The 72,089-nt window shown below is 42.0% G+C and overlaps 1 protein-coding gene across 1 annotated transcript; it reads left to right on the forward strand.

Annotated features, from left to right (window-relative positions):
• The first annotated feature begins 41,426 nt into the window (after positions 1–41,426).
• On the forward strand, positions 41,427–43,991 carry LOC118567081. Its single transcript, XM_036151165.1, has 2 exons — positions 41,427–41,464; positions 42,603–43,991. Exon 2 carries the CDS (start codon positions 42,707–42,709, stop codon positions 43,883–43,885), a length of 1,179 nt encoding a protein of 392 aa, XP_036007058.1. The 5' UTR covers positions 41,427–41,464; positions 42,603–42,706; the 3' UTR covers positions 43,886–43,991.
• Positions 43,992–72,089: the final 28,098 nt, after the last annotated feature.

A 72,089-nucleotide genomic window follows, 5' to 3' on the forward strand; every position in this document is an offset into this window, starting at 1 on the left:
ACACACGCACACACACACATGGTTACACTAAAACACACACACTACCTCTGCTGTGCTTTTCCCCTTACTCTGCTGCTTTCCTATAATTTTGCCTATTATTTTTAGTGATGAAACTTATTCCAGTGAAACTTTATTATGAATAGAAACAATTTTCCCATTTAAGCTGAAGTTTAGAAAGGTGAGAACAGAGACCTTCAGTTGTAGCTTTGTATTGTGTTATTGTAAATTTGGGTTTCTAGTCATTTTGAAATTTCTTAAACATATCTGAGACCAGGTATTTTGTTCAAAGCTGACTGATAAATCTGCTCCGATTTCATATTAGGAAGAGGTATTGAATCTGTCATGAAGCTCAGAGACATGAGGACCCAGAATTCAACCAGACAACCGAGGTTTGTGAAAATGCAGGATTTAATAGGTAGATCTTGGCCAAACAGTGGTCAAAATGATAATCCAAAAATGATACACAAAAAGGCAGTCCAAAAACTTACACAGGGATATGGCAGAAAATGTGGAACTTAAACCCACCGGAAGCTTGACATGAAAAGACACCATGGAACATGACAAGCCAAGAGAAGACGATGAACTGGCAGGGAAGTGGCAGAGGAGACAGACTTAAAAAGGCAGGACAAAGAACAAAGGAGAGAGAGTGAGCCAATTAACCAGAAACAGGTGGAGAAAATAAGAGGGAGGGAAGTGGCTGCAGGAGAAAACAAGCTGACAGAAAACACATAGAAAAGGAACCAACACTAAACCATAACATAAATAACCATAAAGAACAAACCTAAGGCAGAAGATAAAACTAGGACTAAACAGAGCACAGAAGGGAGATCAGAACTAATACAAAGACTGGATAAACTGAAACAAAACACAAGCTACACAACAAACCAAAACAGAACCCAGAACAGAAACAAAGCCTGAGGCAGGACAGAGGAACAACTGATCAAATAATGAACATAAACAAAAAAAAAAACAGATTATGACAGAATCATCCAGTTCAGACAGTGTCCTGTATAATGTAGACAATAGCTTTGGGGCTAGATCAAGGAACTCTATTGGAATTTGTAAACCTGGCAGTAGTGGTTGGGTCCAGGTGATTTATATATATATATATATATATATATATATATATATATATATATATATATATATATATATATATAAATAAATTGTTTTCATGATTGAAATAATCTATTAGATTGAGTAATCTGCATACATCTGTGGATGAATGTCTTCCTTTTATGGAGCCAGTTTGATCAGGGTGTATTACGAGAGGAGACTTTTTCTAATCGTTTTGCAAGAGCTTTACAGATTATATTAATATTAACGTTAATAAGGAATATGGGACGACAGCTGGTAGGAAACACAGGGTCTTTGCCTGGTTTAAGCAAAAGAGTAAAGGTGACAGAATTCAGAAATCTGCATTTTTCCTGCAACATTCTGTGGAATGTTGGTGTCACAATATTATATATATATATATATATATATATATATATATATATATATATATATATATATATATATATTGCTATCTGACAATTTATGAAATAATATTTTATTCAGGAATTCTTCACCTGTGATGTATCTTGGAATCTTAGAAGGTGTTGTTTATACTTTCAGCATCATATACTGTATTGCCAATTGTATTTGTAACTGCAAATACACTTATTTTTTCTTTTTGTTTTAAGCTGATTAGCTAAGAATCTTGCTGACATATTGCCATGTTCAAAGTTTTCTATTCACAGTCTTTGTATTAAACGTTTATTTTGCTTTTCAATATATTTGTTTAATTTTAATTTAGTTCTACAGATTTTACCCAACATTCCTTCTTCCTCGTAGTCTTCTGGTAACTTAATTTTTCTTCTAATTCTTGAATCTTTTTGTTCTGTATCGTCTTTTATTGGGATGAGAATGGAATTATTTTACATCTCATCACGGCTTTCCCTGCCTCCCAGAGAATTGATCATGATGATCCTGGTAGATCATTGTGCTCCAAGTATGAAGCCCATTCTTCTTTAAAATATTTGATTAATTCTTCCTCTTTAAGCAATGATGTATTAAATCTCCAGCTTTTGTTTAGTGCTTTTTTTTTAATTAGGGTTAAAGAAACAGGAGCATGATCACTGACAGCGATATGATGTATTCCAGCATCTGAAATGCCAGAGAGCAGCAAGCTGCTGGTTAAGAAATAGTCCAGATGAGAGTAGGAGTGATGGACATTTGAAAATAATGTATATTTCTTACTGTTAGGATGAAGATATCACCATGCATCACAAAGACCATAATCACTCATGACTACATTTAATGATTTCCAACTGCGCTGAGTCCCTGTTGTATTCATCCTGTCTAATTCTTTATTTAGACCAAAGTTGATGTTGCCTTCAATAAATACAGAGCAATCCAAATGTTTTGAAAGTGCATGGAATAAAAGAATGAGGGGTCATCAACATTTGGTTAGAAATAGATATTTTTATTATTACAAATCTACCCTCAAGATGTATAATTTAGTCTAATATTGTAAAACTAATGTTTGTGGATTAAAATTGCTACACATTAGGGAACTCAGGTGACTTAAGATAATTTACAGTTGTAGCTGATTTATGAACTTCTTGCAATGAGACATCTGCTTTTAATCTTTTAAGCTCGTTAAAAATGTTCCTTTGGAAATTGGTCATTGTGTCAGGCTCAGAACAGAAGGACCCAGTATTCAAGGCAGACAGTTAGATTTCTCAGAACGTTTATTGCTAACAGAATCAGAGTAAGCGGCATTGGTGTCTACAGCAGGAACCTCTGCAGGTGGAGTCAGCAGGTTGGTGACCACATCTTTCTGGGAGTGATCATGAATGTGCGAGTCACTAACCTGGTCTTAAAGTTCAGTCCGAGTCCAGAGATAGAGGACGGTTCCAGCTGGCTGGCTGCCAACGTGAAGCGGCGGTTGCCGCACAGAGAGTCCCAGACGCTGATGTATCAGTGGTCGGAGGACAGGTAGAAGGTCAGAATCGTGCAGACGAAGGTAGGCAGGATGATCCGGAGGGCGAAGCCAGGCTGGATGAGGGCAGGCACGCTCAGTAGTCGGGAAATGGTTCCGGTCAGTACACAAGCAGGCAGAGACCAGGCAGGTAGTCAGGTCAGGCAGAAGTCAGAAGACAGGTCAGGCCAACGTAATCAGCCGGGAACAGGCAGGCTCAGAAGTCAAGTCAAGTCAAGAGGCAAACAGGTCAGGATCAGGAAGTCAGAACAAACAGAATGCTGGAATAAGTCTTAACAGATGGCTCAAAATAATCTGGCACTGATGACTGGTCTGAAGGCTGGTCATATAGTGACTGATGCAGGTGGATCAAATGAGCAGGTAATGAGAACTGGGCGGAGCTAAGCAGGTGTGTGAAATGAGTGATCAGACCAGGCATCAGTGCCTAGATCGTGATAAAACCCCCTCCCTAAGGGTGGATTCCAGATGCCCTTCTGGGCTGGTCCACCACGTACTGGATCCCCCTGCCTCTCTTCCTTGACCTCAGGATGCGGTTGAATGTGTACGCAGGTTCCCTGTCGATGAGTCGGGTGGGTGAAGGGGTCGGGAGGTTGGCACGAACAGGTTTTACCCGGGACACATGAAAAGTAGGGTGAATCCTCATAGAGTGCGGGAGCTGGAGGCGGACAGCCACTGGGTTCACCACCTTGGCAATAGGGAACGGCCCGATGTACCGAGGTGCCAGCTTCCTGCTTTCCACCCTCAGGGGCAGATCCTTGGTGGAGAGCCAAACTGACCCTCCGGTATTTAGGTGCCGGGACCCTCCGGCGGTTAGCAGCCTTGGTTTGGTTTTCCGATGCCCAGCAGATAGCTTTCCTAGCCCTCCTCCAGGCTCTCCGGCACCTCAGGTCAGATAACCGGGCCAACGGCGTGTGCATCCCAGCTGCATCGGTTCGGGATCTGGTGTTTGGGCAGGAGAAGGAACCACCACAGGTGCAGAGGGAGTGGGTCGAGGACTCGTTGACGTCCGAGCTCTCGGTTCTCTGCGATGTTTCGTAAGACATAGATCTATGTGGGTGGCCAGGTCCTCCAGCTGCTTCAGGGTCTGGGGGTAGTCGCGGGTCGAAAGTTCATCTTTTGTCTTTTCATTCAGTCCCGTAATAAAAAAGTCCATGAGGGCATCCTTATTCCAGGTACTCTCTGATGATAACAGGTGGAAGTCAATAATATACTCCACCACAGATCTTTCGCCCTGTTTAAGTGCCAAAAGCCCCCTCGAAGCCTCTCTACTGGGAAGAACTGGGCTTAAAACTTGGACTAGTTCCCAAGAAAATGCTCTGTAGGAATAAGAGAGACTAGAATTGTTTTGCCATTCTGAGGTTCCCCAGAGTTTAGCCTTGCCTGCTAATAATCAGATGACGTAGGCTACCTTCGAACAATTTGTGGGATAAGCAGATGGTTGGAGTTTGAAGTGGATCTCACACTGGGTGTGAAAAGCCTGACACTGGTCGGAGGACAGATAGAAGGTCAGAACCGTGCAGACGAATGTAGGCAGGATGATCCAGAAGGCGAAGCCAAAGAGGTCGGTGATGTGATCGGTTGTCAGAGCCAGGAGGTCAGAGATCCGTTGAGGTGCCATCTCTGATAGATCTGGTGACGTCACGAGTGACATTAAGAGTGTGCTGCAGACAAAGTTGTTTGATTTGTACTTTTCCATGGTCCCACCACTTAACCTGACAAAAGCCAGCTGTATGTTGCTCCGCCTAGCTACACTCACATACATCTGGGACACCGCCATAGGAACTGCCTTTACTGAAGGCTGGGCCTTATCAAAAATTCTTGCATATGATTGGATAAGCCACTTGTCTGTCATCTTCATTGACGTGCTATTTCAACCACTCACACCGAAGCTTACCCGTGACGCTGATGATAGCGACGCAGGAAAAAAAAAAAAAACAATAATAATAATGTGTTTGCGGCTCTAGTGGCATACGTTTTATTGACAGTGAGCTGACAGGAAGAGGGGGGAAGACAGGCGGCAAAGCGCCGCGGGTCGGAGTCGATTCCGGCATTGCTATCAAAACAGTCTCACGTCATGGTCGTGTCTCCACTACGTCACATTTATGAAATGCCAGCCCTGCGTCCGGATTGGCCAGACCATAAAATTGGTTGGAGAAATCACTTTCTACCGGCGGTGTCCCAGATGTATGTGAGTGGAGCTAGGCGGAGCAACATACAGCTGGTTTTTGTCAGGTTACCCACCACTGCCTTAGACAAGTAAAATCACCTTTTGTCTAACAACAGTCCAAAAATAACTTAGAGGTTCTCTAAAACGACAATCATATGTTAAAGCCATATATTAAAATGCCAGTAAGCACTTCTAGGTAAAATGTTTCTAATAAAAACACTACCTAAAAACAACAAGTGATCTGTAAAAGCCACCAGTAAAATCCAAACAGATTCAGTTTTCCTTAATGCGGGACCATGTGTACTGCCTGGAACCTGTGTGCATCCTCCTCCATACATCCAACAGGCCATGAGACGAGACCAGCTGCCGCAGAGCATGTTGGGCCGCTGGATACGGCTCTGAATGATTACGGTCTAAAAACTCATTTTCTGTACAATTAAAATCCCCACTTATGAAAACATAGTCATCAGACCCACAATCACCCAACCTTTCCCCAATTTAAAAAAAAAAAAGCTTTTCTGTGCACTGGCGAAAGGAGCATAAATATTAATAAAAACCATGCTAAAATGATCAAACTTTGCTTTGACTAAAAGACACCTCCCCTGAATGACGTGTTCAACTTCTGCAGAGTTAAGGGTCAAAGCTTAAGAAAAGAGGAAGCCCACTCCCGACTCCCGCCCCCCACTCTCTACCCCAGTCTGCTTCAGTTAAAAGATCACTATGAGTTTCTTGAAGGTAATTTACATTAATTCCCTTTTGGTTCAGCGTTTCATAAACGTTTTTCAGCCTCCCTTGCCCTGTTAAGATTCAAAGATGCTATTTTAAAAGAAACCATAATGGGTACATAATGGGTAAGAAGCTAAAACCAACACACCAAAAAAATATAAAAAAATAATAAAGTTCTACTGTGCATCATTCTAATCAAAATTGTTTTGTTACTTTGGAAATTATTTCCTTTAACCTAAAATCTTCCTGATCTGATAAGCCTCCTTGTTCCTGATGGGATACCTTGCTGAGAAATAAAATTATTTTAAATTAGGAAAATATCTTTCGATTTGTATTCCTCTAAATCCTTTAGTTTGCTGCAGAAATGTTCTAAAAGATTCTTCATGGTATCTAGGTTCTTTACTGCTCGATTGTGACACAGATACTTCACTGGTGTCAGAGAACCAGCTTTCAGTGTCGCTGCTGTCCGACACCTCCTTCCTCTCTTCAACCAGCTTGCTGGACTGCTTGCTGGCCTGCACAGCAGCCACCGCATTGCTCCTTTTGCTTTGCCTCTTTTCCGGGGCAGAAGCCTCCAGCTCCATCACCTCCTCTGCCTCACCTGTCTCTCCCTCCACTCCATCTCCAAAAACTGACTCTACACTGTTCTTTCCTGAACCTTCGTCCTGTCTGTTTACCTCCACCTCTCCTTTCCCTCTCTGATCTTCGCACATTGAATACTCCTCATTGCCCCTCACCCCCTCCTGCTCCCCCTGCAAACCGGCTCTCTCCCCCACTTCACTTTCACCCTCACCACCATTCCCCCCATCACCACGCAACACAGTGCTCCCATCCTTTTCCACACATACACTAATTTTCAAAGTTTTCTCACTCTCCACTATTGACGTCTCAACAATACTTTCCGCCTGCTCCTCTGCAGCGAGCTCTTCAGTCGCCAGCGCAGGCGCCTCCTCCGCAGCAGCGGGCTCCTCCACAGCTGCAGCGGGCCCCTCCGCAGCCGCAGCGCCGGACCACCTCCTGACCACAACCAAAACACTTCATGTTGGAAGAACTTGGTAAAAATTCATCCATCTTCACATGAAACCGCAAATTTAGTTCTTCGCCACGTCTGTTTAACAACATAAACAGTTGTCTCCTATGCGAGGCAACATGTTTCAATAAAGGTGATTTACACCCTGACAGAAGTTTCTTAATCGGTGACACCACCTTACCGTACCGAGACAGTTCTTTAACCAAAAATTCATCACTGATGAATGGAGGCACATTTCACAGTGTTACCTTAGTTGCAGGCAGTGTTAGTGGCGAAACCTGTAAAAACAAATGCCCGCTTCCACCAATTGTTGAGCATGCTCAACTTTCTCAACAAATAATAACACAGCTCCACTCATTCGAGCTACCTTCCCTACAGCCAAACACAATTCCTCCATACTGCATGGAGAACCAGCACCCACCTTGATGCCGTTCTTCCGTGTCAGCGTGGAGAAAGCCCCACCACCGACTACCATGGCGTCCTCAGACGCCGGCCAGCCAGGCACGCCTGACGGCCACACCCTACACAAAGCAAACTCCTTAAGTTGTGACAAACTAACACAAAATCACAACTAAACAAGTAACATAAACACCCACTGTAAAACAGTAAGAAAAAAGCCAAAGATAAACAATATACAAACACTCTCTCACTCGCTCTTCTTCTGCTCTTCCACTCACACCCTCCTCTCCCACGAAGAGCTGCTAGCTGACTGGCTACAGAGTGACATAAACAGAGCGAGGGAGATTTGAGGCGGCATTGTTAAATGCTGTTTTTTTGTAGTAAATTCTACAAACGACAAGGGCACTACAGTGACACATGACCTAAAAAAATATGGAGTTAGTGATGAGGGTGAAGAGAGCTAAACAGCAGGGTAAGTCGTTACCATATCTGACGTTTGTTAATTTTCAATGTAGTATACAGGGGGTAACGAGGGGTGATTTGCCTCTCACAACCACCTCCCGATCAGGAATCGGACGGTTGGTTGAAAATCAAACATGTTTGAAATTCAGTCGGCCCTCGTGAGTGATCGTGAGCGATCGTGAGCACGTCCTGCTGTTGAAGCAGGGTTACGACCGTCTACGAGCCGATTTTCCCCAACCTCGCGCACATGTAAACAAGTAGATCCTTCTTCGTTCTCTCAAATGAAAACATAGGAGCAGAGAGAAGCATGAAAGCCGTATGTGTGACATGGAGTCAAACTACGGAGGAGCAACTCTTAGAATTTCCAAAGCATCGCGTTTTGTTCTACTAAGCCTCGTATTTAACAGTGAGCATCGACACTTCCGCCTTTTTCATCTTCTACTGTTGACAATTGGTTTCCGGGTAGATAAGTCCGAGTAGCTGCATCTCTCTACGGGGCTGAGTCCGAAGTGTGGTTTTTGAACGCACTGTGTGAGCAGTCAGGTCGCATCAGAGCGTCGGGCTGCATAGTGTAAGAACATATATCGTGAACGGTGAACTATTAAATCCTGCAGTTTCATCATACAGTTTGAGCTGTATATAAGTACCACGATTGAAAATATCGTAGTGTATGCCCAGCATTAGGTGCCGCCTGAATGTCAGTCTGCCTGGTAGCTCGTCTAATGTAGCTCTTAGCTTGTTGGCTGGTTGATGACAGGAGTAACTTTCCTGGATGTGATTAAAATGTGTTTGGATTAAAAGAAAAGAAAGTATTCCAGATGTGCCGTTTATATGGGCTGAAAATGAAATAATCCGACCATGACGTGCATTTACTCGCACCAAGCATAAAACAACCAGTTGTTCCATTTCCATAAAACAACAGCAGATGTTTTGTTCTTCGTGCGGAAAAAACAACAAGTGCAGAGGTGCATTTGTTGTGGTGCGGGTCATTATGTTGCAAAAAAAATCCTGTCATATGCAGTGTTATTTCATTTGAAAATTCAAAAGGGTTTTGTGGCTCCTAGTGCTTCTTTACTGTGTGAAATGGTTCCAAGTGGCTCTTTGAGTAGTAAAGGTTGCCGACCCCTGCCCTTGGAGTACTACTTCCAACTGGATGCCCAAAGTGAATCAAACTGACACAGAAGCACCGACAGGTTTGGCAGAGAAATAAACAGGGAAAGTTAAATGGTTTATTTAGAAGGTTTACTTTTCACTGTGTTTATAAGACACGTGGAGCCAACAGGATAGCTCCCGCCAGCTTCTTCAAACCATGCCATTGCTGATGAAAATCAAGCGTGTTTTTATGGTTATAACAAACGTTATCTCCACAAGGGTTTTATACATTGATGTTATATTGATGTTTGTGTTTTCGGGTCCACTAGCCTAATGCTATTAGGTTCTGGATATCTTCCACTCTTCCCAGATACGCAACAACGGTTGGTTTCATAAGGTTTGTTTCGTTTCGCTCCACCATCATTCGATAGTGCTATGAGCGTTATTACCACATTAATATGGAATATTAATGTCGATTTAATGGTGTTTTTGAATAACTTTAGGATTAACCGATTTTAGCAACCGATCGCTTCAGCGACCCCTAGCGTCCGGAGGTAAAATCGCATTAATAAAACCGAGCGTTCTAACATTTACTAAAAAAATCATTCTTTAAAATGTTATTTCATCAAATAATATTTTGTTTAATTCAGGATTTGCATTGTGAATGGGTTGAAACACATACAAAATGTTCTGAATTAGTTGAGCTAATTTAACCATACCATGTTTTTTAAGATGAACTTTGGTTCTTTAACTCAGGTCTGCATTGAACCAGGATTCACTGAATTATTCTGATGATGATCAACCATTTTATTTGTCTTTAGCTTCTTTTTTATCTTCATTTTGCTTAGTAGTTCTAGTTAAGTTTCACTAGCCTCGTAGAGAGGATTTGTTGATTTAAATATAGTGTTAATCCAGATAAACAGCATTCTATAGTGATGTTCTCTGGATGTTCATTTTATTTCTGTTAATAAATTCTTGAACTTGAAGAGAAGTTGTCACTCATTTATTCTACATGTTTGCCGTTAAAAGAACGCCAGTGCTCAAATCCTCCCTTTCAACTATTGTCCTGTCCTGATATCAACTCTTGGGCTGATATTCACCAGACAATACCCAACAGACATAGAGTTATTTAATAAACATTAAATAACTTTAAACAGTGTATAATAGCACAATACAGATTTTCAAGATACTTGGAAGGAGAAAGAAAATACCCCCAAAAATTAGAGGCAGTAATAGTTAAGATTGTTGTCCAATAATTAACTAGATTATTTTGTGAAACGTAGGTTATTTTGAATGCCTTGTAACACATCTTGACTGACTGTTATTTTTTGTTACTAAGGCAGATTCAATTTTATATCTCAGCAACCTGTGTTTAAAAAATATATTTCACTGTGATGTTTCAAATGGCTCCAGGAATGGACACCTGGAAGTGTCGTATGGAAGTGATTATTGCCCCATTCAGAACAGTGTATAGAGTAATACATTCAGAACAAAAAGGATCACAATCTATGTGTGTTTGCATGTCACAAAACCTGAGCAAACTGGTTGTCCTTAATTTAGGCCTGTTTTAATTCAATTCAATTCAATTTTAATTATATAGCGCCAATTCATGAAACATGTCATGTCGAGGCACTTTACAAAGTCAAAATCAATCATATTATACAGATTGGTCAAACATTTCCTATATAAGGGAACCAGTTGATTGCTTCAAAGTCCCGACAAGCATCATTCACTCCTGGAGTGAATGAAGTGTAGAGCTACAGGGAGAGTCGTCTGCATTGTCCATGGCTTTGCAGCAATCCCTCGTACTGAGCAAGCATGAAGCGACAGTGGAAAGAAAAACCACCCATTAGCGGGAAGGAAAAACCTCCAGCAAAACCGGGCTCAGTATGAACGGTCATTTGCCTCGACCGACTGGGGGTTACAGAAGACAGAGCAGAGACAAAACAAGACAGACAAAAAAGTACTGAAGCACACATTGATCCAGTAATCTGTTCTACATTAGATGGTAATAGCGGGTCATCTGTCTTCCCTGGATGATGTCACAGTTAACAGACCGCCAGACCAGGTGTACCTACTATGAAGAAAAAAGAGAGCGAGCAAAAAGTTAAAAGATGAAATGACAACAGTCATTTCAATGTAATGCAATGCAAAACTGGAGAACAGTAGTCTGGAGAACAGTATAAATCAGTAGAGTGAGAAAAATAGGCCCTGATGTCCCCCAGTAGCCTAAGCCTATAGCAGCATAACTGTAGAGGTAGCTCAGGGTAACACTGTTGCCGGGTTAGAACCGCAAGTCTTTCGGCTTGGTGGAATCTTGGCGGACTTCCTGTTTGCGGTAAGGCGTATTGTGTCACTTCTTGTTGTCGCTGTGTGAACTGCAGTGTGTTGCTGCAGTGTGTTGCTCCAGGCTCTCTCGCTTTCATCTTTAAACCTCTTTGCTGTAACATCTGTTTCCAAAACATAAGCATGTTTAAAACATTTTCTGTGGCTGCACATCAAGTTTGGGAACTCTTCGTGTTTCACACGGTTTGTTCTTTGGCGTGGTAAGAGGTCGCTAGCCTAGCTTTAGCCAAGCCTTAGCCTCATAATGGCTTCTCTGTCTCTAAGTCTCCTATCTGCTGCTCTCTGTGTCAGATGTTTAGTTATTCCTCTGCCTCCTTTAGTGATAATGGTACATGTAATAAATGTAGTGTTTTTGTAGCTTTGGAGGCGAGGGTATCAGAATTGGAGACCCGACTCCGTGCTGTTGAAAAACCGGCTGATAGTCGCTCCTTTGCTAGCGCGGGGCCTTCACGTAGTGGTCCTCCAGCAGCAGCAGCACCCGAACAGCCTGGTAACCAGGCCGGTTGGGTGACGGTTCGTAGGAAACATAGCTCTAGATCCCAGCCCCCAGATCACCACCAACACGTCTGGGTTTCTAATAAATTTTCCCCTCTCAGCGACACACCCGCTTAGGAACTGACCTTAATTGTTGGCAGCTCCATATTAAGAAACGTGGCACTACAGACACCAGGGGCCAGAACGGGCGACATAGAATCCTACCTAAAACTACTGGCTAATGATAATCGTAAATACTCATCCCGGACTTGCTGTCATAGCAACATGTGCGCAAAGTTGAGCCTGCTCCCGAGCAGGTTTATTTCATGTAAACAGGATTAGATCGTAGCGGAGGACATAGTGAAGTCTTTGTCTAGCCAGCGCACTTGGACCACCTAGTGGCAGAGGAAGGGACAGAATTGTGGAACATCATTTTTTTTATGTTCAGTAAAAGACGAAACAAATAATGCTTTGTTCCTGTCGTTTTATTTAAACAATTATTTATAAAGAAAAGTCAGCAAGTCATCTTTTGCCTGCAGTAAGAGATAGTTATGTAAAGTCAGCAATACTACTATGTGTAAAATGGTGTATTAGAATTTACGCTGAAGGTCCTTTTGAAGCAACTCGATCTCTAGTGCAGTTTTTCTCTTTTTCCCATTGTGGAGTTCAATTTCTCCTCTTAATTTGTATTTTTTTTTCCAGGTCAAAATACTTTTTCTGTTGTTGAAGATGCCGTTAATATAGGGAACTGATTGGCACCTTGAGTCATTTTGTAAAAAGAAAAAGAAAAAGGGTTAAACATAAAACAAAACAAAAGAACTTTTGCATGTTTTTTTCAGCCTTCTTATTGGTGGCTGTTAAAAACAGACAAACACATAATTTAACAGTGGCTTTTTAAAAAAGAGGAAGAAGTTGCTTTTTAAAATACAGTATAATAATTAAAGGCTATCATTTAGTAGAATATTCTTGTACTTCACTTGTTCTAGTGGCTCCCATAGAGGCTCTGACATAAAAGAACAAAGTACATATGAAAATATTAAAATGCAAAAATATATACTGTATAAAGTGATAGAAACATCTATCATGGACAGTATTTACAATTTAATTTGTCTGCTGCTGTTTGCCAGCCCTCTCTCCTGGCTTTAGCAGACTTTGAGGTGTTACCTGTCGTTTTAATTGACTCAAATTCGGCATAACCTTCTTTTAAAAGCTCTTGTTCTGCTGGGAATAAACTGTGGGCGTTCTTTGGCCATGCTGAACAGCTAATAGCAGCACTGCTGATCATTGTTTCTACTATCGATACATTTCCCCTTTTAAACAAACGCATGAACGCGCAGTTGTCTCAGATAACTCAATCCAGTCATACTAATCGTAAACAACAGGTGTGTTCGAAGAACCCAGTTAGCCGGATCATGATTAGCCGGATGAAATCATCTTGGATGTCTCATTTGATCTTGGATGTTTTAAGCAACGTACGAAGAACGGACCCCTGGTCCCCTGCCTGATCTGACCAGTGATGACATGTTTAGCTGCATGTCGTCATTCAGCCGCTGGTTGTCTAGGTGGTGTCCTGAAAACGACGTGGGCTACATTGATAACTGGCGAACCTTCTGGGGAAAACCTGGTCTGATCCGAAGAGACGGCATCCATCCCACTTTGGATGGTGCAGCTCTTCTTTCTAGGAATCTGGCCGGATTTATTAGTTCTCGTAGTTTAACACACCTCTCTGCAGCTTCTGTACTGTTACCCACCTATTATCCTATTGAGACGGTGTCTTTCCCACAGCCAAAACTAAACAGATTAAAAACAGATCTAAAAGGAGCAAATCATAAAAATCTAATAAAAGTCAATACGGCTCACTTTAAACCAAAAAATAAAACGATTAATTGTGGTTTATTAAATATAAGGTCTCTCCCTCCAAAAGCTTTGTAAGTTAATGAATTGATTTCCGATAATCAGATTGATTTATTTTGTCTCACAGAAACCTGGCTACAAGAGGACTACGTTAGTATAAATGAGTCAACTCCTTCCAATTATTCAAATTTCCACATTCCCAGATCTGTGGGAAGAGGAGGAGGAGTGGTAACCATTTTTCAGTCCGATTTATTAATTAGTCCCAGGCCAATTAATAACTACAGTTCTTTTGAACATTTAGCCCTCAGTTTCCCTCATCCAAACTGCAAAGCAATAAAACCTCTTCTGTTTGTTGTTTTGTATCGTCCACCAGAACCTTACACTCAGTTTCTGGATTAGTTGTTAGACTTCTTATCTGATTTGGTGTTCAACACTGACAAGGTTATTATAGTGGGTGATTTTAACATTCATGTTGACACAGAATGTGATAACCTTAGCGTAGCATTTAAAACTATCCTAGATTGAATTGGTTTTGCTCAAATTGTGCATAAACCGACAGACTCTCGGCTCCATATTTTAGACCTTGTTCTGACATATGGCATTGATTGTGAAGAATTAACAGTATTCTCTCACAACCCTGTTCTGTCTGATCATTTTTTAATAACATTTGAGTTTAATCTAACTGAGTTCTCCACCCCCAAAAGAGGGTTTCATTATAGTAGATCTTTATCGGATAATGCTGTATCAAAACTTAGAGTCTGTCCCCTTTTTAATAACCTCAGTATTGCAGAAATGCCCTGTAGATGGCAGCAATGCTGTTTCTTCCCATTCACAAATCAATACCTTTGCTAACAGTGTGACTTCCTCATTGGGTTCTGCATTAGACAATGTAGCTCCCTTGAAAAAGAAGGTGATTATTCACAGGAAGCTGGCTCCCTGGTTTAATTTAATTTATACTTTTCTTGAGTATACAATTTTTTGATTACTTTTACTTTTACTTCACTATATTTCCGAACTTAATTGCATACTTTTACTCCGATACATTTTCAATGTTTGGTTTAGTTACTCGTTACATAAAAAAGCGAGGCATCAGCGTGCCCAATGGAACTGGAAGTGGATTTGTTTGTTTTTTAACCTCGGAGTGGCCATCTTTCAATTAGTACTATCTTTGATGTGTCAATCATATAATTCAACCAATCAAATCAACGACTGAAGGCAACATGCTAGCCAATCACAGCTGGAGAGGGGCGGGTCGCTGGGTCAGACGTTCAGCCTTCAGAGAGACACCGTGGCTTGGCTGTGGTCACCGTCGGTGTCGGTGGAGCGGGATGGATATTCGGTCTGATTACCAAATAATTACAAGAGACTAGTGATGGTGAGATGAAGCCTCATGAGGCATTGAACCACTTGAGCCAACTGGTTCGAGAAAGGGTTCATTTCTTGGAGCTTCATGTGCACACGGAACCACCTACTGGCCAGGTGTATAATCACAGCCAGCTGTATCTTAACACGTGTGATGCATTGATTTTTTGTCTATTATGGCTCTTGGGAATGACTTCACAAAAGGTGTAGGACTAAATCATTTGTCTACATAAATTGTGTATACACATATGTGTATAATAAAATATGTAATTATTCCCAAAACAGTAGTGTCATGTGATATGACATGGTGTGTAATAATCAGACCTCTCAACTTTGATCAAAAGTTAAGAGTGAGTTTATGCTAATTTTGGGGACGGGGGGGACGGGGGATTATGGTCAACAATTTCCCCTCAGCAGCAACAATGAAGCACACAGAGGTTCACGCTGCGTCTTTACGCACAATCCACCTGCTGATGTCTCAGTCGAAGTAACTGATTGGATTCATCAGGATTTATGGATAAAAATAGCTGAGTCTCATCAGCATAACAGTGGAAATTAATCCCATGCTGTCTGATAATTTTGCCAATCGGAAGCATATATATAGTAAAGAGAATTGGTCCAAGGACCGAACCCTGTGGTACTCCACAGGTGACCCTAGAGTTTGAGTTTTAGTTGCGACTTGTGCAGCTTCCTGTCACAGAAATACTGCTATGTTTTATTACTTGCACATCTGCCACTATAAGCATATTTCCCAACTCTTCCAGGTAAAAAATATGACATGAAAGTTGGCATTATACTGAAAGCACAAACTCTGCTGATAAACAGGTAAAACAAGCTCTTTCAACATTTCTTTCAAACTTCACAAATAATGTTCAGTTTGTAAAGTCAACAGAAGTGGCCGTCTAATAGTATTTAACTAAATCATAAATGAAAGACAAATTTTTTAAAGGTTTGAAATAAGATCAGACACACGGCAGAAAAAATTTAAAGAATTCTGGAGAAAAAAACCTGAAAGTGAATTCATTAAAACTTACATTTTTCTACTGTGTTGTATTTACAGGATGGCAAATTTTTCAGCACATTTGATTGACAATAGGGGGGGTTTGAAGTAATAGTAAGTTTAGATTTTGAGCAGTTCACTATAGGGGGCACTAAATCATATTACAAGATCATTCCACAATAATTTTAATATACTTAATATACATAAATTCAAATTATGTATACATGTTTTATATACTTGTTTTGGTAGGTCTTTTATGGGGGGTAAACCTCATGTTGATCAATTGTAATTCACATGATGATTAGGTGTATTTTTGAGACTTTTTTGTGATCAGACTTCTTACTAAATATATGAATTATAGGCTAAAAAGCATTTCTATTCATGATCCTAATGTAACTTATGTGAACCACTGTGGAGAAGATTTTAGTCTCTTGGCAAAACTCAGCTCTTCCTTGTGTCCATACCGCTTTGTTGTATAAATGTTTTTCGTGTTTGCAAATTGTGTAGCTGCTCTTCCAAAAGGCAATGGCACTGCTTGAAAGCCGAAATTCCTATAAAACCAACAGAAACCAGAGAAAAGGAGGACAGTACACTGTGCAAAAAAGACTATTTGGCTCAAAGGCAGTTTGGGGATATTGCCTGTATCTCTGAGAAGCTTCCTAGATAATTGTGTTTATTGAACCAACTCAAGCACAGATAAAAATTATTCTTTTATAGCTTTCCTGAGTGACTTTGAATCACCTATTGGTTATTTAGGTCAATGAAAAAATGTTCATGTTATCATTAAATTTGTTCTAAAGGTTCATTCCTGAAAAATATTTTGGCAATTAATACAAAATATAGTACTGAAAAATGGTAATGCATGATGTTCTGTTGTTTACCTATTTACCAAAAGGCATTTTTCATTTTGCAAGTAAACAACTTATTAAAATCAGAAACAAAAGATATTTTAGAAATCTGAGATGTTATCAATGGCCTCTTTGTCCTTCCCTCTGGTTTTCTTTTAGCTAGTTGTATTTCTTTAGAAAACTTAATTTCATTTTCTCTATTTCAATAAATCTCTTGACACTTTTCCATGGCCTTCCCATGACTTTGCATATACGAGATCTTGTTACTCATTTTTTAGGAAGATTTCTTTCTGTGTGTATTCAAGACAGTCAGATGCTGCTTTGAGACCCTTCCAACTTGTTAAATGATGGAAAACATTCAGTGTAAATTGCCCCAAAAAAGTTTCTGGCGGTGACAGCAGCAGTAGCTCTGTAGTCAACCCCAACCCTCCACATGACCCTCGCTCCCTGTGCCCCGCTCCCTGCCACCCTTCCCCATTAGCTGCAGCTATTACAGCCCCTCAGAGAGAGTCATTAACGCTCCCATCTATGATGATGAAGCTCTCTGCTCGAAACATCGGCAGCTTGTACAGGCTGCGCTTGATTGGCAGGATACGAGGGATGGGGGGTAGGTGTGCGGTAAGGATAGGGAGGTAGGGTGATGAAGGAGAAATGGAGGTTTGGTATAGGGGGCTTGTGTGATGGGAACTCCACTTGAAATGTGAATTGGCTTTGCCACTCCAATCAGGCCACTGGATGGCAAATGAAGTGTGTCTCTTTCACCCTTTCTCTTTCTTTCTCTCTCTCACCCTCCCTCGTCATACCCAACCCCTACCCCAACACACACACACACACACACACCTTTTTATCCCCCTACTCTCCCTTCACACTTTTCCTCTCTGTCTCAGTGTGGAAAAAGAAAAGGGGAGTTCATGTGAGAGCGCTTGACAGCAACACAATCAAATTTCTATTCAGCTCCCCCGCCTGCCTATTTTACCTTCTCGGGCAGCCAGGCATGCCATGCACGCTAACACACAGGCCAGCTAGCCAATTAGAACACTGTGCAGAGAATTTGTGAAAGATACAAAAGGTTTTTGGAGGTTTAGACAGGTGTCTCATTTGGCTGTAGGACATAGTTTAGAGGAGTTTTCTGTGTCTATGGCAAAATTTGTGGCCAGAAAGTGTTGACGGTTATTTATGGTGCTGTCACTTTCTAAGCTTTTTCCTTTGCCCATGTTGTCGTCTGTTGATCCCTTCAGCCCCAATCCATTGAAATGATGGGTACTTTTAACTTAACCAAAAGAAAGAATGTAGGGTTGTAAGTTGGGTCATTTCAGGTTTCAGTGTTGGTAAAAACACAATTCTCTTTCTTCTCCATCCAGCAATTTCAGTGAGCTTAGAAAAACCAGAGCAGAGATAATTGGTTTGCTGGTTCGCAGCTGTTTGTTTTACAAGGTTATTATCTAGCATCTCCTTTATGGCTAGTAGGACAGAAAATTCTCATTAGCATATACAAACACAGAGAAATGTGGGAATATAAAAAATGCACCAGTGTTTAATACCAAACGTTCCCTCTCTCACACACAGATGACACACAAAAACATGCAAATACACTTCATAATAGAGCAGCACTGACACTGCCTCCAGCTGTGAGGACATGCAGGAAGGTGTCAGAGGGAGTAAAGAGGAGAGACGCAAGATGGGAGGGACAAGGCGTGAACTATTTGTTCAGCCGACAACAGTGGGACGAGAGGAGAAGGAGAATAAAAACAGATGTAGCTGTAATTAGCACTGGGCCTGGTGGTGGCGGCAGTGCCAGCACATGCTGGTGGTGGAGCTGACGGGAGAACAGTGAAGGCTGACGGTGCCTTTCACCCTCTGCCATCATCATCATCATCATCATCATCATCATCATCATCATCATCATCATCATCAGAGCCTACACAAACCAACAATCGCTGTCAGTTTGTGTCAGAGCAGAGCATGTCATTGCAGCACAATGGCTGCTGTCAGTTAGCTCAAGTTCATCTGGATCAACTCAGTTTACTGTTTGTTTGAAGGAAGACAGAAGTGTTTGTTTGTTGTCATGTGTTTTAGTTTGGCCTAACTTTAGTTGGCTGATTTAGATGGGGTTGAATGATTTAATCAAATTATGTTGGATTGCTTTGCTCTTTTTGACCTGTGAGCTCTATTTTTCATTTACCTTGGGGATGTTCTAGTTGCAGACTTACAGATAAGGCTTTCTTGGGTAGTTGCTGTTACCATTTTGTATTAAAACAATTGATCTCTACTAGTTTACACAAAACCTAAATTATTTGGTTTAAGTTGGACTAGTCTGGAATTGGGGCTGCACAATGCTCCAGTTAGTAGCACCACTGTCCACTGTCCTGGGTTAAAATCTCAGCCTGGGGTCTATCTGAATGCAGTTAGCATGTTCTACCTTTGCAATCGTGGGTTCTCACCAGCAACTCCGGCTTCCTCCCCCAGTCTTAAAACATGACTGTTAGGTTAATTAGTCTCTCAAAATAGCCCTTAGGTATGAGTAAGTGTGTGCATGATTGTCGTGTGTTTCTGTGTTGTCCCATGATGGACTTGCAACCTGTTTAGGGTGTACCCTCTCCATAGACTGACTGCTTGGGGCACCAGCTCCCTTGTGATCCTTGCAATAAGCAGGTATAGGCAGTGAATGGATTGATCAGGGTGTGAAATGGGTCTTTTGTTTTTTAACAAATTTCCTATTGTTTAATTCAATTTAAAAATACGGTATTAATCCTAAAGGGAAATTAAATGCTGATGTACTGCATAGGGGTTTCATTGGGGATGGGTTTAGGCAGAACAGATCTTCTGTACCCGTCTGTCTTACCGTGGATCTGTAAAAGCCTGTTACTGAAGACACTGTCTTCAGTCAGTGTATGTAGTTTAAAGTGGTTTTAATTTGGAGAATGAATGCACACAAGTTCACAGTGGCTACTCTTGCTGCAGGAAAAAAATGAAATGTTTTGGCTTAATGAGCAACATTGCAGGGTTTGTTGGTGTTTTAATAGAGATTAAAGTAAGTACTGAAGATGTGTGTAAAATCGTGTTTTTTTTTTCATAGAGAAGCAGCTTCATGCCCAACAGCTGAAAAGCTTACCGAGCTAATCAAGTGCATGCATTTGGTGTACTTAGAAATTGAGACTGAACAGCAGAACTATTAGCTGAGCGTTATCTGCTAAAATTCATCCTTTGGAAAACAACTTAGATTATGTACTGCAAAAGCACACACATCAAGTACACACAAAAATAAAACGTTGCTGTGTTTTAGTTTTTACTGGCTCTTGTCTAACATTCCTTTATTCAGTCAGCAAAGCACTGGGTCTGCTGTGAATCCTGTATCCTGGTATATCATAAATATAACAGCAATGACAATAGTAGTACCATCACCATCAGCCAGTAGAGCAGTTTATTACAATGTAAACTTTGCACACAGGACAGGCATGACTGATTACAAATTTGTTGAAGTTGTGTAAAAACCCAAAATAGTACAAAAGAACACAAGTTTAAAAAAATCAGTTTTATGCTTTATGCTGAAATAATGCTGACAGATATCACAACAAGAAACACAAGAAATCACTGAGACTCCTCCAAATTCATTCACTGATTGTTTTTATACACTAATTGTGGCATTTCAGATGCCATTTCAGAATGTCTCAGATTTTAAAAATAAACAAGTTAATCTTTACCAGGTTTTCAACAGATTCTAACAAATTAGGACATACCCAGATTAACAAAGATGAAACTAAAATGAAAGAATATGCTTAAAGTCCATCCTAGGAACCCAGCATATTTGCAAAATATGTAACATAGTTCTGTCTTTTTACCACTACCATAGCTTTGCAGTAGGAGCAGTAAGTTATGAGATGAAAATAGCAGTGCAAAAGCAACCCTGAGTTTTGAGATGTGAGTATTAATATTAGTATAAATTATTGGTTCTCTCTATTTGGTATGTTTATTATTTGATTTTGTTTACAAATACATGAAACAAATTATACTAGACACAATTTAATCTGTGAAGCATTTTTGCATTTTGATTCAGAACAAACTACTACTACTACTACTACTACTACTACTAATAATAATAATAATAATAATAACAATAATAACTGAGTAAAAACAAAACTGAAGCTACCATATATTGAGGGTACCGTCTTTACTCATGCCCTTTGAATCATGATGATGTTTAGTGCAATGTACTACTTTGCATTTATATCTGTAAAATATCAATATCTTAGATTTATCACTAAAGTTAGCAAGTTCTGCTTATACAATACAAACATAACTCACAAACTATGTTGATTATTACAAAATATCACATACAATTTATATTTTTTTTCTGTGAATTTTTGCTTTTATTCATTTCCATTTTGTAGATTGTATTCTTTACTAGATTTTTTTTCTTTTTAATATTTTACAATTGAATATATTTCTTGTTCCACTTTTTGCCATTTATTTTATTTACTACAGATTTGTCATGACTTTGCTTAGCTTGGGTCTATTTCCTTTGATACTGAAACCAGTTAACATTACTAAAGTCAGTATAATCTGTATTGCTAATGTTTTTGGCATCAATGGAAACAATTTAAAAATAATGCATTTTTAAATGCATTTCTACTGTTCTGCAATAAACCTTGTCTTTTAGATAAATACAGTATCTTTTTAAAAATACAACAATGACAAAGTAAAATAATGTTTGAAAAAAGGTGTGTGATAAATTCTGCGCTACTGATAATAGTATAGATATTGTAAATGAGTTAAAGAATTTCTGTTAAAAATAAATTAACCTCATCTTAGAATTAAGGGACAATGTTAAGTTTTATTATAATAATATTACCTCCAAACTTCTTGGTGGTGTTTGTGTGTGCCATGTAACAGCAACCTAAGGCAGTTAAAAAAAAAAAGAATGCTAGAATGTAACATTATATATATGTGACTCAAAAAAGAGTAATATATCTATAATACATTTAATCTGTTTGAATGCGGTACCTAATTTGATGTGTTAATATTTTTTACAGGTTCCCATTATAGTGAAATAGACCAGGTGGTAGCAAACAAACATGTTCAAAAAATTTTAACACCTGTACCCGATACCAAAGGATTTAATAAAGAATTATGTGGTATAGTTATAAATCACAAACTTTACTGGAAAGCACATATGCCATCCAATAAAATTAAATTATCATAATTCAGTTGGAGATTTAGAAGAGTTGGGTGAAATAGATGAAAATGTTTACATATACTGTTTTCTCATACGGCTATAAATCTAACTGAATTCAAATGCAAGAAAATGTATATAAAATAATTATTATGATAAATCCAATAATTAAACTTTAAAAAAAATCACAATAAGTCATCCATGACAAGTCTATAGTAATTTTGTACTTGTCAGCTCTTACAACTTGTGGTATATTCAAAAACAATAGAAGTGTGTAATGCTACTCACAATCATTTTTTTTCAATTAAATAGTCAACATTTGGGAATTTCCTTCAGGTTTATGTGCCTTAACTTTGCCAAAGTTAAAGAATGACAGTACTTTCAAGGCATCAAATCAGAAAAACCTTTATTGGTTTCAGTAAACTAAGGCTCTAATGCCGCCTGTTGTGTATAGTGTCTGACCATGTTGCTGTGTTTTCATGCAGTTAAATGAGGTTGGTATGTGAGTTGTGAGAGCCTGTTCAGTTGCCCAGAGGGGGTGAAGACTAGGGAGGGGTATGCGGTGGTGGGGTGATGAAAAAGTAATGTGAGAAAGCTGGAGGTAACAGCTATTGTGGGAAAGGTGTGAACGACAGAGCGAGAAGATGTGGGAAGAAGTGAAGGGTGCTCCTTGTGGGGAAGAAGGCCCTTTTGAGGAAAAGCCCCTCACCCCCCAGTTCCTTGAATCCCCCCAATTAGGCAAACATTAACATCAATTAAGGGCCCTAACAGGAACACAGGCTCTATATAATTACCTTAATGGGCGGACGCTTTCTCCTTGTCCTTCTCCCTTTCTGTCTTTTTTATAGCCTCAATCTCTTAAACAAACTCTGAGGGCCTTAGTGGGAGAGGTGGGGAGCAGAGGGTACTGCTTAGGTTTGTGTGCATTTGGAGGATGGGACCTCTTATTTTGGCCTTCTTTTTTAAAGCCAGCTGAATTACTAAAAAAACAGAGAAGCCATTCCCACAGAGAGCCAAAAGAGGGACAATACAGACCCCCAACCAGCAGAGAGTTAAAGAGAGAAAAAGGAGAGCGCAAAAGATAGATAGATAAAGAGAGAGAGAGAGAGAGTAAAAGAAAGAGATTTTTTATTTTTAACAAAGCTTTATTAAACAAATTTTTTAAATATACAAATAACTATATTTAACAAGTTGTCACAAGTTTTTAAATTATTTAAATAAGGAGCTGATTATTTCGTAGCTGTCCTTCATCTGACACATCACAAAAATCCTATTGTAGCCCCACAAAAGCATGAAATCTCCCACGTTCTTTGTATGTCTGTGGAAGCAGAACTCCAGCCTAATCATGGCCTTCACGCTGCACTTCCACAAAGCCACAGCATCAATTTGAGGTCCTTCCAGCAGTCTATCTCTGCAAGACAGGTAGATGGTGATTTGTGCTTCACTGATTCAATATTCAATGATTAAATAAAACATGAAAAATATTTTCAGACAGACCACAGCAAAGACGCTCATTTAAAACACCTGGATTAATAACCAATGAAGATGAGTTTGTGCCATTAGCACCATGTACAGTCCTCCACTGGAGATCAACAATTATTATTTTTGTGGAGGCTAGTATAAAAACAACCACTGGGGTGCTCATCCTCCAAATCTGTCCACATACTGACAACTATGTCGTGCAAGTTTTTCCTGTTTCTAACTTTTTCGCAACACTTGTAGAGTGTTTTCTAGTCCATATTGATTAAAGACTATTTCTGTGGGTCCAGACTGGATAGCAGGGGTCCGCTGTGTTCTGTGAAACCAGGATCCAGGTTCAACCAGGAAAGGAGAATTAGGATAATTCTGTCCCCCACAGTACGCTTCAGTGATGGGCACTACAGTTCTTTAAGGTGAACTTAATCAATAGAATCAGTACATTAAAATGATTTGTTCAAAAAACACCACTGCCTCCTTCTTTCGGGCTGTGAACAAAGCAGCACAGTACTTCACCGCAAGAGAGTGGACCCATCTGCTGGCACTGCAGTCACAGAGCAGCTCTGCTGCCATATTTCAAATCCACACTGATTGGCAGTTTCACCAGAAGTTTTGGAAACTAGGTAAAAATACATCGGCATCGCTGAATAAAACTTCTGGATAAAAAATCTATCCTTTCGGGGGAAAAAAATACAATTCCATATTACCTCAGAAATTAGTCCATTACATAAATAACATTTCCAGCAAGTTTAAAAAAAACTAATTTTATGTGACTAAATGTCTGGTTTATACATTTTTTTTGGGGACTCAAATGAAAACAATAAATGTTTAACGTAGGACAAATGAAAAACGAAATGAAAAACAAACTACTGTACATTGTCATATTATTGAAACATTAATTTAAATGCCATCAAAATAAAACAAATAGGTCTTGTTGATACTTAAGAACAAGAAATGCCAACATATTTACATTTGATTTACATTTCTCTGTGGCCTACATTAAGAATATAAAAAGGAAAGCAAATGTACAAAATTAAGGCCTCTAAGAAGTTAGGTTGGGCAAATTTTTCATCCCAGTTTTAATGGTAAAGAATGAGGTGCAGCAATTCTGATCAATAAAAATACACCATTTATTGTATCAGATATAATAGCTGACTCAAATGGCCGTTATGTAATTGTGACTGGGTCACATTTTAATACTTCTATTATTTTAGCAAACGTATATGCCCCTAACTTTGACAGCCCTAAATTTTTCAACAATTTTATCCACTCCCTTCCTCAAATTGATACTCACCAATTGATACTTGGAGGTGACATGAATACTGTCATGGACAATAAAAAAACTGACAATATTCCTTATTTTCTGCCGTTCATCAAACATATTCACGTATAGATTGTTTTTTTGTAGATAAAAAATTACTTTCTAATATCAGGACTTGTAGATATGATAGTAAAGTTATATCCGATCGTAGCCCGCTTATTTTTAGAACTTTGTTTTCCAGACAAACGTTTTGTGTGTTCTTGTTGACTCAACCCTCTCCTTCTGTCAGATAAAGAATTTGTACAACACACTTATAAACAAATAAATTTTTTCTTTAAAACAAACAGTACGCCTGGTATGGCCATTAGTTCAGTTTGGGACAGCTTGAAAGCATTCCCACGCGGTCACATTATATCGTACTGCTCACATCCTAAGAAACAAAAGGTAAAACGTTTAACTGAACTAACAGATCCTATGTCACAATTTGATAAACAGCATTGTATAACCCTATCTCTGGATTTGTATAAACAAAGACTATTGTAACACTACGATGTGAACTCTCTCTGTGTTACTATAATATTAAAGGTCGTGGGTGGAGAAAGAGCAGGACACTGAGAGGAAATAGCGTAGCTGTCCAGACGTTTATTCAACCTCCATACTTTTTAATACAACAGCCCCCGTCCCGGACACACAATTGGGGGAAAAAAAAACGAAGAGGAAAACAGCAAAACAACTCCTCTTAAAGGCATAACACACTTCCTTAGCTATGGATCAACTGTAGCAAGTAACTGATCTTGTATGTAACCACATTCATTCCAAAAGGAAAAATAAATCATCTTACACTATCTTTGCAAACTGAGTTAAATTTATTTCCACTCAAAAATCTGAACGTATGATTCTTAAGTCTAGAAGAATGTGGTATGAGCATGAGGAGGCGCATCAACTCCGTAAATCCGTATTAACTCATTAAATTCCTGAACTTAGAACCCAATCCAGACAGGTTACAACAAATCCACAAGAAATAAATAAGAGTTTTAAAGTGTTTAACTCTGACCTCTATGTATGAGAATCTTCAAAGATCCTGAGCTGTTTGACAGTTTTTTCAAAAGGATGGTGATTACAATTTCAGATTCTACTTTTAGGGATCAAATGGTGGAACAAATTACTGTAGAAAAAATTCAATTGCCAATTAATTCAATGCAGAATGGAAAGTCTCCAGGACTGGATGGCTATCCAGTTGAATTTTTTAAGACCTTAAAGAGATCTATACTATACTATTAGGTCTACAATCTCCCTTCTGTCATGTTTGCCTTGAGATGTCGGGCCCACATGCAGAAAACACACTCGGTAACACAGGTCAGATTCAAAGGATTTATTTGAGCTCGGGTAAACACGGAGCGCCGCGCTAATCTGCGGGACGGGAACGGTGATGGCTCGAACTACCCCGGGACCAGGGAACCGGACCAGTCTAAGGAAGTAAGGGGACGTGATTAGTTGTGGACAATCAGTGAGAGAAATAAGCTAAAATCGTAAGCTTACCAAGTGGATTGGAAAACCGAACGGAAAGGTGGTGAGGAGGACTCAGCTAGGTTGTCTTGAGCAGGTGTTCGGGCCGTCGGGGAGCGGGGCGAGGGGGTCCGAGCAGCACCGAGGACATCCAGGGATCCAGAACAGCGAGAGGAACCGGAGAGAGAGTTGTTGAGCCTTGCGTTCACAGTGAAGGTACGTCTGATGGTACCAGGTGGGCTCGAGAGTCACGAGAGGCTCGCAGGGACACAAGGGAACCTTGAGAGACACAAACATAGAATTAGTGTCAAGGAAATAGAGCTGGCTAGAGGTCGAGGCTGTCAAGCATACCGCAATGATAACACTCTGGCGTCCTCTCGCTGTTCGAATGCAGTTCTTATAGTAAGCTCAGGTGCTGCTGAATGAGCCGCAGGTGTGCGCACTCCGCCCACCGACCAACCATGAACACCTGTGGAGAAGCAGAGGTAGCAGAGCTGGCAGCAAGCTGCACAGCTCTGCTAACTGAGTCCTGACACCACCCCCCCCCTCAAGGGTCGCCACCTGGCGACCAAGAGGAGGAAGTGGAGGGACGGGAGGCAAGGAATGCATCAATGAGAGACTGGTCAGGAATGGAGGAGCCGGCGAGCCAAGACCGCTCCTCAGGACCGCAACCTACCCAGTCGACGAGGTACTGGAACCCCTTACCTCGCCGACGGGAGGCCACGATCTGCTGGACTTGACGTCCCTGATGGTCCTGGGCGGGTGGAGGGGGTTCGGCCGGAGGGCACAAGGGACTAGTGAGGACAGGCTTAATCTGTGAGACGTGGAACGTGGGATGAACTCGGGAGTGAGACGGGAGACGAAGACGGACGGTTGTAGGACTGACTAAGGAGGTGATCTCGTAGGGGCCGGCGAAGCGTGGGGACAACTTCCTGGAGGCTGCTCGGGAGGGGAGGTCTCGTGTTGAGAGCCAGACTCGCTGACCGGGACGGTAACTAGGGGCAGGGGTGCGTCTACGATCAGCGAATCGGCGGTTCTGTTCTGCAGTGTTCTTGAGAGCTTGGATGGTCTGAGTCCAATAATGCCTGCAACGGGTAATGTGATCTTTTACTGAGGGAACTGTGACTCGTGGGTTGTCGTCAGGAAGTAGAGGGGGCTGATAGCCTAGAGAAATCTCGAAGGGGGACAGGCCAGTGGCTGTGGAGACGTGACTGTTGTGAGCGTATTCGACCCACGGAAGGAACTTGTTCCAGTCGGAGGGGTTCTGGGAGGTGAGGCAACGGAGGGCGGTCTCCAGCTCCTGGTTCATCCGCTCTGTCTGACCGTTGGTCTGCGGGTGGTAGCCGGAGGTTAGAGTGTACCGGGCCCCAAGGGCCACGGCAAACTCTTTCCAGACCCGGGAGATGAACTGGGGACCACGGTCAGACAGAATCTCCCGGGGGATCCCGTGGAGGCAGAACACGTGCCGAACCAGGAGCTGGGCCGTGAGGATGGCGGAAGGGAGTTTACGGAGTGCAATGAGGTGGCAGGCTTTAGAGAAACGGTCAATGACTGTGAGAATGGTAGTCATCCCCTGGGACGAGGGAAGCCCGGTGACGAAATCCAAGGCGATGTGGGACCAGGGACGTTCGGGGATGGGTAGAGGTTGTAGGAGGCCTGCTGGTGGTCTGTTTGATGGCTTATTTTGAGCACACACGGGACAGGAGAGTACAAAAGCCTTAACATCCTGGGACAAGGTGGGCCACCAGAAAAGGCGAGAGACGAAGGTGCGGGTTCGGTAGATGCCAGGATGGGCAGAGAATCTTTCAGAGTGGGCCCACTGGAGCACACAGGAACGAACAGAGGCGGGGACATAGTTCCGGCCGGGAGGTCCGGTACCTGGGTCAGGGTCTGCTAGTAGGGCCTGAGCGATTAAATCCTGGATCTCCCACTGGAGGGCACCAAATACACAGGATGATGGGAGAATGGTGGCTGGACTCTCTTCAGAGTCGGGGGAGGAGTAAAGGCGGGACAGGGCATCAGGCTTCTGGTTCTTAGAGCCGGGGCGAAAAGTGATGGACAAATTAAAACGAGAAAAGAAAAGGGACCAGCGGGCTTGTCTGGGGTTCAACCTCTTCGCTGTCTGGATATAGGCCAAGTTCTTATGATCCGTCCAGATAAGGACGGGCTGCTCGGACCCCTCAAGCCAGTGTCGCCACTCCTCCAAGGCGAGCTTGATGGCGAGCAGCTCTCTATCCCCCACGTCGTAATTGCGTTCCGCCGAGGTCAGGCGCCGGGAGAAAAAAGCGCAGGGGTGTAGTTTCTGGTCCGACTCTGAGTTCTGGGAGAGGACCGCTCCGACTCCAGTGTCGGAGGCATCAATCTCCACCACAAACTGTCTACTGGGGTCAGGATGGATGAGAATGGGCGCTTGGGAGAATCTTTTCTTGAGGTCGGCGAACGCAGAGTTAGCCTTGGGGCTCCATGTAAATGACGTCTTAGTGGATGTGAGTGCGTGGAGAGGGGCGGCGATCTGGCTGTACCCCCTGATGAAACGACGATAAAAATTTGCGAAACCTAGGAACCGCTGTAGTTGTTTTCTGGTCTCGGGAACCGGCCAGTCGAGTACCGCCTTGATCTTCTCTGGGTCTGAGCAGACTTGTCCTCCCTCGAGGATGAGCCCGAGAAATGACACTGAGGACTTGTGGAACTCACATTTCTCTGCTTTCACAAACAGTTTGTTTTCCAGCAGGCGTTGGAGGACCTGCCGAACGTGATGTTGATGCTCTGAGTGGTTACGGGAGTAGATGAGGATGTCGTCTAGATACACAAAAACGAAAACATTAAGAAAGTCTCGGAGGACATCATTGACCAGGGCCTGGAAAACAGCTGGGGCGTTACACAGGCCAAAAGGCATAACTCGGTACTCGAAGTGTCCCAGAGGGGTCTTAAAAGCTGTTTTCCACTCGTCCCCCCGACGGATCCGCACCAAGTGGTAAGCATTACGAAGATCTAGTTTGGTAAAGACCTTAGCTGACTGGACTGGTTCTAGGGCGGAGGAGAGTAGTGGGAGGGGGTATTTGTTTTTAACAGTTATCGCATTCAAACCCCGATAATCGATACACGGACGCAGAGACCCATCCTTCTTGGACACAAAGAAAAAACCTGCCCCTAACGGGGAGGACGAGGTTCGGATCAGTCCGGCAGCTAAAGACTCCTTTATATACTTTTCGAGGGCCTGACGCTCTGCCTGAGAAATATTATAAAGGCGGCTAACCGGCAACGGGGCACCAGGCAGGAGATCAATTGCACAGTCGTAAGGCCGGTGCGGCGGCAAGGAACAGGCTTGAGATCTGCTGAAAACCTGCTTAAGGTCGTGGTAACACTCGGGTACGAGTTCTATCAACTCGGGATCCGCCTGGACAGACGGCTGCGGAGTGACCTGACAGGGAGGAACTGCAGACTGCAAGCAGACTGCATGACAATCAGAGGACCAGGACTCTACCCGACGGTCCACCCAATTGATGTGAGGGTTATGCCGCTGTAACCAAGGGACACCGAGTACTAATGTGGCATGTCTTACGGGAAACACTAGAAACGCTAATCGTTCTCTGTGATAACCAGAAACCACTAACTCAAGTGGTCTGGTCCTATGGGTAATACTAGGAAGAACCCCGCCATCTAGTGCTGAGACGTGAAGAGAAGAATTAAGTGGAAACGTCTCGAGTCCGGCCCGACGGACGAAAGCACTGTCGATTAAATTAAAATCACAACCTGAATCCACCAGGGCGGACAATGAAAAGGAGTCATGAGAGGAGACTATAGTCGCCTTTAAACAGAGTCGCGGAGGGGAAGACGTTAACTGAGGTTGGTCCGTCGGCTCCTCCGCTAAAGCCGGCGGACCTGGTCTTTTGGCCGCTCAGGGCATTCCCTAATGAAATGGGCGGGGGAGGCACAGTATAAACACAGCCTCGTAGTCATTCGCTGTTGCCTCTGCTCTGGGGTCAACCGGACCCGGCCCAATTGCATGGGCTCTGGAGGCGGAGGAAGAGGCTCCGCTGGACTAGGTGGTCTTCGCTCGGGGAGTTGTGAACGGAAGACGAGAGGCCCGAGGGGGCGACTCTTAGAGCGGGAGCGGAGGCGATTGTCTAAACGGATGGCTAAAGCAATAAACTCGTTGAGAGTGGCGGGTTCCTCCTGACGTGCTAGCTCATCCTTAAGGGACTCATCTAGTGCCTGAAAAAATACAGTTTTTAAAGCGCGCTGCTCCCAGCCTGCCGAAGCAGCCACTGTGCGGAACTCGACAGCGAAGTCCGCAAGGCGTCTTCCCCGCTGCCGGAGAGCTAAAAGTCGCCTGGAGTCCTGAACCTGATCTACTTCAGCCGCAAAAACCATCTTAAATTCAGATAGGAACTCGTTAAAAGTGCAGCCAAACTGCTGGCAATCGGGGAATCGGGCCTCAGCCCACCTGAGAGCGCGGCCTGTGAGTAGGCGTAAAATAAAAGAAATCTTAGTCTCATCTGGGGCAAACAAACGAGGGGACCGATTAAAAACTAGGGAGCATTGGAACAGAAATCCCCCACAATCACCACTGTCTCCGGAGAATTTCTCCGGTGCGGGGGAGGAAGTCTCGGGACCGGGTGGTGACGTCACCGTAGGCGGAGCTGGATCGGGAGCGGAACTAGGAGGGGCCGAGACAGCGGGCTGCTGGCTAGCACTTAGCATTACAGTTAGCTGGTTGATCTGACCGGCTAAGCTCTGTAGATGGCCCTGCAGGCCCAGAACGGTGGATTCTAACCCCCGAATCTGATCCTGTTGGGCCGCTAACGCCCCACCGAGTGTGTCTGCTGGGTCGCTCTGCGGGCCAGAGTGTTCTTCTGTCATGTTTGCCTTGAGATGTCGGGCCCACATGCAGAAAACACACTCGGTAACACAGGTCAGATTCAAAGGATTTATTTGAGCTCGGGTAAACACGGAGCGCCGCGCTAATCTGCGGGACGGGAACGGTGATGGCTCGAACTACCCCGGGACCAGGGAACCAGACCAGTCTAAGGAGGTAAGGGGACGTGATTAGTTGTGGACAATCAGTGAGAGAAATAAGCTAAAATCGTAAGCTTACCAAGTGGATTGGAAAACCGAACGGAAAGGTGGTGAGGAGGACTCAGCTAGGTTGTCTTGAGCAGGTGTTCGGGCCGTCGGGGAGCGGGGCGAGGGGGTCCGAGCAGCACCGAGGACATCCAGGGATCCAGAACAGCGAGAGGAACCGGAGAGAGAGTTGTTGAGCCTTGCGTTCACAGTGAAGGTACGTCTGATGGTACCAGGTGGGCTCGAGAGTCACGAGAGGCTCGCAGGGACACAAGGGAACCTTGAGAGACACAAACATAGAATTAGTGTCAAGGAAATAGAGCTGGCTAGAGGTCGAGGCTGTCAAGCATACCGCAACGATAACACTCTGGCGTCCTCTCGCTGTTCGAACGCAGTTCTTATAGGAAGCTCAGGTGCTGCTGAATGAGCCGCAGGTGTGCGCACTCCGCCCACCGACCAACCACGAACACCTGTGGAGAAGCAGAGGTAGCAGAGCTGGCAGCAAGCTGCACAGCTCTGCTAACTGAGTCCTGACACCTTCCTTTTCGTTATTAGGTCACATTGGGAGAAATACCTTGTAGTTACATTAACAGATGAACTCTGGCAATCTGTTCTTCGCAGGATGCCCTCTTTTTTTATATGCACCAGACATGGGCTCCTTTAATTCAAGGTCCTGCACCAGTTACATATTACAAAAGAGAAGCTGGCTAAGTTTTATCCAGGGACTAATTCTCGGTAGAACCAATGCAGGGCCGAAACAGGTTCCCTTATTCACATTTTCTGGGCTTGCTCTAAACTTTATACCTGTATGACTTCCATATTCAATACACTTTCAGAAATATACAATGTTCAATTTGGCCTCTCCACTGTAGCTTCAATCTTTGGAGTTATACCTCCAGATGTTTTACATTCCAAACACAGTTCAAATGCAATAGCTTTTGCTACACTGATTGCAAGACGTCTTGTACTTTTGAGATGGAAACAAGAGGCCCCTCCTACACATGAGGAAAGACTTGCAGAGCTCATGAGGTTTTTACATTTAGAAAAGATTATGCTAAATTTGTCAAGACATGGCAGCCATTTTTACAATTTTACAATACATGGAAACATTTAGGATGAGTGCCACATCACAACCAAATCCCTGCTATATTGTTGTAGTTCGCTGTAAATAGATGTTTCGTATTTTCTTTTTTCATTATACTTTTGTGTATGTTTGCTTGTTTGTTTGTTTTGGTATGTTTTGTATTGTATATAATCAAATGAACAGCATTGTATAAAGTTGAATGCCATAAATAATGTGCTGTTTAAAACGTAAGAAATCAATAAGAAATGATATGAAGAATGATTTGGGATTTAGAAATAAAGGCATTTTAATATTTCTACATTGACTCAATTTGACCTGTGTTGTTGTAAATGTTGCTACAGAATTGGACGTTTTTCTGTGAATACTATTACATCAGCGTGACAATAGAAAACCTCCTGATGTCGCTCAACAAGTTTCAGCCAATTCTGATGTGGAATTTCAAAATAAGAGCCACTAGAAATCCACATATATTAAGTAATTTTGACCAAAGTTGCTGTCACTACAGCAACTAAACCGTAGATAATCAATCGATGCTTCCACTTCAGCATGACAGTAGAACACCTCCAGATGTGATCTCTTGTTCATTGATGCTGCAGGGTTATTCAAGTTTGGTTAATATTCTGTCAGCACATCACTTCTTCCTTTCTGTAAAGGTAAGTCCTCCATTCTAATTCATAGCAGTCTAATCTTTAATGGCAATTTGGACATATATCAGGAAGGTAAGTAGAAAAATATGGACAGTAAATAGTCATTACTACAAACTATCCATATTTTTATATAAATGTGACGGCAAAGACTGTAATATAAATAAAAAGTAACCGTAACTTTGTTTAAAGGTGCAGTTTGCCGTGGCCTAGGTCTGACCGGATTCTCCTGAACAGATGAGCAGCACTGTCCCCAAAAGGCAGAATGATGGATATTTCCTGCACCACAAAGAATTAAATGGCCTACAAATTGGCTATAAGTAAAATGTTAAAACTTAACAAGATTTTATCATTTTAAAAGTTAAATGTAATTACACTTAGTGTAAACAGATTGCATAAACTCAATAAATGAAAACCTGTATCTTATTGCCAGTTTATGTACATAAGATACACTTTTAGACATCCACTTGATCTAAATATGAATAAATACAAATTACATAGGCATGTGAAATGGATTGTTAGTTAGACACAATTTTTGCATAAGTAAACATTTAAATAGTCTGGAAATATGAATATACAATACTTAAAGTTATTAAAAATGAAAGTAAAAACCTTAAGGTGCTAAATAAAGAAATATTTAAAAGCAGAAATCCAGAAGACATTCTTGTGTATTATAATTCCTCTGGTTTAATAAAATAATTAATCAGGATCTTTTTGACATGTAAACTTCTCTGCTTCCTCACGTATGATTTCCCCTGCATGCTCACAGGAGCTGCACAGATTCTAAAGACTTGGTCTATTTTATAAACCAAGTTGATAGTTACAGTCTGGGAGATTATTGTGAGAACTTTGAGCCTCCTGATAACTCTTTCCACATGTATGTGAACATTTGCAATCCTCCTTGTGGCAGTTACATTCTCATCAGACAACTGCCCTCCTTCTATGACTGAATGCTGGTAGAAATCGCTTCTCAAACAGCAGATCTCCAATGGTAAAGTCTCTGTCTGCCGTCACTTCATCGCCAAGACGAAGATACTCCAGGAAGCCAGCGTGTTCCCTGCCACATACATTTTCTTTCTTCTTCTTTTCTCCTAGGTGTGATCCTTCGGTGTAGTATTAGCATATTTCTTCATAGGTGACTCTGATTATGGAGAGGTCTGGTCCGCCTCTGCATCACAGTGGCTGTCATCTGTCAAACACAAGACCACAATAAGTTTATTAAACAGCATAAAACATACCAACACCAAGCTAATAGAGCACCACCTGCATCATTCCTCACTCAAATATTCATATCACACACGTTCCTTCCAGTTTTTACGAACAGCCTGTGTTAGTATCTGGGATGCCATTTGTAAGGTTACACAGTCGAAATCTAACAGCAATATTTTGGTTCTTTACTGTGATAAGAGGATTAAAATGGGTTTTCATTTTTAAAGTCCGATTTTCAACATACATTTCTACAGTTATATATTTGTAAATGTCACAATTCCAAACTAAATATTTAATTACACAGCTAAATGTTCAGTTTCTAAACCAAGCATTTAGTTTTCAGATTTAATATTTAACTCCAAATTAAATGTTTTTTTAAATTTAAATTAGTTTACAAACTAAACGTTTACTTTGGAGCTAAATATTAAGCTTGTTATTTAAATATTTAACTTGGAACTGTGACTTATTTATAGATTTATGAATAACAAAAATATGAAAAACGAACCCTGCCTTTTATCTCTTATTGTATAACTTTACAAACGGAACCCCATAGACCTACCAGCAGGGATGTAAAAATATCCAGATAATAATTTACAGAGGGAACAAAGCCAAAAGATGGCTGTCTTCATGTGAAAGTATATGTTTTATCAAGAGCGACACAAACTAAGGAATAAGAGTTAAAGATGGCTAACGTAAAAACACCTTAGCTCACCTGTGCCTCTCCTCTTTGTCTCCTTGATTTGGTTTTTAATGGAAATTTGTAGCCCAGCCACTTTTCTGGCGTTGTGGGTCTTCTGTCGGTATTTTGTCCACTAAATGAAAATTTAGTGGACAAATTTACACCGTGTACACCGTGTAAACATGACATGTCTATGATTACAGCGTACGAGTGACCCTCATCAACATAATGTATGTACTGCTGCAGCATATCTGGTTCTTCCGTCTGTCAGGATGCAGCTTGTAGGCTGCAGTCTGAGCCTCGCTGCCTCTCTCCCTTCCCTGCTCAGAATGATTGATGCCACCTGTCAGGCTGCAATCAACCTCCAACTGCTCCCACCTGGTTCCACCCTTATTTATACTCACCTCAGTCTGTTCTTGCTCGGCAATTCGTAGTGTTCTTCTCCTGCTCAGTCTCTGCCAGAACCCTGTATCAGCTCAGTTTTCATGTTTTGTTCCGTCAGAAGACTTCACCTCAGTTTTGTTCCAGCCAGCCTCAACCCTTGATACGCTTTTGTTCCTGCTCAAGTGTTCGTCTCTTGTTCACGTCTCCTGGGTTTCGTTCTTCTCAAGTTCTGCAACTGTTCCACGGTCTCAAGTTCTGCAACTGTTCCACGGTCTCAAGTTCTGCAACGGTTCCACGGTCTCAAGTTCTGCAGCTGTTCCACGGTCTCAAGTTCTGCAACTGTTCCACGGTCTCAAGTTCTGCAGCTGTTCCACGGTCTCAAGTTCGGCAGCTGTTCCACGGTCTCAAGTTCAGCAGCTGTTCCACGGTCTCAAGTTCTGCAACTGTTCCACGGTCTCAAGTTCTGCAACGGTTCCACGGTCTCAAGTTCTGCAGCTCCCTTTGCGTTTGATTTTGTCATTTGTAAATGTGTTTTCTGAAATGGAAATGTGTTTCAAGATTTGTAAAAGTGTTTCAGATTTTGTATTTTTGTTTTGCACTTCCCGGCCACCGTAGAATGGGGCAGCCGAGACATGCAGGGTTTTTAATTTCACCTTCACTCACTGAAACTCACGTGTCAATGTTGATTTTTAAATGGTGGTTGAGCCGCTGAAAGTCGATATAAAACTCCTTTCCTACTGTCTAAAAACCCATGTCTGCTCTCCAGCTGGCTACCTGCCACCGATGCGTGAGTGCGCTTTGCCATGAAGAATAATGTATGTGTATGAAAACAATCTTCAATCACTACTTTTTCTCCTCCTCCTCTCCACAACGAGAAGCTTTTCTCTCTGTGATATGTTCGTTAAGTTTTGTTTAGAGTCACAACGCTATTTGAAGCAAGACAGTTTCAGAGCAAGGTGTGACAGAGTGGTGTAGATTGTCTAGGAGCTCTCTCTCTCTTTCTCTCTGTGCGCACGCCTTCTCCTTTCTGTGTACAACTTTGAGAGTTTCCTTCGGGCCAGTTAAAGCATAACAGATTAGATAATAAAACATGGTAATTTTTTTAAGTAGAAAAAAATAATAGCTTAAGACATAAATCAAACAGATGTTCTCAGGAAGATGATTTGCAATGATGATCTGGTGTAAAAAAAAAAAAAACCCACCAAGATTCAGATTGTTCACATTTCTTTAATTTTTTTGTTATATCGCCTTATACAGATGTTTATTTTTTATTGTTATATTTTAAATGTTCTACATTATTTGTGATCCATTTTTAATGTTTTGTGTTTTTAAAGGAGCTTTGCACAAGTTTGAATTATTATTTTTCTTATACATGCCTGACATGTAAATTGAGTTTTCCTCCATTTACAGCAGTTGCTTGTATAGGCGCCATTGGTCAGTGCACAATACTATTGTTACTTTTTAATGCCTCAATATATTCAAAAAGCTGTTTTCCACCAGGCTTAGATGTATTCTGATGATAGTGTTGGAAGATTTGGCCAAAATTTGATGTTCCTGTCAGAAGCTGTGTTCACGAAAAGGGTATATTGTTCACCGTTCATTGTTATTATGGATGTTGCTTTTGACATCCAGATGTTCTTGGTTTCCATGTCTCTAAACAGTTTGAAAATATTAGGAAGCCCATTAAGTGTTGCACGATATGTTGGGTGGGTTAAAAGTTAAAGTGTCTTCTTGGAACTGCAGGAGATTACAGAAACTAAAAATAGTTAAACATATAATGAATAGGGTGAATTCTATACATTCTGATGTTGTGCTGTTTCAGGAAACTCACCTGCTGTCTGGTCAGGAGATGAGGATTGGCAGGAGGTGGCAGGGCAGTGTATACTCGGCACCCTTTACCTCACAAGCAAGAGGGGTTATGATTTTGATTCATAAATCCATACCAGTCTATGTGACAAGGGTTATTAAAGACAGGGCTGGGAGGTACATTATTCTACAGGGCACTCTTATCTCAGAAATAATAAACCTGATAAATATTTATGCCCCAAATGTTGATGACGCAAAGTTTTTTCAAAATCTCTTTCTTACAATTTCATCTTTGGCTGGCAGCTATATATATAACAATGAACCCAGAACTGGACAGAAGCTCGGGTACTAACAACTCTCATTCTAAAAGTACATAAACAATTCAACACTTTATGAAGGCGCTTAATTTGATGGATATTTGGAGAGACATGAATCCCAAAAGTCAAAAATGCTCATGTTATTCAAATACACATGAATCATTATCACATATTGATTACTTTCTAATTTCTGCTAATTTGAGACACAAAATAAGAGATTGTCAATATGATAGTATCGTAATTTCGGATCATGCACCAAATTCACTCATCTATGAAGACGTAAAACTAAGGAGAGACCCTCCTGCGTTTAAACAAAAATGGCTAACAGACCCAGAATTTATATTTTTTGTAGATAACCAAATTAACATTTACTTCGAAACCAATACGGATGAAACATCACCCTCTTCAAGGTGGGAAGCCTTTAAGGCTTATATAAGGGGTCAAATAAATAGCTTTACAAGTTACAAGGTGTTAGGGTTATTAAAGATAACCCCTTTTGTCCTAGAATGAAAAGCACACAACACAAGTTTAGACTGTTCTATAGAAAAGGACAGAGGATAAACTCAAGCGGAGAACTTCACTCCCTGAAAGTCTGGGGTCGTCTGCGCCGGGTCATCTCTGTCCTTCTGCCTTTAATATCACACATCAAAGAAAAGGGTCAGGAGGGTAGGGTCAGAAGGATTCAGGAGTTTACTACATGGGGGTTGGAAACAAACATGGGGGTTGAAAAGAAACAAGGGAGCAAGCTTCGTTGCGGCCTTATCTGGGAGAACCATTTGTTCTCCCTGTCTAAGGTTAAATGCAACAGAACCTTCCTGAAAGCAAACTCTTAAAACAAACCAAATACCTGTAACTTGATAGAAATAAAATGATTACATTAAAATTTTCTGACATATCCCTCCTGTTAATCATTTTATTGAAAGCTTAACTTAACCTACTTCAAGTATTCTATTCTTGCATTCTGCATTTTCAATGAGACTGTCATTTTGTTAAACATTTAACATGGGAAAACTTAAGCTACAGGGTGTATTTCTTCAAGAGGGATTTGTGAAAGCATTTGATATTGAAACATTACATTTCCCATAGTTTTAGCAATACTTTTGCCTTCAGATTTGGATAACTTTACTGGCATATCAATATATTCTTTTTTTAATAGCCTCCTTAGCCAACCTACCTGCTCTTTCATTACCCAAAATACGTTCATGAGCAGGAGTCCAAAATAATATTACATTTTTATTTTGTTCACATATTCTATGATGAACAGCCATAACCTCATATAATATATTTTGATGATTATTTGTACATCCCTTTTGAATACTCAATGCAGATAATCACTATGAATTATTTTATTTATATTAGTATCCTCCACCCATTCTCAAGCTAATAATATAGCACATAATTCTACTGCATATTTACTTAGATAATTAGATGTTCTTTTTGAAATAATATTTGTCATGAATCACAACTGCTTTACTAGTTGCTTCACTCTTTGTCTTTTTATTTTCATGTATCTATGTCTACATGTTTTGTCTTTTACTTTCCTGTATCTGTTTTTTCACTTGTGTGTAAATGCACCCCAGCTATAAAAAAAAAAACAGTTATGAGAAATTTTACTCACTGCTGCTTTTTGTTTCAGACTATGTAGACCACTGTTTCGAGATGCTGCTAGCAGAGCTGGAGAAAACAAAAACTAAGCAGGTTGATGCAGCATCAGAGCCCACATCACTGACAAGTTAATTTGTGAGACCAACAAAAGATGATGCCATCAATGCACGGACCTGGGTGCCTGGTTCTTTGATCCCTGACCACTCTCTTACCCAGACCTTCCTCACCTCTGGTTCCTCAGCTTCTTCCACTGGGCTGCCAGGTGGCTGCCGTTGAGGGGGTTGGTGTCAGGCGGAAGAGGGAATCAGGCTTGATGTTCTCTGAACCGGGCCAGAAGGAGATGGAGAGGTTAAATCTGGAAAAGAACAGGGACCATCTGGCCTGCCTGGGGTTCAGACATTTACCTGGCTGAAGATAGGCCAAGTTCTTTTGGTCAGTCCATACCAGGACAGGTAGTGATCTCAGCTAATGATAATCAACCATACTACAAAAGCTCAACCAACAGCAGTGTTGTAGTCAAGTCACTATGCCTCGAGTCCGAGTCACCAGTGTTCAAGTCCGAGTCAAGTCCAAGTCATTAAAAAAATAATCAGAGTCGAGTCCGAGTCGAGTCCACTACTCATCCGAGTCGAGTCACTTATTGATCCAAGTTCATTGTAGGAACATGCAGTGACGTGTGATGTATGACATGAAGCAGTAACATTCCATTGCACTAATAACTCTTTCGCTGTAGTTACCCTTGGTTTTACTCGGTAAAACGACTGCTTTTTCCAAGTCTAAGACGTCTCCTAACCATGGTTTTTAAATATTGTTGTTATGGAACGTGCAACAGCGACTCGAGGTACGCTGATAGGCCGCATATGAAGGATGTTAAAGCCGCAAGCGGCGTCGATCGGCCCTCGAAGCCAAGCGCACTCCAGCCTATTGGCCACCGCCGCGGTGCCGGCCGGCGGGCGGTGTTCGCGCACCGCCGCGGCTCCGGCCGGCGGTGCGGGACACCGCCGCGGCTCCGGCCGGCGGGCGGTGTTCGCGCACCTCCGCGGTGCCGGCCGGCGTTCGGGGTTCGCGCACCGCCGCGGCTCCGGCCGGCGGGCTGTGTTCGCGCACCTCCGCGGTGCCGGCCGGCCGGCTGGGGTCACGCATTTTCCTCGCTCGTCCACCGGGCGATTCCCACAAACGCGTTCGGCAGCGTTCCCCCATTACTCACAACAAATCTGGTGCAGATCGGTCGATGCAGTGAGGAGATATAGTCGTTGGATAATAATAATGCATTTGGCCACCGGGCCGGACTAAATTGTTCGGCGGGCCGGAAAATTTATACCGATTCCTGGACAGTGACTACAAACAGAAAAAAAAAACGGCCGATGACGCAATGAACGCCGAGCAGGAGAAAAACATCGACTTACCTTTCTATCAACTCGGCCCGTTTCCCAGTCTTTCTAAGCCCTCGACACTCAAGCCATCGTTTGAGCTGAACGTTGGTATGTTGTTCCACAGTTCTACCAGTAAAAGGGGCGCCTGGACATTCTTTTGTGAAAGTTTAACAGCTGTAAAGTCGGTCATATCCTTGTGTCTGTTGCATGTGTAATTCAATTCAATTCAATTCAATTTTATTTATATAGCGCCAAATCATGAAACATGTCATCTCAAGGCACTTTACAAAGTCAAGTTCAATCATATTATCTAGATTGGGTCAGATTATACAGATTGGTCAAAAATGTCCTATATAAGGAAACCAGTTGATTGCATCAAAGTCCCGACAAGCAGCATTCACTCCTGGGGAACCGTAGAGCCACAGGAAGAGTCATCTGCATTGTACATGGCTTTGCTGCAATCCCTCATACTGAGCAAGCATGAAGCGACAGTGGGAAGAAAAACCACCCATTAACGGGAAAAAAAACCTCCGGCAGAACCGGGCTCAGTATGAACGGTCATCTGCCTCGACCGACTGGGGTTACAGAAGACAGAACAGAGACACAACAAGAGAAACAAAAAAGCACAGAAGCACGCATTGATCTAGTAATCTGTTCTACATTAGATGGTAGTAGCGGGTGAGCCGTCTTCTCTGGATGATGTCACAGTTAACAGAACGCCAGACCAGGTGTACCTACTATGAAGAGAAAAGAGAGAGAACAGAAAGTTAAAGCAGAAATGACAACACATAATGCATAATAGGGTGTTTTCAGCTGACGTCACGCTCAGGTGACTACTCAGCGCGTCCGCCATATTGGGTGGCAGTCGTTTCGCACCGTTGACCCGCATTGCATTACGCCTTAGGCAGTATCGTAAGTGAACAATGGTGAAAACGTGTTTAATGGTTGGTTGCACGGCCCGTGGAGGTGGAGAACAACGCTCTTTCTATCGCCTACCAGCCGTGATAGCGAATCAGTGCGAAAAAACAAAACAGCTGTCTGAACAACGCCGTCGCCTATGGCTGACACGGATATCCAGGGCCGATCTGGACGGTGTTAAGCTGGAATACGCCAGAGTCTGCGGTGCTCACTTTGTCACAGGTAATTAACTGTTAAGTATTTAAAACATGTAAACCGTTGCTGTATTGTGGGCTGTAACAGCGCAACACATGATCGCCATGGGAAAAACATAGAAACGGTTAATTTTCCACCGCTTTCCTGCCTGGAGGCGCAACCTTTGTTATCGCTAACAACTGTTAGCGATAACAAAGAGTCGTCGGCCCGCTTGGATCGCGGCTGTAAGTCGACAAACATAACTTTCCACAGTATCCCGATGTCAATGAGAGTGTGTTCTAAACGTTTGAAACACATAGCAGCAAGTTAAAAGTACATTACTTGCGCGAGTGGTTGTTAGCGCTAACGGCTAGCATGCGCCAGAGCCCGTCTTAGCGCAGGTTACCTTTGAACGAGTTACAGAGATAACAAAGAGTCTTTGGCTCGCTTGGATCGCGGCTGTAAGACCGAACATAACTTTCCACAGTATCCCGATGTCAATGAGAGTGTGTTCTAAACGTTTGAAACACATAGCAGCAAGTTAAAAGTACATTACATGCGCGAGTGGTTGTTAGCGCTAACGGTTAGCATGCGCCAGAGCCCGTCTTAGCGCAGGTTACCTTTGAACGAGTTGCTGTGTTCCCACTGTTTGCTGGCTTTAAGATCTGCAGCTCCTGAACCTATCCATTCGTAAACTCCACATGAGACTCCAAGGACTTGTAGCTTCAGAACTGTTCCGCTCCACTCATTGTTTGGAACGTCATATGGATCCAAATTATTAATAATGGTGATTTTGTCATTTTAACTTTGCTTTTCCATCAACATGGCAGCCACGTCCCACAACGCAACGCTATATTGAAACAATATATTTTGGGGTTCAGTTAAACCGGGCTGCAGCCTACAGTGCTAGTTGACGCATTTTTTTTTAGGTCAGTTTGTCAATCGGTGTTTTTGACAGATTAGAATGATAAACTTTGTACTCAGGCATTATAACTATTGTGACTGATAGCTATATGTATGCTTATGGTTAAATGTACTTATTAAAAAACAAATTGATGATAATAATGTAAGATAGTTGAACACAATGTTAGAGCTTGCAAAAAATGCACTTGATGTGATAATCTATTGCTATTTTGTAACTTTATGGCATTTTCTTTGCTAAGCAACAATGCTTTTTGTTTTCCAGGCAAACCTGCAGCACTCTTCGACTGTGATAACCCAGACTGGGCACCGAGCCTTCTCCTAGGCCATTCGAAGGTGAAACCAGCTTCAGACCTGACAGCATCCCGGATGGAGCGTGTGCAGCAGAGGGCTCATAAAAGGAAGCTATATGATGCTGCTGAGAGCCTTATCTCTCTCGGCAAGTCATTCAAGCCTAACAAGGACTTAGAAATATCAGGTGTGGAGCCACTACCCGATACAGATGAGACTCTGACGGCAGAACCGAACACTGTGGCCTGCCAAACGGATATATCCATGTCGCTCATCGATGACATGCAGTCAGAACTGAATAGACTGACACAGGAAAATATGGAATTGCGGATTAAGGTTGAGGAATCTACTGTTTGTCAGAGGACTTTTGAAAATGATGATGGCAAAGTTAAGTTTTACACTGGCTTGCCATCATTTACTGTTCTGATGTTATTGTTCAATTATATTTCAGATGAGTTAATCTGTGGACCCAGTAGCTGTCTCAACAAATTCCAGCAAATGGTTCTTGCTCTAATGAGGCTTCGTCTAAACTTATCTGTTCAGGATATTGCTTACCGTTTTAATGTGTCCTGCCCTACTGTATCTCGCACCTTCAGTCATGTCATAAATGTCATGTACCACAATATTGGATTTCTTGTGAAATGGCCGTCCAGGGAGGCATTGTTTGAAAGCACTCCAATGGAGTTTCGGAAACAGTATGGTGTGCGTGTGAGTGCAATTATAGATTGTTTTGAAGTATTTACTGATAGACCAACAGGTTTAATGGCTCAAGCACAGACTTGGTCAAACTACAAGCATCATAACACTGTGAAATTTTTAATTGCCATATGTCCAATGGGTTCAGTCAGTTTTATTTCGGAAGCATGGGGTGGGCGTACCAGTGACAAAGCCATTGCAGAAAAATCTGGGTTCTTAAGTCACATTTTACCAGGAGACATCATCCTGGCTGACCGTGGCTTTGACATAAAAGATTCGGTCGGCTTATTACAGGCCGAAGTAAAGATTCCTGCCTTCATGAAAGGAAAGAAACAACTGTCTATGTGTGAGGTCATAGAAACTCGGAAAATAGCTCATTTACGCATACATGTAGAGCGGGTAATAGGGGGCATTAGGCAGCGATACAATATGGTGGGTGGGCCTGTACCTCTAGACTATGTGCAAGTTAGAGATCAGAATAACTTGACATTATTAGACAAAATTGCAAAAGTAGCATGTTCTTTATTCAATCTTTCGGATGGAATTGTGTCATTCGATTAGAAATGCAGGGATTGTGGTATCCATGTCACACCGTGTATTTGTCATTGGAAATGTAAATAAATACATTAAAGACTCCATACCCTATTTTCTTCATTTTCTTAGTTTATATAGAAAGCAATTCATTTAAACTAAAATGTGCAATTTAGTGTTAATAATAAGAAATGTTTACAGTTTTTATATCAGACTGTTCTTAAAATTGGAAGACAAACTAGACTGTTTTCAGGTTAATATGATTTATTAACAACATAAATGAGAAAAGGTTGATAACATCAGTGAACGTGACAGTATATCTCACATCAGGTTACTTAGCGTGTCATATATACAATCTTATGAATGGTAACCTTTCATATCGATAAGAATTGAAAATTAAATACCATGAAGTGAGTGTTCTCAGCTGTAGGCTTGATGGTGGCCTGGTACTAGACCACCTCCACGCCTACAACTGAGAACACCTTGCTTACAGATATACTTATGTTACAATACGGCACTTAGGACATGCCCATTTACCTTTGGGCATGCGCTTCAATTTCACACATTCCATGTGGAACCATTGTCCCTCACACATGACATTTCTGCATGGCACCATGTTAGACTGTGCTTGTCCCCCACCACACAGACAGAACCGATCAACATTTCTATTCTGTTTGATGGGGGAGAAACACAGCTTGTCCCTCCTGGTAAAGTAATTACCACACAGCTCTAGAAGCAGGACTTTCTGGAAGAATGTCTTGCTCTTACTGCAAACATTCTCCCAGAAAGTGCTGTCCGGAAGAATCCGGAGGACAAGCATGGCCTCACATGTCCAAACAACAAAGTCACAGTAGGCCACCTCACACAGATGGATTTGTGTCTGTACTTGATAATAGTACTGATGTGACATGTTCAGCCGCAGACCATCAGGGGTTGTCTCTAGGCAGGTGTGTTCTTCCGGGCGATTCACAGTGTAGGGGCACTTAACCTCTACCACCCCTCATCCACAACACTCGCATGACACCAGAGCGTCAGGCGATGCACCGAGTTCAGGGTGGGTGGGGTTTATCACCAGTCCACTGGCAGACAACACAGCAGTGATGTGTTGCAACTTATGTATGTTGAAATAAGCCAGCTTGGCCTCTTCTTCATGTGCCTTCCCATGCTTTGTAGCAGGAACACACAGTTTGTTATTGTCCGGATGGCACAGGGCCCTCACCAGACTTGGTGAGGGCTTCTCTAATGATGTGTGGCATGCAGCCTTCATAAATGAAGCAGTCACTCGTCCAGCACGGAAGACATGCCATAATTTTGAATCCGCCTGAGCTCTAGTGGCCTCTTCAATATGTTTAGCTTGCTCCGGCGTGACGCTTATACTGATCTCAGCACAGGCTTTCTCCAGATCAGCCCTACTCATAGCCTGGTATTTTACATCCTTCAGATCAACCAAAGGTGCGGGGTAGTTGCTAGTTGTCGCTTTAGGGCGGAAGGCAGCAGCAAAGTCATCACAGGCAGCCAGTACAGCTGCTTTAGGCCTCAGCTTGCTGAGGGCTGTCAGGAACGCCTCCTGCTTTTCGCTACTTTTAACAGCCACATGCTGAGCAGGTCGCACACGAGCTGGTGTGGAAGTCATTGTTGGCGACGGAAGCGAGAGCGCTGCTATGCTATCATCCAGTTTCTGACGTTTGCTCTTGGCAGAGCTAAAGTCTATGTCCGATACTGGCGCGAAAGGAACATCCTTCACACCGCCTGGGAGAAGCCAGTACGCCTTTGATTCAGTCACTGTCTTTGATGCACGTATCCTGGTAGCTGCCTCTAGCTGAAACAGCATGGCAGCGACATGGGTACAGGTGCTGCCCATTCCTGCCTTGCAGTCGCAATGCCCAGTCAGTACGAGGCCATCCCGCTTGGAAAGAATCCACGGATGTGTTGCTGTAGCACGGACACTTTGAGAGTGAAGGACCTGAAATTAAAATAAAAAAAAATAAGAACAGTTTTAATATTGCACATCGTTTAAATGAACTGTTATTTTACAATTACGTTAACAAATTGTCATAATTTTTCTCTTTATGATTACTTGTGATTTAATAATCCCATTATTTATCCTGCATGTTAAAGTGTCACTGTAACATGCATAAACTAGGGCTGTCAATCGATTAAAAAATTCAATCTATTTAATTACATACTCTGTAATTAATTAATCTAAATAATCACATATAATTTTTGCTGTGAAAGTATTTTAAATATTTAAATTCAAACGATTCAATGAATAATCAGCAGTAGATAAATTAAAGTTCAAAAACTCTTATTCACATTTCATGCGTTCAGACGTTTTTACATGTGTCGTTGTGGCATATGTGGCACACAGCAACTTAGGGGACACAATGAAAATAAATGAACACTCAGTACATTTGCGTTTTATTTTCTTGCATCGACATCGGCCGATGCGTGCATGCATTCGCTGATCGATTAGCACATTCAACAGTAAAGTGAGGTCCGCGCTCCTTCCGGGTTACGCCAGTAGGCAAAAGCCAAACGTTTTAACATCTGTCGTTGTGGCATATGTGGCACACAGCAACTTAGGGGACACAATGAAAATAAATGAACACTCAGTACATTTGCGTTTTATTTTCTTGCATCGACATCGGCCGATGCGTGCATGCATTCGCTGATCGACTAGCGCATTCAACAGTAAACTGAGGTCCGCGCTCCTTCCGGGTTACGCCAGTAGGCAAAAGCCTACCGGCGTAAATACGGTAAAAACAACTTAATTTTGCACTGGTCATTGTTCTGCTTAAATAATAAAAGCCGCGAGCGGCGTCGATCGGCGTCGATCGGCCCTGCAGCCAAGCGCCTTCGCGCACCGCCCGCCGCCGGCGGGCGGTGCAACACATTTGCAACACATTTGCGTCGGATTGTTTACATTTTTACCATCTTATTAAAACTCACCCGTCCACGTATGATGGCGATTTCCTTGATGTACATAACTTCGACATCTCGTACCCAACCAGATGTGAACTGGTTGTGAGCCTCTAGACCCTTGTAGGCTCTCATTTCCTCGAGAGTGTGCAGAGGGTTTTCACCGAAGACCAGGTAATGCACTATGTCGCCGTGCTCCACATTTGGCCAATCATCAGGATTACGGCTAAACAAGGCACCGTGGAAGGCATAGGGGTCCATATTGTCGATCACGGAACATTTCTTCAGATAGACGTCCTTATCTGGTCGCTCTAGCGTGCTGGCGTACTTATCCATTCTCGATACGAAAATACGTGTAGGACAACGTAGGAGAACGAGAGATAAGAAAGTGTGCCACCCAATATGGCGGACCGGAAGTTGGCCAGTGACGTCGGTGAAAACACCCTATTGAAGAACAGTAGAACTCAATGTAGTGAGAAAATTAGATCCTGATATACTCCAGTAACCTAAGCCTATAGCAGTAAAACTATAAAGGTAGCTGAGAGTAACATGAGTCACTAGTTATAATTTTTGTCAAAAAGAAAAGTTTTAAGCCTAGTCTTAAAAGTAGACAGGGTGTCTGCCTCACGGACCAAAACTGGGAGTTGGTTCCACAGGAGAGGAGCCTGATAGCTAAAGGATCTGCCTCCCATTCTACTTTTAGAGACTCTAGGAACCACCAGCAGACCTGCGGTCTGAGAGCGAAGTGCTCTGTTAGGAACATACGGGGTAATCAGAGCTCTGATATATGATGGAGTTTGATTATGAAGGGCTTTATATGTTAGAAGAAGAATTTTAAATTCTATTCTTGATTTAACAGGAAGCCAATGAAGGGAAGCTAAAATTGGAGAAATATGATCCCTCTTGTTGATTTTCATCAGAACTCTTGCTGCAGCATTTTGGATCAGCTGAAGGCTTTGAACTGCATTTTGTGGAATTCCTGATAGTAAAGAATTACAATAGTCCAGCCTTGAAGTAACAAATGCATGGACCAGTTTTTCAGCATCACTCCTGGACAGAATGTTTCTAATTCTGGCGATATTCCGGAGGTGAAAAAAGGAAACTCTGGAAACCTGTTTAATATGGGATTTAAATGACATGTCTTGGTCAAAAATAACACCAAGATTTTTTACTTTATTACCAGAGGCCAGGTTAATGCCACCCAGATTAAGTGATTGGTTAAGAAGTTTATTTTTTGAGGACTCTGGCCCAAAGATTAAAACTTCGGTCTTGTCAGAATTTAGATGCAGGAAATTTAAAGTCATCCAGCTTTTGATGTCATCAAGACATGACTGCAGTCGAAGTAATTGATTGGATTCATCAGGATTTATGGATAAATATAGCTGAGTATCATCAGCATAACAGTGGAAATTAATCCCATGCTGTCTGATAATTTTGCCTATCGGAAGCATATATATAGTAAAGAGAATTGGTCCAAGGACTGAACCCTGTGGTACTCCACAGGTGACCCTAGAGTTTGAGGAAGATTTATTATTAACATGAACAAATTGGAATCTGTCTGACAGATAAGATTTAAACCAGCCTAATGCTTTCCCCTTAATCCCTACAGTATGTTCAAGTCTTTGTAGGAGAATATTGTGATCAACTGTATCAAACGCAGCACTGAGATCTAACAGGACAAGTATAGACACAAGTCCATTATCTGAGGCCATGAGAATATCATTAGTGACCTTCACCAGAGCTGTTTCAGTGCTATGATGAGCTCTGAAGCCTGACTGAAACTCCTCAAGTAGGTCATTACTTTGTAAATGTTCCCAAAGTTGATTAGCAACTACTTTCTCAAGAATTTTAGATAAGAAAAGAAGATTAGATATAGGTCTGTAATTTACTAACTCATCTTGATCAAGAGAAGGTTTCTTAAGTAAAGGTTTAATAACAGCTACTTTCAAAACCTGTGGTACATATCCATTTACTAAGGATAGATTAATCATGTCTAAAATAGTGCCACTGATCAAAGGGAATATGTCCTTAAACAACTTGGTTGGGATTGGGTCTAACATACAGGTAGAAGGTTTAGATGAAGCTAAAATTTTAGATAGCTCAGAAAGCTCTACTGCTTCTAAACAGTTCAAACACTGCGCAGATTCTAAAGATTCCTCCAATGCTGCCTCACTTACTGAGGACGAGGTAATCATGTTTGGGAGGATGCCAATTATTTTATTTTTAATGGCATCAATTTTATTTATGAAGAATCCCATAAAATCATTACTACTGAGAGCTAAGGGAATGGATGGATCAACAGAGCTGTGGCTCTGGGTAAGTTTGGCAACTGTACTAAAGAGAAATCTAGGATTATTTTTATTCTCTTCAATTAATGATGAAAAATATGCTGCTCTAACTCTGCTGAGGGTCTTGTTATACAACAATAGTCTGTCCCTCCAGATTAAGTAGGATTCCTCTTGGTGTGTAGAGCGCCATTTTCTCTCCAATTTCCTAACATTGTGCTTCAAGGAACGCAGCTCTGAATTAAACCAAGGAGCCAGCTTCCTGTGAATAATCACCTTCTTTTTCAAGGGAGCTACATTGTCTAATGCAGAACGCAATGAGGAAGTCACATTGTTAGCAAAGGTATCGATTTGTGAATGGGAAGAAACAGCAATGCTGCCATCTACAGGGCATTTCTGCAATACTGAGGATATTAAGAAGGGGACAGACTCTTTAAGTTTTGATACAGCATTATCCGATAAAAATCTACTATAATGGAACCCTCTTTTGGGGGTGGAGAATTCAGTTAGATTAAACTCAAATGTTATTAAAAAATGATCAGACAGGACAGGGTTGTGAGGAAATACTGTTAATTCTTCACAATCAATGCCATATGTCAGCACAAGGTCTAAAGTATGGAGCCGAGAGTGCGTCGGTTCATGCACATTTTGAGCAAAACCAATTGAATCTAGGATAGTTTTAAAGGCTACACTAAGGTTATCACATTCAGTGTCAACATGGATGTTAAAATCACCCACTATAATAGCCTTATCAGTATTTAACACCAAATCAGATAAGAAATCTGACAACTCATCCAAAAACTGAGTGTAAGGGCCTGGTGGACGATACAAAACAACAAACAGAAGAGGTTTTATTGCTTTGCAGTTTGGATGAGGGAAACTGAGGGTTAAATGTTCAAAAGAACTGTAATTATTAGTTGGCCTGGGACTAATTAATAAATCAGACTGAAAGATAGTTGCCACTCCTCCTCCTCTTCCCACAGATCTGGGAATGTGGAAATTTGAATAACTGGAGGGGGTTGACTCATTTATACTAACGTAGTCCTCTTGTAGCCAGGTTTCTGTGAGACAAAACAAATCAATCTGATTATCAGAAATCAATTCATTAACTAACAAAGTCTTTGGAGGGAGAGACCTTATATTTAATAGACCACATTTTATTATTTTATTTTTAGGTTCAAGGTGAACCATATTGATTTTTATTAGGTTTTTATGATTTGTTCCTTTTAGATCAGTTTTTGATCTGTTAAGTTTTGGCCGTGGGAAAGACACCGTCTCAATAGGGTAATGGGTGGGTAACAGTACAGAAGCTGCAGAGAGGTGTGTTAAACTACGGCTCTGCTTCCTGGTCTGGACCCTGGGTTGTCAGCATTTAGGAGAACTAATAAATCCGGCCAGATTCCTAGAAAGAAGAGCTGCACCATCCAAAGTAGGATGGATGCCGTCTCTCCGGATCAGAGCAGGTTTTCCCCAGAAAGTTCTCCAGTTATCAATGTAGCCCACGTCGTTTTCTGGACACCACCTAGACAACCAGCGGTTGAATGATGACATGCGGCTAAACATGTCATCACTGGTCAGATCAGGCAGGGGACCAGAGAAAATTACAGAGTCCGACATAGTTTTAGCAAACTCACAAACCGAAGCAACACCAACTTTGGTGACCTCTGATCGGCGTGACCGGGTGTCATTACCGCCAGCGTGAATAACAATTTTGCGGTATTTACGCTTATCCTTAGCCAGTAGTTTTAGGTAGGATTCTATGTCGCCTGTTCTGGCCCCTGGTAGGCATTTAACTATGGTCCCTGGTTTCTTTAGTGCCACATTTCTTATTATGGAGCTGCCAATAATTAAGGTCGGCTCCTCGGCGAGATTGTCGCTCAGAGGGGAAAATTTATTAGAAACGCAGATGGGTTGGTGGTGATCTGGGGTCTGTAATCTAGAGCTATGCTTCCTACGAACTGTCACCCAGCCAGCCTGGTTACCAGGCTGCTCGGGTGCTACTGCTTTAGGTTCGCTACGTGAAGTTACTCTATGCGGCTCCGCGCTAGCAAAAGAGCGGCTATCAGCTGGTTTTTCAACAGCACGGAGCCGGGTCTCCAATTCTGACACCCTCGCCTCCAAAGCTACAAAAACACTACATTTATTACATGTACCATCATCACTAAAGGAGGCAGAGGAATAACTGAACATCTGACACAGAGAGCAGCAGATAGGAGACTTAGTCAGGGACGGAGAAGCCATTATGAGGCTAAGGCTTGGCTAGCGCTATGCTAGCGCTAGGCTAAAGCTAGGCTAACGCCCTATTATCACGCCAAAGAACAAACCGTGTGAAACACGAGGAGTTCCCAAACGTGATGAGCAGCCACAGACAATGTTTTAAAAGTGCTTATGTTTGGAAACAGATGTTACAGCAAAGAGGTTTAAAGATAAAAAGCGAGAGAGCCTGGAGCAAAGCTCCGTCGTTCACACAGCAACAACAGGAAGTGACGCAATACGCCTTACCGCAAACAGGAAGTCCGCCCCACGGCTGGTTGCTACGTGCGCTCTCACACTGTTTGCCCAACCTTAGCGACAAGGGGCGTTGCTCATGAGATGGTGACGTCACGTGCGCGGTACGACATTTAGATATTAAAATCATACATCAAATAATATTCTAATGACATATTAAAATTATAGCCTAATGATATTAAAAAAAGTCGAGTCTTTTTCTCAATCTCCGAGTCAGAATGATCTGAATGTAGGAGTCCGAGTCCAAGTTCGAGTCATCAGTGCTCAAGTCCAAGTCAAGTCACGAGTCTTTAAATTTAGCTAATGACTCGGACTCGAGTTCGAGTCTCGGACTCGAGTACTACAACACTGACCAACAGTAACCGACAGTCTTACTGTCTGAACCAAATTCTGTTGCACATATGAGTCCAGATGCTGTGACTTGTTCTCATGTTTGCATAAACCACAATTGTTAAATGAATAGTCAACAGTTATGCATTTTCAAAATTAAATTACAGTCCAGAGGAGTTAGATGCTCAAATATCTAACCTAAGATCCTCTGCATATTTATCTAATAAGACATTTTAAGAGCTTTTCTTGTTGTTGGGTAGAACAGATTTGTTTCGAAAATTCAGCTCCTAGTTAATCTGAGGTGCCACCTTGTTTGTGTCGAAAGGTGGGTGCTCATAAAGCTAAAATTGCTAATTTCCCTTAAAAGAAAATTGAGAAGCATACGTTGGCGCTACAGAGCAAGTAATTCCTAAAGGTTTAGCATTTTAACACTGAAATGGATAGTGTTGTCAAAAGATGCATGTTGAATCTATTATTACACCCACTCTACACATCATTACACAAATTGTATATCCTCTATAGTTTGTATGGCATTGAGGCCTTAAAACAATAAATATACTGCCAAGTTAGCTGTACTGAGGCACAGAACATACAGCCAAATGAAGAAGTTAAGACACGCTGTGAAAGTTTTAGAACACAGTTCATAATTTTTTTTTGACAGTGCAGGGCAAGCTAGACAAGCTGAGAAGCCATACGAACATTAATATGTTATCTTAATCCATGACCATAGGTGTGGGTTTTATTTCCATATTTTCTCTACTGTAACATCCAGAAGACACTTCCAATGAATGGTTTCTATTGGTGCTTTACATTGCATTTAGATTTCCACTGAAGGCAACCAAAACTAAATCATGTAGCAAACAAAATAGGTTGCTAGGTTCTTCAAAGTGAAAAGGAAATGATGGCTATTTTAAACACCTAAAACTTTAAACAGGTTTATCAGTTTTACCTTTTTTACAATCATGGAAACTTACAATTTGCAGCCTTCTTTGGGAATTTCAAATATAAGATAAACCTACAAAATGAGGAAATGTGTCTAAAGCCAAGCCATTACTGTGTTTTTTTTTTACCTTTGTTTTATAAAACCGATCAGTTTAAGCTATATTAAGTGTGTGTGCAAAAAGCTTTATTAGATTTTATTCTGGGACAATTTAATTTTCAATAGACACAAAAACGGAGAGCACTTGATATTATCACTGAAAAATATGTGGTATTATTTAATAAATAAAGTGAATAAATGACAGCCAAAGCTAAGTATATGGGTTTTCTGTATAGAAGTAAATCTGTAATCACCTAGATCCAAGCACCTGTAAGAGTTTACGAGAGTGTACTTGTATATTTAATTTTTTTTCATAAGAAAAATGCTCAATAAGGGTTGTGAGGATCCAAAACGAGCACTGTAGAGTGCCGAGGCAGACACTGGGGAGCCCAGAGTCCCAGACATCCAAAATGGCCCACAAAACACAGGAGCTCAATAAGGACCAACACAGGGATAGCTGCTTTCCCTATCCCAGAAAAGAGTAGAGCCACAGGAAACACCCCAGCAATCACAGTGCAGAAGCTCCGGTAGCTGGCAGTAGCCAGCTACACCAGAGCAGATCTAGCCATGGGCCCTGAGACCCGAGGCCCAAGGGCACACCACCCCTCAGAAGGGCTTCAACAGAGCCCGGGAGCTCATGCTCTACGAAGCAGCCACCAGAAGTGAGCCAGCACACACCGAAGCCCCCAGCCCAAGACACCAAAAACTACCAACACACCAGCGGGTCAAGGCGACAACCACTGGCAAGGAGCCTGAGAGGCGGGATGGTCTCCACACATAGTGGAAACCTGAGATGTCAGGTGGAGGGTCAGCCCAAAACCCAAACCGGACAAAAAGAAGTTCTAATGGTGGTTTTCACTAATGACCTGCTTTTCTCAGTCGCACCAGCGGCAACAATGTAACCTTAACAAAACCATTTTGTAAAGTGATAGTCTCAAAATACCTCTCTTCATTTAAAAAAGTCACAAAAGCCAAACAGAATAAAAATGAACAAACAATTCCCTAATGATTATGTACCAGTTGAATGACGTGTCTAAAATGATCTTTAAAATAGAAAAAAATGACTATAACTTTAAACATACATGGATCTTAAACGTTCTGTAACTTTATGCTTAATCAATGCAATATTCTTTTTTTACTACTCTTTTACAGAAATCAAAGTTCTCATTAATGCCTTACTGTAGTGAACAGCAAATGAGTTCTGCAGCAGGTTGGAAAGTGACAGAAAAATTATTTGATGAACTGGAAAGCTTTATAGAGATAACTCAAAGAACAAAGACTGGTATTCCTTCAATTTGGCAATTCAAACTGCAAACTGACTTCTAGGAAGCAAGAAGTGTCTGAGGAATGCAGCTGAAAACAAGGTGATATTTATAGGTGATCACTTTATTCTTAAGCCCCCAGCTGGACTCACAGCTCTCACAAAGAAGTTGGCTCACACATACACTACTGTTTTTGAAAATGTTTGTGTAAAACCTGGTGGTACCTATCTTCTTCAAAAAAGCTTCAGTTGTATCCATAAAGGTGACAGAATTAGACAGAGTGAAAAGGAAATCAACTGTTTTGAATTCCAAAGGTGTAAATGTGGAATTAATATATGCTTTTAGCCCTTACAAGGGTTAAAAATGATGTAAAGTTGTTCATCATGAGATAAACAAGCACTCATTACATTGTAGACTGTTAATATTTAAAACAATGCAAACATAGTTCACACTAATTGCTTCCTAACACCAACACTTACATCATAACTGATCCCTTGATAAATCAGCTTGCTACATATTTTTGGGAAAGATTTAAAAAAAATCCAGTCCCATAACTTTCACTCACTGTGTAAAACATACATGCACTACCGCTTCAGAATTAACATAACAACTTAAATATTACAACACTATGCAGCTACTTTAATTAAATTATTCATGTGATGGTTAAAAACGTAAGTGAAACTTAAGCTATAACATGCTGTCTTGTTAAATCAACTAATAATTATTTGAGCACATGGGGGTACTCATCATGTATTGAAATGTCATTCCCTGATGGTCAGGTTATCTTTAATTCTGAAAAAATATAAATCAAGATGGAAAACAAACATAGTGATTTTAAAGCAGCAGGACACTGGAAAATCCACTTCATTGGCATTCAGTGAACATAAACTTTTTAAAACAGAAAGGCACCAAACAAAACAAACTACACAAACAACAAAACACCAGCATTGATAATAAGCAAATTGCCTTACATTCCTTACAAGACCCAGGTAACAAAAAGGCCAGCATATGTTACAACAAAAAAAACTCAAAAGTGTTTGTTATTCTTGCAGACAAAATGCAAAAAAGAAAAATAAAACAAGAAAGAGAACAACAGAAAAAACTAAATTGGGATAATGTTTGTTTTCTTATCTCTGCATTCCATGCCTCTTTGTCTGATGAGTATACTTGGCATTGATTTGTGGGAACATGTTCATGACTGGCGTTATTTTCTGATGTTTGGAAACTGAGTAACTCAGTAAGATGGCTTCTGTGTGCCTTATCAATCTTCATGCCAGAGAGTGTCATGATCTTGGCACTAGTGCTGGTCTGATTCACCATCTGACCCACCTGTGCAGCTCCGCCCATTCTCATCAGCCTTCACCAGATCCATATATATCCAATTATATATGACTATATAACCATATAACTCTAATCAAGCATTTTTCTGTATACTGTCTGCCTGATCTCAGATCACCTGGCTCTGACCTGTTACCTGCCCTTGGACTTCGTACTCTGGTTAACCCCCTTGATTTTCCTGCCTGTCTCTGCCATCCCAGTTCTGACCCACTGCCCGCCTCACGACCACCAAGCTCCCGGCAGCCCCAGGAGTATAACCCTGAATACTTCCCCATCCGGACCCCAGAGTGCAATAGGACATCAGTAGCAACAGACCAACCAACTGGAGCCTGCGCTCACCATCCCAGCCCACTCCTGGATAGTAAGAAGGTTAGTGACCACAAATTCAGTGACAGTTTCAACCCGCGAGTCTCTATTTGGTCACTAACCTGCTGTCTTAATTTCCAGTGGTTCCGGTTCCTGATGCTGGTGATTCACCCGCGACCTGTTGCAGTTAACGTCACAATAAACTATCTTAAACACTATCTGTTTATCGTCCGGTTGAATTCTGGGTTCCCTGTATCTGGTCATCACAGAGTCATTGCTTGTACGGGTAAGTACAACCAAACTTGCAGCACATAAGAGCAGGTTTCCTCAATAATAAAGGTGGAAAACTGTGCAGGACCCATGCATACTTTGCCTCGAGGGTTCTTTAACGTTCTAATCATTTAAACTCCATCTTGATGTTTGTGGGTGCTAATTCCAAAAATGCAAGAGCCAGGAAAGTGCAGCGAGAACCTTTTTTTTTTTTTGTAAAATGTGCACTTGGGAATCCAGTGCAGTAGACATTATTGTCATTACTTAGCAAACGATAATTTCCTTGTGGCATCTCCAAATTATGCTCATGTACCACTGTCCTGATCTGTCTTCGGAAATCAGTGACGCCTGGTCACCCTAGACTATCAGTAGCATTAGCTTGTGCTAAATGACTAATCATGTTCATGCCAAACATCACTGCAAAACACACAAGACAAATCATTTAGTACCTACAGTACATCTCTGTGATCCTGGGTTCCCAAGAAACAGTGAAAACCAGGATTTTCCTTCACTAGATTTATTTTAACAAATCCTGCCATGCAGAACCAAGTAGCTGATAACTGGAGTGACTGGTGGTAGGTGGAACAGTATGGAGCAGTGGCAGAGCCAGAAATTGTATTTCGGCCGGTCCTAATGAAAAATGGGTGGGCCAAATAATTATAGTTGAAAGTAAGTTTATTTGTAAGTTACATGTTTCATAAGTTCACTATGAAGAAGATACAGACTGAGTGGAAGGCAAGGCAAGGCAAATTTATTTATATAGCACAATTCAGTACAGAGACAATGCAAAGTGCTTGACATGTTTAAAATATAGGAATAAAAGCAAGTAGGGATAGAATGTAGAAACAACATTAAAAACAGTAAAACAGTTTAACTGGAATATTCAAAGGCAATTTTAAACAAATATGTTTTTAATCTTGATTTAAAGGAACTCAGGCTTTCCACACTTTTACAGTTTTCTGGAAGTTTGTTCCAGATAAGTGGAGCATAGGAACTAAATGCTGCTTCTCTGTGTTTGGTTCCTGTTCTAGGTATGCAGAGCAGACTGGAGCCAGAAGACCTTAGTGGTCTGGAGGGTTGATACACTGATAACAAGTCTGTGATGTATTTAGGTGCTAGGCCATTTAGGCATTTATAGACTAACAGAAGTATTTTAAAGTCTATTCTCTGAGATACAGGGAGCTAGTGTAATGACTTTAGAACTGTGGTTATGTGCTCTACTTTCTTAGTCTTAGTGAGGGTGCGCGCAGCAGCGTTCTGGATCAGCTGCAGCTGTCTGATCCACTTTTTAGGCAGGCCTGTGAAAACACCCTTGCAGTAATCAATTCTACAAAATATAAACACATGGATTAGTTTTTCCAGATCCTTCTGAGTCATTAGTCCTTTAATCCTGGAAATGTTCCTCAGGTGATAGAAAGCCGACCTTGTAATTGTATTTAGATGATTTTGAAGGTTCAGGTCTGAGTCCATCACTACACCCAGGTTTCAGGCCTGATCAGTGGTTCCTAGCTGAAGCGACTGAAGCTGTGTGCTAACTTTTGATCTCTCCTCTATTGGTCCAAACATTATTACTTCAGTTTTGTTTTTATTCAATTAAAGAAAGTTTTGACACATCCAGGCATTGATTTCTTCTAGGCATTTACTCAGTGCCTGAACTGGTTTATAGTCACCTGGTGACATGGTGATGTAAAGCTGTGTGTCGTCTGCATAGTTATGGTAGCTGATGTTGTTATTTTTTATTATCTGAGCTAGAGGGAGCATGTAGATATTGAAGAGGAGGGGACCCAGGATGGACCCTTGGGGAACCCCACATGTGATTTTTGTTGTCCTTGATGTAAAGTTACCTACTGATACAAAAAAGTCCCTGTCCTTTAAGTAGGATTTAAACCAGTGGAGAGCTGTACCAGAGAGGCCGACACAGTTCTCCAGGCATTCTAACAGGATGGAGTGATCGACAGTATCAAATGCTGCACTAAGGTCCAATAGTACCAGCACGGTGGTTCTTCCACAGTCTGTAATTATATGGTTGTCATTAAACACCTTGATAAGGGCCATCTCTGTACTGTAGTGAGCACGGAAGCCAGACTGGAAAACGTCAAAGCGGCTTGTCGTTGTTAAGAAGGTGCTTAATTGTTGAAATACAGCTTTTTCAATAATCTTACTGATAAAGGAGAGGTTTGAGATGGGCCTGTAGTTCTGGAGTAGAAGTTTGTCTAAATTGTTCTTTTTCAGCAGTGGTTTGATATTTGCTGTTTTTAGGGACTGGGGGAAAACACCTGACAGAAGGGATGCATTTATTATCTGAGTCAAATCAGACGCTCTGACAGGCAGAACTTTCTTAAAGAAAACTGTGGGTAGAACATCAAGGCAGCAGGAGGAGGAACTTAGCTGCTGAATGATCTGCTCTAAGCTTTTGGAGTTTTTTTGGCTGAATTGGGACATTTTGTCAGAAGTAGTTCCAGCTGAATACAGCATTGGTTCTGGTGTTGATATAGTAGTGCAAAGTGATCCTCTAATTTTTAGGATTTTCTCAGTAAAGTTAGCAAATTCATTGCAGGCCCTGGTGGAGTGGAGTTCGGAAGCCACGGATACAGGAGGATTTGTTAACCTGTCGAATGTGGAAAATAAGACACAAGCATTATTAATGTTTTTCATAATGATCTCAGAGAAGAAAGATTATCTTGCATTTTTCAGTTGTGAGTTATATCTGTAAAGTCTCTCTTTATAGATGTCATAGTGAACCTGGAGTCTGTTATTTCTCCACCTGCGTTCAGCTTTTCGACACTCCCTTTTTTCACCTCTAACTGCTGGAGCTTTTCTCCAAGGAGATATTTTCTTCCCGGAAATAACTTTCATTTTAACTGAAGCAATGCAGTCAATGATGTCTGAGACTTTAGACTGAAAGTTATCTACTAGCTCATCTACTGAGTTGCAGCCCAAGGTTGAGGTAACAGAGTAAGCTTGAATAAAAATTTCCGTGGCATTGTCCTTAAAGGTGCATTTTCTTACGATGTCCCTTTGGCTAAATGAGTCACTGGAAATTATACATTCAAAGGTAACAGAGAAGTGATCAGATAGTGTGCAAAAAAAGCATTAATTTTAAAAGTTCAATGTTGGCAGTGCAAAATAATAATGGTGCAAAAATGCAGTAAATGTTCAATTGTGTACTTTTAAATTTAAATGGATTGTAAACGTTCAGCAACGTTGGCAGAGCAAAATAATGATGCAAAGTGCCCATAAAGTTCAGTTCTGTGCATGTGTGATGCAGAATCCAGTTTTGAGTTCAACAGTTCAGCAGTCTGATGGCAACAGGGAAAAAGATGTTGCAGAACCTGGTGGACATGCTCCTCATATTCTTCCAGTCGAAGGAGCTGCAGCCTCCACACCACACAGAGAGACAGCTGGTCAGAATGCTCTCTATGGTACTTCTGTAGAAGGTCTTGAGGATGGCCAGGGGCAGATGGGCTCTCCTCATCCTCTGCGGGAAGTACAAGCACTTCTGTGCCCTCTTGACCAGTGATGTGGTGTTCACAGACCAGGTGAGGTTGTCTATGATGTGCACCCCCAGGAATTTGGTGCTGGTGACCACCTCCACAGTTGTGCTGTTGATGAGCAGTGGAGCGTGGCGAGGCCGGTTCTTCCTGAAGTCGACGATGATCTTCTTCGTATTCTCCACGTTCAGAATCAGGCTGTTGTCTCTGCACCAGCCCACCAGCTGCTCCACCTCCTCTTTGTAGTCCTGGTCATTGTCGTCTCTGATGAGGCCCACCACCATTGTGTTGTCTGCAAACTTCACAATGTGATTGGTGGTGAACCTGGGGACGCAGTTGTGTGTGTCATCAGAGTGAACAGCAGGGGGCTCGGGACACAGCCCTGAGGGGAGCCTGTGCTGACGGTGATGACATCAGATGTGTTCTGTCTGACCCGAACTGACTGAGGTCTGTTGGTGAGGAAGTCTAGCAGCCAGTTGCAAAGGGTTGTGCTGAAGCCCAGATGTTCCAGTTTTCCTACCAGATGCTATGGGATGATTGTTACACAGTGGTGTGCTGTCAGGGCCAACTGGGCCTTCTCTGCTAGCCCTGGAAAATAAAAAGGTGTCAAATGTCTTACTTATTGGGAGTCACGTGATGCAGCCTCTGCAAGCAGACGTGTGTCGTGAGCTTCAGGTATTCTTCAGCAGTGATAGCTTTATTCTAATGACTGCATTGCTCCAGATATACATTTTTATCCTTGAAACAGTGTACAAATACCTGCTACTCGAGCCGGATTAATTAGTGCTGAAGACTTTCTTAAGTCTTTCATCGACTTAAGAAAGAGTCCTCTCACTTGAGGAAGATGGCGGCTGATCAAGATAAACCAACACTGAAATCCCTGATGAAGGCTATCCGTGAACCGAAAGAAGGGCTCACTGGACATATAAATCAGAAAATAGATTCTATCCAACTGTCGCTCACAAAAATAGAACAGTCAGTGTCAACGCTGGCTGAACAGGTACAGGAAATGGAAACCAGAATTGGTGCAAACGAAGACATCCTCTCTGACGCTCAAGCTCGCATACTCAAAATGGAGAAAGAAATAACTTTACTGAAGGAGAAATCAGACGACTTGGAAAACCGGAGCAGGAGATCAAATGTCAAAATTATAAACATCCCAGAAAGGTCCGAAGGTACATGATTGGTTACGTGGAACGACTAATCCCGCGGCTCCTCGGGGAGAAACACTTCTCAGCCCTGGTTACCATCGAGAGGGCACACCGCCTGGGGAGAGCGTCGGAGCAGACCAGACCTATCCTCGTGAAGTTTCTGAACTCCAGGGACAAAGACAAAGAGCTCCGTTTAGCCAGGTACAAGGATGGTACAGCTGGATAATAATGGAATCTCATTTTACTCAGATTACAGCATCAAGGTGCAACGTAAAATGCTCGCTTTCAACAAGGTGAAGAAAAAACTACGGGAGAAAAAAATTTAATGCGCCACCCGCTACCCTGCTAAGCTGCGGATCCGACACGGAGGCGGTTTTAAAAAATTTTCAGCCCCATCTGAGGTGGAGACCTTCCTGTCCACTGTTCGGGATGTGGGATAGAACATTTCCCTTGCAAGATGATCACGCACCATGGCTGTTAACGGTAAAACAATGTTACATACAATAATCCATAATTCCTGACTGTCCCTCAAAACCTTGAGTGTTTACTGTTGGAGCAATCATATCTTTTTCTTCTTTTAAAGAAGAAAAAAAAATGTTCACTGCTGAGGATACCACAAATGTTTAGAAGCGGAGTTATCCCACACTTTGTTTTTTTGTTTATTGGGGGTTGTAGTGTGGGGTTTTTTTTCTCCATTTTTCTTGGGATTTGTGGGAAACTCTCTCTATAGGGCCCTTTCTGTCAATATTGAAAGCTGTAAATTTATAACAAAGAGTCAGAGATCTCCTTATTTTGTCCAAGTTATATACATCACATGTTGTCACTTAACCAAATTTTTTTACTCATATTACTTAAAATGAATAAAACAGGACTATTAAAATGTATTTTGTTGAATATTAGAGGGATTAACAAAGGAAGAAAGTTCTAACATACTTTAAGAAACAAAGCACAGACATTGCCTTTATTCAAGAGACCCATCTCACAGATATAGAACATTTAAAGTTGCATCGGGATTGGGTTGGTCATGTATTTTATTCTTCTTTTTCATCTAAGTAAGAGGTGTAGCCTTGCTTATTAATAAAAACCTTACATTTCAGTTAAATTATATGGAAAAAGACAGATCTGGCAGATTCATTTTGGTGGATTGTTTAATAAATGCAAACAGGGTAATACTTGTATCTTTATATGGTCCAAACTTAGACAGGCCAGAATTTTTTAATGATTTAATTCTAAAACTGGCTGCGATTGAAGCTCCATGTATATTGGGCGACGACTATAACCTGGTTCAAAAACCATTAATAGATCGCTCCTCTCCTAAACTCGTTACACCAACCAAATCTGCGGTTGCTCTGGCTCAGGACATGAACGAGTTAGGATTGGGGGACGTATGGCATATACGTAATCCAACCAGTAAAGACTATTCATTCTATTCCAAAGTCCACAACACTTATTCAAGAATGTTGACATGTTTTTGACCTCACATCCACTTTTGTCACAAATTAAAACCTGTTTTTACTTAGCAGCTACGATTTCAGTCCATAACCCTATACAAATGAAATTAGTATTTCATCAACCTGTTTCCTCTTCTCCTAGATGGAGATTCAGAGAATATCTTCTTAGAGACCCTGAATTTATCACTTTTATGAATACCAAAATTGATTTGTATCTAGAAGTAAATTTAAATACCTCTTCACATTCAAATATACGGGAAGCTCTCAAAGCTTATATGAGGGGGCACATTATTCCATATGTGTCATATAAAAACAAACAAAAAAGGGAACAGCTTTCTCAATTAAAAAAAGATTTAAGGACCTTGGAGATTGACCATTCAAGAACAAAACAACCAGAATTACTTGGTGCTTTAAAACAAAAGCGGATTTCATATGACAACCTGTGTACAAGTAAAGCTGAGGTAGCAATGGCTAGAACACAATATCATTACTACAAATTCAGCAATAAAATAAGCAAGCTACTGACAAGGCAGATAAAAAGGAGGATAATGAAAAATTTATTCAGAGTATTAAAACAAAGGATAGTAGATATTTAGAAAACACAAAGACATAAATTTGGAATTTAAAAAATACTATCAATCGTTATATAGATCTGAGCTTCACAAAGATAGTGTAGATATAAAACAGTTTTTGAATAAATTACATTTACCCAAGATTAACACAACCGACAAAGATATTCTGGATGGTGAAGTAAGTGAAGAGGAAGTTTGCCTTGCTGTTTAAATTGTTACAAAAATAATAAAGCCCCAAGACCAGATGGCTTCCCAATTGAATACTTTAAAACCTTTTTAAACAAATTACTAACCCCCCTTACAAATATGATCAAGGCGGATTCCCAAAATACAGCGATTCCTCAATCTTTAGAATTTGCGACAATTACATTACTTCCCAAACCTGGAAAAGATGTACAAAAGTGTGGTAACTATAGACCCCTCAGCCTTCTTAACTCTGACTATAAGGTCTTGTCTAAAATAATAGCATCTCGACTGGAGAAAATAATCCCAAAAATTGTACATGCAGACCAAACAGGTTTTGTCAAGAACCGACAGGAAACTGACAATATTCGGAGATTGTTTGATGTTATTCATATTACTAAAAGACAGAGGTGCGCCCTGGTAATACTTTCTATGGACGCTGAGAAGGCGTTTTACAGAATTGAACTTGATTTTCTTTTTGAGATCCTGAGAGCTATGAATTTTGGTAAAACCAGCCCTAGATCACAGATTTTGACTAATGGGGTTTTGTCGGATGCCTTCTCGCTCTCCCGAGGCTGCAGACAGGACTGCCCAAGTTCTCCTAGCCTATTTTCCATTGCTATAGAACCATTAGTGATTGCTATCCGTTCTGATTTATCTATTACAGGTATAAAAGTAGGTACAGAACAACATAAACTTGCATTGTATGCGGACGATTTGTTAGTATTTATATCTAAATCATCTGAATCATTTCCATCTTTACTGGTGTGCCTTGGAACATACAGCGCAGTCTATGGCTACAAAATCTATTACTCCAAACGTGAACCTTTTCCACTTAATATGACAGAACAAGAGATGCGGGTACTGCTTGGTACATTTAAATGATGCATGGATGGTTTTACATACCTTGGCATTAATACTGTATTAGTTCCTCATATGATCAAATTTACCGAAATAATTACATATCATTAATAAATAAAACCAAAGCAGAGCTGGAACGATGGATAAATCTCCCACTATCTTTGATTGGCAGAATTAACTCAATTAAAATGTGTATATTACCTAAATTTATCTACTTATTTCAATGTGTCCCCTTAAAAGTCCCAATGACATTTTTTCATTGGGACTTTTTTTCTTTTTATTTTCTATTTTTTCTATTTTTATGGGGAAAGAAGGTCCCAAGAGTTAAGCTTCTTACTTACAGGCTCCCTATGCTAAAGGCGGATAAACCTTAGAATGTATTACCTAGCTTCCCAGTTCCATACTCTATGGATATGGATTTATTCAAAAGGCAACGATGTGAGGTGGATCTCGATAGAGAAACAAGAAATGAAATCCATGTCACTGGCAATCATCCCCTTCTTGAGTTAAAAAAGCAACTCTCTACATTACATCAAATCCTTTAATATTAGCTACCTACAATGCATGGTTTCAATCATGGACCGCGGAACCGGTAGGGCCGGTAGGGCCGCGGCCCTACCTACTTTTGATGATCCAACATGTAAAATAATATATATAAATAAAAATAAATTATTCAATAGCTATTTTTTCAAATGCACAGTAGTCCATGGCAGCAGCATCATTCTCCAATGAGAAAGCGATAAATCATCCCATCTAAAAATGTATTGGCTGATTGTGTCATGTGATGTAAACAAACGTTTTCCCACACAATTGCAAGCCACCTATGCGCTGCTTATGACCGCTACTTCGTTTGCTTCGTTAGCTTAGTTAGTATTAGAGCCATATTTTGGAGTTTTGTGTTTGTTTTACTGTTTGTTGTAATACCCAAAATGGACAATTGGTGGCTTCATCTGTTTTAAATTGAGTCACAGGTAGTCGCATGGCAGGTGTGCTGATTGCGGCAGAAACAAACAATTTTTTGATCATCGTCGTCGTCGGTTGTGGAAGGTTTTGTTGTTGATCACTGCGTTGCAGCTGTAACGGGTCACATCAATGACGACATTCGACCAGGTTTCAATGAGAGCTTTTATTCTGGGAAAGAAGAGTAAAAACAAATTAACCTCCTCTTCAATTCAGTTTCCCTGCATTCCAGCCCTAAATGTAAAAATAAAAACAATGTTCAACCGAGCTTTGTTGGACTACCAACGGCTGTTCGCGCCAAAATAAAAATAAAAAGAAGTTACAATAAACGGTTCATAAAAACCCCCAATGGCAATCAAAACTCCAAAACAACACACCCACAAACAATAATAACCGACATATGTTAGAGACCTCAAACATAAAAAATATCCATACAGTAAAACAAGCATATATCGTAGCAGCGAACTTCCCTCTGACTTACCCGCAGCAGCGCGCAACAACGCTGTGAGGGAAAAGGGGAAGGCGGAGGAGCTATGAGGGCTGGAATGAACTACGGAAGCCCAGGAGACGCAAACAAGGCAGAGTGCAAAAAGGCGACCCCCGCAGCCAAAAAAAACACCAAAACAACAAATAAACATAACTGAAGATAAAATTCACAAATTCTCAATATAAAATTATTTTGAAATAATAAAAAAAAGTACATTTGTAACTCTGTTACACTCACCCCCACTGAATTTTATCGAATACAAGCGTCAACCACACAGTATACATCACCGTAAATAACACAAATCACAGATCACCTGGGGTCGACATCAAGAACATAGACAACTAACGTATCCCATAAGGATGAAGTGGTAAGAGGGCAGCGCTTATCCCCCAATCCATCAACTGCCAACAGGGTGCCTTGTACACCCCATAAGACCCCAACACACAGCGTGGTACAGGCTCACTACATAATACAAAATGAAAATATGTCCAGACAAAAAAACGTCAGACCCAAAAAAAAAAAGAAGGAGTATAGGCTGGCTGGTGGAGAAATCAATCGGTAAAGGCCTGGAACATTGATTTGCAAACAGCTTTAACATCGAACTTGTTCTGAACAACATCCTGCCTGGACATAGGTTGTATGAGCCTGTTCACAGGTCTGACTAGTCGACCGAATCTAGACCTAACTTCCGTCTGTGCAGTATAGTCCTCACAGTGTACAGTTGAGGTCTGGTCAACCGCATGCAGAATGTCAGAAGCACCATCCGTATGACCCACAATACCAAGGCTGGGATCTTGGTTCCTTACATCCACCGAGACGTTCACAACAGTCATAGCTGCGGAGTCACCCCCCCCCCCCCCCCCCAGATTGACCTGTCGTGTAGCTCATGGGTGAAACTGAGCAGACTTTGGGACCAGAGGTCATGCTCTGTAAGTCAGCTACATCCGCCACTGATGAATTCGGCTCAGTCAGCTGTGTTATCCATTCAATGGTCCTCCTCTCAGAATCCCCAGGCTCCGGATCAGGCAAAGGGTTCACCACCTCTTCCAGAACTCCAGGCAAGTCCTCAACACTGCCACAATCAAAGCCAGCACTTGTCTCATGCAAGGTGTTGTTGTAACTCTCATGCAACATTCCCTCATCTCCTCCAAACCCATCCGTTTCCGTAACCGAGGATGCATTAGCAGAGAGAGAGAAGGCAGAAACAGAATCAGATACTTCACATGTGGGGTCCACTGGCAGGAAACTGGCCAGCGTCAGCATGTTCCTGTGAACCACCTTTTTCTGTCCAGTGACCGTGTCACAGATCTTGTATGTATGTGTCGTTGGATTAATATCCGTCACAGTGTAGATGGTCGATTCCCACCGGTCAGCAAGCTTCCTCTTACCCCTCTCTTTTCTGTTGGCTAAGAGCACTCTGTCACCGACGGCAATGTCAATACCCCTAACTTTCCGGTTGTACAGCCGAGCGTGTCTTCTCTGTTCTTTTGAAGCATGGTCCTGAGCAATCGTCATTGCTTCCTTCAGGTCATTGGTAAGACACGCCACATACTTTTCATAGTTCCCCACAGCAGAGTCATCAAGGACAACATGAACGAGGACATCGACAGGCAGTCGAGGGACCCGGCCAAACATGAGGTAAAAGGGGGGATAACCCGTTGTCTCATGAACCGCACAGTTATACATAAAGGCTAGTGTCTGTAAGCGCCGTGGCCAGTCAGCTTTCTCTTCAGGGGACAATGCACGGATCATGCCACCTAAAGTTCGATTGAACCGCTCCACACTTCCGTTCCCCATTGGGTGATACGGTGTTGTGTGTGTCTTTCTAACACCTGAGACCCTGAGGAGTTCACTTATCAGCTGACTTTCAAAATTAGCTCCTTGGTCACTATGAATCCTCTCAGGAAAGCCAAAGACACAGAAATATCGGTCCCAGAGAACCCTCTCCACCTGCTTAGCTGCCTGGTGTCTACATGGAAATGCTTGAGCCATTTTTGTAAAGTGGTCAGTTATCACCAAGACGTCAACAGATCTGTTTCTGGAATCTTCGGCTGACCAAAAATCTATACACACAAGTTCAAGCGGTCTGGTTGAAGTTATAGTCTCCAATGGAGCTCTACCCTCAGGCTCAATGGTCTTACTGACAATGCATCGCTGGCAATGTCGAACATGGTTTCTGACATCCCTATCTAAAGTAAGCCAGAAAAACCTCTGTCTTGTCAAGCCAAGGCTCCTGAACTGAGCTTGATGACCTGCTCTGTCATGAACTCCATGAAGTACCTCAGTTTTGAGTGAGTCAGGTACAATGTACTGGAATCTTTTCGCTTTGGTTTTCTGGTCCCGAGAAATCCTGTATAGCACACCATTTCGTACAGTTAGTTTATCCCAGTGCTTCAGATACTTTGTCACAGAGACAGACTCTGTAAACCTCTCTCTCCTAGAGGGTCTTCTACGCCTCTCAACATAGTACAGAACACTAGAGAGAGTTCTGTCTTCCAACTGTCTGTCACGGAGTTTGCATTCAGTGTAGGCAGGTAAGGTGTCTTGGCCAGATGGAATGAGCTGAGGCAGATGATGGACCAGTTCAACGGCACGGGTTCTCGCACCAACATCCCACTCCACTTGTGAGTGCAACACAGCAGACACATTCTCCATTGCAACAGACTGAGTAAGCAGATGTAGGGGGCTGCATGTTGACTGAGCGTTAACACTCACTGAGGAAGATTCTTTCTGACCACTGGATGATTGAAAGGAAGTCTGGATTGAGGAGTTTGACACATCTCTAACTTAAAGAAGACTGGCATAGGGTTCATTGAGCAGCCTGCAGCCAACAGTCTCTCGAACAAATGGCTCACGACTCAGTGCATCGGCCACAATATTCTGCGGGCCTGGGATGTACTTGATGTCAAAGTCGTAACTCACCAATTTAGCCATCCAGCGTTGCTCACAACAGTCCAGTTTAGGCTTAGTCAGAATATGAGTTAACGGATTGTTATCAGTCCAGACTGTGAATTTGTGGCCTTTCAACCAGTGGCTGAACTTGTCACAGATGGACCATTTTAAAGCCAGAAATTCCAACCTGTGAGCAGGATAGTTCTTTTGGGACCGGGACAAAGACTTGCTGGCAAAAGTAATGGGCCTGGCTCGTGTCTCACCCTACTGAACCTGAGACAGAACAGCACCTATGCCATCCAAAGATGCATCAGTGGTTAACACAAAAGGACAGGTGAAATCTGGATGAGCCAACACAACGCTTTGCGTCAGTGAGGACTTCAGTTGTTCGAAGGCTTGTTCCTGTGTCGTAGTCCAATCAGAGGCTTTCAATTTCCTGGATGGTAGTTTACTTTGATGATGTCTGCTTTTCCTTCTGTCTCCCTTTAACAGATCAAACATCGGCTTGGCAATGGCAGAGTACCTGGGCACGAAACGTTGATAGTAGTTTATCATCCCCAAAAAGGATCTTATCCGCTTCTGAGATGGAGTCACGCCATCCGACTCCATAAGTTGGGCAGCTGTCATGTTAGCAATGATTTCAACCTTACTTGGGTCTGTTGAAACACCATGCTCATCAACAATGTGGCCAAGAAACTTAACAGATCTCCTTAGAAAGAAACACTTCTTGGGAGCCAGCTTCAAATTGTGGCTTTGCAACCTAGCAAACACCATCTCCAGGCGCCGCAAGGCAGATTCCTCATCAGGTGCAAACACCAACAAATCATCCAGATAGCACAGTAAACTCAGATAGTTCTGGTCTCCGAATATGCTGGTCATCATGAGCATAAAGCTCCCAGAACTATTGCAGAGACCCTGCGGCAGACGGTTGTATTCATATAAGCCCATAGGAGTAGTAAAGGCAGAATACTTCCTGTCGTCCTCGTGGAGTGGCATATTATAAAACCTAGAGGTCAAGTCCATGGTACTGAACAGACTGTTTCCCCCCAATGCTGCCAGACAGTCTGCCTGATGGGGAAGAGGATGGGCATCCCTCAGGGTTCTCTTATTCAACCAGCGAAAGTCTGTGCAGATACGGAGATCTCCATTTTTCTTCCACACTAGAACTAGAGGTGATGCGTACTCGCTTGTGGATTTTCTGATGATCTCCTTTTCTTCCATCTCACTCAGGACTTGCCGCAGTTTTTGATACTGGCCAGGGGGTACTCGCCTGTATGGAAGCCGGAAAGGTCGGGTGTCGGAGAGGTTTATACGGTGCACAAACCCCTTCGCTTCTCCACAATCAAGATGGTGACGGGAAAATACACTCTCATACTGTAAAACAAGATTGGCCATTTTTGTTCTGCAGTCCTCAGAAACTTCACAAGACTTGATATCAACATCACCAAGCCCAACTGATCTGAGCACATCTTTCACCAATCCGGCATCTGCAGTAGATGATACGATAGATTGCCCAGAGCTAGCAAGTCGAACTTCTGAGCCATCCATGTCTTCTGAGCCATCCATGTCTTCCAGTGCCACAACGGGGTAGACATCAGCTAGCTTTGTATTGCGTCTCAATAACACAGGTCTTTCAGACATATTGATGAGCTTTAATGGAACCCACCTGTCTCCCCACAATGTAGTCACAAGATTTGCAACCAGAACACCCCGAGGTGCTGAGCTGGATGACGTGGGCTCTGTCATGATAGTGCTGCCTGGAGAAACAGAAGTATTTCTGGGTAGTTTTCCCCACACAAGATACTCTCGCCCAGGCTCAAGGCAAGTAGCTGAGTTACACCTTACAGTACCGACTTTATCAGGAGCATTTCCATCCTTCCATGGATTAAGACCAGACAGCATGGACAGGAAATGTTCAGTTTCTGGATCCCCAGAAGGACATGGGGTGGACACTGTCCTCCAGTAGGACTCACACCGCTTGGATTGATGCAGGATGTGTTTAATGACATTAGTGCCTAGTATCAAGTCATCATGCTGGCCTGGAACAACGAGTGTTGGAACCACCATTTTACAGCCATACACTTCCATCTCCACATCAAAAGCGCACTGCTTTTGCTGCAGGCCATCGAACCACTGTCCAGCATTCCACCCATTTTTAAATTACCACCCATGTTCACAGATGCGTAGAAAAGACTGTCACTGCTGCTAACTCTGTGAACATTCTGATAAACGACAACTCCTGAGCTACTACAGGATTTCTTCACTGAAGCGTATACAGTCTCAGCATCTGACATGTCATCAGTTTGGGAGTTGGTAGTTTGACCTGCACTTCCTCTCTCCGAATACAGGTCCACTAGTTTCCCTCCGACTGTGACTGGGAAGGATTTTTCATGGGGCAGTTCAGTTTGGTGTGGCCAGAGGCAAAACAAACAAAACACAGTCTCTCCGACATACAGTGTGAAGTAGTGGTGTGACTTGAGTCATTACAGACTTTGCAACCTGCCTCTCTGGTGCGTTGTTCGCGAGGCGTACGCTGGGACCTCCCACCCCGGGTAGGATGAAAAGTATTGCGTTGCTGCATTCTCTCCATCATCTGCTGAAACATGTCGACCATCCGAGTGAGAAGCCTCTCCTCTGATTGCTGAAGATGTTGTGTAACAACTGGCACCGAGTCTCTGCTTCTAGTGTCCTGGAGATCACCCTGACAGGGAGCTGCAGGAGACTGGCATGAAGAGTGATGTTGAGATTGGAGAAAGGAAGGTGAAAGTGATGAGCTACGCGGAGAGTGACAATGCTCATAAGCTGCCAGGCCAGGTGACACCGGGAAAAGCTGCTCTGGGCTGATAGCAGCAACCTGGTTTCTTAGCTGTGGAGCACCAGTTGCTCTGCTAGCTGCCCTCAACTCTCTCTGGTAGTCATCAATCCTTAACTGAACATCACGTGAAGTCCACTCACAAGCTGGCTTGCACTTCAAAATGCAGGATAACTTTGGGTCAGGGCAGTGTTTGACGAACATGAGAGCCACTTCATCATTCATGCTTTCCGTCTGTTTCCCACGTTTATGCTGACCCTCAAGAGCTAAGTCCGCTGCCTTGTTTAGTCTTATTCAATAATCAACAGGGTTCTCCCTGTGTCTGGGCAGAGTAGCATAGAAATCGGAAGGGGGAGACATGACGGGGTTTCACTGAAGTAATGGAGAAGTACATCATATATCAGCTCAGGGTTCTTTTTAACATCAAGTGAAGGATCACTGCGCAATGCAATCTGCACCACATCCTTTGCTTTGCCCATTAAGTGGCACATGATCTCTTCCACAGGTAGGTATTTATTGTTTTCTGATGTGCATTCTAGTCAAGTCAATCCAGTCACGGATTGAACATTTGTCAGTGTGGTCACCTCTGTATGTCTGAAGTACCCTATAAGGTTTAACATGAACTGTTACATGAGATAGGTCATGTCTGTCACTGTCACAGTGTGAGTTCTGAGTGACACAAGAAGGCTGAGGTTCACTGTTCATATTCACAACACCAGCTGACATTAGCTTAGAAACAATTGATTCACCAATTTGTGCACCTAACTGCCCAACCATGTCTGTAAGGTGATGAAGGGCATCAACATCACTGCAGGGTGTGGAAGTAGGGGGATTCTCCCTCATGAACCCATCATTAGCAGTACCACCTTGGCTCTGACCTAGCCCTGATTCTGCACTAGCATCACATGTGAGTTTTGAAAGTCCTACTGCTCCACTGTCAGCAGTACGGCTGAGAAACACACCCCAACCTTTTAGGCAAGTTAGGGGTAGTAAACTGATCCATCGCAAACACACCAGCTACCTTTAACCATAAAATGTACCACAGTATTGTTTCCAAGCTAATAAAAAAAAATAAAAAAACACAGCAGAACAATCACTTAAATGTGATTGACATAAA

The sequence above is a fragment of the Fundulus heteroclitus genome, chromosome 19 (genome assembly GCF_011125445.2).
Source record: "Fundulus heteroclitus isolate FHET01 chromosome 19, MU-UCD_Fhet_4.1, whole genome shotgun sequence".
NCBI lineage: Eukaryota > Metazoa > Chordata > Actinopteri > Cyprinodontiformes > Fundulidae > Fundulus > Fundulus heteroclitus.

Coding starts and splice junctions, on each gene's coding strand:
- LOC118567081 (XM_036151165.1), top strand. CDS start 42,707: ATGGAGCGTGTGCAGCAGAGGGCTCATAAAAGGAAGCTATATGATGCT.